General features: G+C 36.2%; 6 protein-coding genes, 1 long non-coding RNA gene and 1 pseudogene across 9 annotated transcripts; 3 read left to right on the top strand and 5 right to left on the bottom strand.

Moving 5' to 3' along the window:
- Nucleotides 1–334: 334 nt before the first annotated feature.
- Nucleotides 335–3,414, bottom strand: LOC122279423 (pentatricopeptide repeat-containing protein At5g03800). The gene has a single exon (XM_043090080.1). It carries the CDS (start codon nt 3,330–3,332, stop codon nt 576–578), a length of 2,757 nt encoding a protein of 918 aa, XP_042946014.1. The 5' UTR covers nt 3,333–3,414; the 3' UTR covers nt 335–575.
- Nucleotides 3,415–4,510: 1,096 nt separating this feature from the next.
- Nucleotides 4,511–7,675, bottom strand: LOC122278178 (GDSL esterase/lipase At5g03810). The gene is made up of 5 exons (XM_043088292.1): nt 7,267–7,675; nt 7,056–7,186; nt 6,738–6,971; nt 5,184–5,439; nt 4,511–4,970 (listed from the first exon to the last, which is right to left on the bottom strand). Exons 1-5 carry the CDS (start codon nt 7,502–7,504, stop codon nt 4,777–4,779), a joined length of 1,053 nt encoding a protein of 350 aa, XP_042944226.1. The 5' UTR covers nt 7,505–7,675; the 3' UTR covers nt 4,511–4,776.
- A 1,011-nt stretch (nt 7,676–8,686) lies between these two features.
- LOC122278179 lies at nt 8,687–14,350 on the bottom strand (annotated as a pseudogene).
- A 947-nt stretch (nt 14,351–15,297) lies between these two features.
- Nucleotides 15,298–22,038, bottom strand: LOC122279000 (cactin). Its single transcript, XM_043089240.1, has 13 exons — nt 21,669–22,038; nt 21,481–21,572; nt 20,180–20,279; nt 18,542–18,613; nt 18,340–18,402; nt 18,092–18,232; nt 17,802–17,897; nt 16,953–17,237; nt 16,727–16,865; nt 16,507–16,646; nt 16,161–16,337; nt 15,760–16,026; nt 15,298–15,650 (listed from the first exon to the last, which is right to left on the bottom strand). Exons 1-13 carry the CDS (start codon nt 22,026–22,028, stop codon nt 15,531–15,533), a joined length of 2,052 nt encoding a protein of 683 aa, XP_042945174.1. The 5' UTR covers nt 22,029–22,038; the 3' UTR covers nt 15,298–15,530.
- Nucleotides 22,033–24,920, top strand: LOC122279002. Of its 2 annotated transcripts, XR_006229418.1 has the most exons (4): nt 22,033–22,558; nt 22,968–23,183; nt 24,298–24,438; nt 24,559–24,919. It is a non-coding gene; the product is annotated as an uncharacterized LOC122279002 (long non-coding RNA). The 2 variants fall into 2 exon arrangements; XR_006229417.1 differs by having other exon boundaries at nt 22,033–23,183; nt 24,559–24,920.
- Nucleotides 24,921–24,953: 33 nt separating this feature from the next.
- LOC122279001 (vacuolar protein-sorting-associated protein 37 homolog 1-like) lies at nt 24,954–29,647 on the bottom strand. Its single transcript, XM_043089241.1, has 7 exons — nt 29,336–29,647; nt 27,840–28,064; nt 27,066–27,153; nt 25,869–25,908; nt 25,738–25,784; nt 25,525–25,645; nt 24,954–25,359 (listed from the first exon to the last, which is right to left on the bottom strand). The coding sequence occupies exons 1-7, from the start codon at nt 29,347–29,349 to the stop codon at nt 25,196–25,198; spliced, it is 699 nt and encodes a 232-aa protein (XP_042945175.1). The 5' UTR covers nt 29,350–29,647; the 3' UTR covers nt 24,954–25,195.
- Nucleotides 29,648–34,546: 4,899 nt separating this feature from the next.
- LOC122278274 (protein RGF1 INDUCIBLE TRANSCRIPTION FACTOR 1-like) lies at nt 34,547–36,723 on the top strand. 2 transcript variants are annotated; one of them, XM_043088441.1, is made up of 4 exons: nt 34,560–34,873; nt 35,000–35,182; nt 35,349–35,564; nt 36,032–36,723. In XM_043088441.1, the coding sequence occupies exons 2-4, from the start codon at nt 35,006–35,008 to the stop codon at nt 36,263–36,265; spliced, it is 627 nt and encodes a 208-aa protein (XP_042944375.1). In that variant the 5' UTR covers nt 34,560–34,873; nt 35,000–35,005; the 3' UTR covers nt 36,266–36,723. The 2 variants fall into 2 exon arrangements, with proteins under 2 accessions (XP_042944374.1, XP_042944375.1); XM_043088440.1 differs by lacking the exon at nt 36,032–36,723 and having other exon boundaries at nt 34,547–34,873; nt 35,349–36,024.
- Nucleotides 36,724–47,121: 10,398 nt separating this feature from the next.
- On the top strand, nt 47,122–55,045 carry LOC122278333 (myosin-2 heavy chain-like). The gene is made up of 8 exons (XM_043088521.1): nt 47,122–47,691; nt 48,263–48,385; nt 49,463–49,500; nt 49,588–49,756; nt 50,139–53,438; nt 53,547–53,645; nt 53,895–54,031; nt 54,587–55,045. Exons 1-8 carry the CDS (start codon nt 47,689–47,691, stop codon nt 54,837–54,839), a joined length of 4,122 nt encoding a protein of 1,373 aa, XP_042944455.1. The 5' UTR covers nt 47,122–47,688; the 3' UTR covers nt 54,840–55,045.
- The last annotated feature ends 405 nt before the right edge of the window (nt 55,046–55,450 follow it).

The raw sequence follows: 55,450 nt of genomic DNA, 5'->3' as shown, positions 1-55,450 counted from the left end.
TTAATCAAATATGATGATAGCTGACAACGTCACAATATGATTGCTTTTGTTCGAAGAGTTTTGGTGGAAATTCTTGAAATGTTAAATTAATTTCCGACGGTAATTATACATATATATTCGTAATAATGCTAATTACGAATTAAGTAAACAACTTGGAGTACTAATTATAATATTGCCTGCCAATTAAGGAGGACGGGTTAATATATCCGATCGAGGTGAAATTTGCTAGCTTTGGTGTGATCATGCACGTGCCAATTCACAGCGAATATGATCATGTGCTGATCACATCGAGGGACAATATATATATATATATATATAGCCATTACGATTTCACTGATCTTATAAACTCTATTTTAGTCTATCCAACAAGGCATTACTTAATTATTTCCTATAGACAATAATAGATATTCTATACATTCAATTAATATATGTAACGAATTTCCTGTAACTACATACATGAATTATCTTACATTGGCTTGTAACTACGTACTTGTGACAATAAGAATAATGGAAGTTACCAGTTAGTAAGCAACAAGCTAGGTTGCAAAATAAGGGAGGGGGGTGTCAGCTGGTTATCACCAATAATCTTTACATGAGCACTGGCCACCACAGAAGCAATGAAACCCCGATGAATCTCTTAGGAATATCTCTCTTTTGGTAACTACCGAAACATACTTCAAGAATGTGTGGCAGTCTCCACAAAGAATAATGTTCTTCACGACCCGAATGGGTTTTCCGGGCCTGGTCATCAGAAGCCCGCAAGTTGCTGCTAGTTTTGCACTATGATAGAATAAGAAATCCTTCTTCTGATGCTCTTCTACGTCATGAACCACAAAGCTTGTGTCTGGAACATATCCAGCTTTTAGACATTCTAAGATTAGTACTTCTAATCCACTGTAGATATCTTTGGTTTGGGGATGGGACTTATCTCTTGCATAGAAAGAATGTATTTTATCCTGATAAATGATCCAACTTTGACCTGGGTGTTTCCTAAACCCCCTTTCTCTCATTTCTTCCCTCACCATTTCAGAGCAGTGCCATCTCCCAGATGCTGAATACAGATTTGATACAAGTATGTACGTTGATGGGTCTTTTGGCTCCAATGCAAGTATACGGTTTGCAACCCGTTTTCCAATTGTTTTTTTCATATGGATTCTGCTACTATCAAGCAATGCTCGCCAAATGGAAGCTTCTGGCTTAAAAGGCATTTTGTTGATCACTTCCTCGGCTTCTTCTAGTAGACCCCAATAACCCAAAACGCCAATAAAGGATGCATAATGTTCTGAAGACGGCTCGATTTCATAAATGTCTTTCATTGAGAGAAACAAACTACGACAATCATCAACTAAATTGGACTTTGTGATCCGATAAGCTGAAATGATCAAAACAAATGTAACTTTGTCCGGTTTTACACCTATCTTCTTCATCTTTGACCAGTAGGCCAAGGCCTCATCACCCCGTCTGTGAAGAAGCTGGCCGGCAAGCAAACTGTTCCATGAAACTGTATCATGTCTAGGCATATCATTGAATATTCTAATTGCATCATCCAAGTTCCAACACTTTGCATACATGCTAATCATGGCATTTCCTACCCTCAAATCAGATAAAAAACCAGATTTGAGAACATGGCTGTGCATTTGCTTTCCCGTGTGATGACATCCTATAGTTCCACAGAGACTGAGTACTGAAGTTGATGCAACTTCATCCACAACCATTGTTCCTCCCGATTGACTAATGTTGAATAGAGAAATTGCCTCATCTAGCCATCCATTTCGAGCGTAACCACATATCATCGAAGTCCTAATCATGGAGCTTTCCCGGTCTAAAGGCCACCGACTGAACATCTTTTTGGCATCTGCCATCCTGCCACACTTTGTACACATATCAAGCAGCGCTGCTTCAATATAGGCATTTGACCTGTTTGCAATCTTAAGGATGAACCCATGAATCTGCTCACTGATTTTACAATCCATGAGCAATCCATAAGCATTAAGAACGCTTGTCAAAGTGAATTCGGTTAACTCTACTCTCTCATTCACCATGTTTACAAATACTTCCAGTGCCATAAAGCCCTTGCCATTTCGACATAATCCTGCCAAAAGAGCATTATAAGAAAAAGAATTCCTCTCAGGCATCTTGTCAAATATATCCACCGCCAAATCCACCAAGCCAAAATCCATATATGCTGTAATCATTTCCGTCCAAGTAATAATATCTCTAAGGGGCATCCTCTGAAACAAAGCCGTCACATCCTCTGCACTCCCACAGTCAGTGTAGAATCCAATCAGCGCATTGCTGACACTCAAATTGGCCTCCAACCCAACCTTGATTGCATAAGCATGAACTTCTCTGCCTTTCATGAAAGAAGCACTGCCAGCACAAGCGGTCAAAAGGATTGAAAGTGTAAAATGATCAACTCTAAGCCCATCAATTCTCTTCATATCACCAAACAATTTAAATGTCTTATCATACATGCAATCCTTTACGACACTCGACATAACACTATTCCATGACGTAATATCCCTATGCGGCATTTCACCAAACAATTTAAGGACAAAATCCAAACACCCACACTTACCATACAACCCAACTAGCGCATTCGTAACAAAACTAGAATTCAAATATCCAAGTTTGATGACCGTAGCGTGAACTTGTAAACCCAAATGCAACTCCAATATCCGAATACAAGCAGTCAAAATTGCAACAAAGCTGTACTCATTAGGCTCAATACCTGAATCCCTCATCCGAAAGAAAAGCTCCACCGCCTCGTCTCCTCTATTCGACTTTGAAAAGCCCGATATCAAAGCTGTATAAGACACCACGTTCGGGCACGAAAGGCCCAAGAAAACACCATAAGCGTCAGAAAGCAGACCCAGCTTGAGGTAAGCGGCAATTAGAGCATTAGCCAGACGAGTGTGTTCCTCAAGCTTGAGAATGCACGCGTGCACAGCCTTGGTGAGCTGGGCGTCGCCATATCGAGACGAGAGGCGAAGCATTTTGAATAAACCGTCAATAACAGAGGCTTCTTCGTTGTCTGATGAAGAAGAAGGGGGACTAAAACACTCTGGGGAGAAAAGGATTTGCGGGGATGAAAAGGATTGGGTAGGGTAAGTGGAGAAGTGGAGCTGCTGGTAAGGTCTGCTTTGGAAGAGAGAAAGAGAAGGGAATGTTGGTGGTGGAGGTGGTGGTCTTGGGTTTTTGGACATTAAGGGGAAGTGGAAAAGGGGGTTATGGGGCGGGGAGGAAAAGAGAAGGGAGTGAGGAAGAGAGTTATAGGAAGCGGCGGCAGCAATTGTGGGTTGGATAACGGTGGCCATTGTCTCCTTCAACATAAGACTCCTTAACTTCGACAGCAATTGTGGGTTGGATGTTTGTCAACCTCGCGGTTCTTCCGTTCTTGACTTCCGAATCCATCGTTTTACGCACCCACGTTACAATTATTTTCATTTTTATTATTTGAAATTAATTAAATTATTCTTCTCATCATCTCTATTCTATATATTTAATAAAAATTAAAAATAAAAAAATAAAAATATATAAATTGTCTATGATATGTAACTCGAGGATGATAAGTAATTTTTTTTTTTAATACTGTTAAAAAAGTTATTTCCAGTAATAGTTACCGGTACAATTAAAATATAGAAAATCTGTTTTTTTCTTTTTCGATTTAAAAATAAGGCCTAAATTTGAAAACCCATCCAACCAAGATTTTAATTGAAAACCCACCCGAGTATTCTTTTCTGCAAAACTTCAAACAACACAACATGGTTAGTCCTTGTCTGCATGTTTTTTTTTTTTTTTTTTAATACCATCATAGATAGCATTTCAGATGTATTTCCCTTTGAAATATAGATTTGCTTATATCTTATTCTTTATAAATTTCTAGGCTATAAAATATCTCACGCCGATTCTCACATTCTGCTATTGCCAGTCATGCTTTGAATTCCCATTACCATCCAACAAATTTGACCCTTTTTTCATTTTCTGTCTTAAAGATTCCCACCTTGATTGAGGATTTCTATAATGTTTTCCGTACTTGATCTGAGTTCCTCCGGATTATTTTGTCACAGGTTGTTCATGGATTTGAACCATAGGAAAGTCGTATGCTTCTTAACTTTGAGAACAGTTATTCTCGTGCTCCATTTCTTGGGTTCAAATACTTGCAGCCAACCTTGACTATCCATAAGGTATGCTATCGATCTTACATCTTCTGCTTATAATTTTGTAATTTAATTTTCTCGATAAATCTTTCATCCCAATCTTCTTTGTTATCTGCGCTGTACTATGTATTCGGGCATATGGTCTTTAATTTACGGCACAGTTTAATGCGGATGCATTAGAATATAAATGCTAGATATCAGAATTTTATACAATGTTTTGCATAGGTAAAATGCTTATATGCTGCAACTTACAATCAATAGATTCAGGGATTTCCTTGGCTTGTTCATTTCAACAACTTGGCGTGATGAAATGGATGTTAAATAAATAAAAAAGAAAAAAGAAATGGATGTTAAATTCTCAAATTCCCACCATAGTTATCTTATTTGAGGACTAATATGTCAAAATTTTCACTCGACGACAAACATCAAGTGAACCTCGATCCCTGCATGTGTAGCCAAGCAATTTTACATACCTCACACCTAGCTCTACGGAGCCATACACTCAAAACTAAAACCAACAGAATAATCCTTTTTTTCTCATGACATCTATGCATGATGTCTATAGATCACAAGAGTACACTAGCATTCAACTCTTCTAATTGAAATAGAAAGGGCTTCAGGAGATAAGAGGGGCTCCCTGTAAAAGTAGATTGGTAGACAAGACCTGATTGGTGGCTTCAGACGGATGGAACCCATCCCAAAACACATATCCTGTAGCATTGGAGCATGTCCCTGGAGAGTTGGCATTGCATAGCAGGGAGGTTTCTATTGTACCTGTCCCACAGCAAGCTTTTCTTACTTCAAAAAACCCTGTGACCAGTGGAAAAATCACTACTTGTTATATTAATGAGAGATTCCTAACTAGCTAGCTAGCCAGCCAGTAAAACCGAGATTATTAACGCATTCTAAATAAATTAAGTTGCTGCGTAGGCTAGGAATTTCTCTTAAATCACTTGCATGATAGAACTAACGGAGATTACAAAAACTTTTGCCAATTTTTTCAAGAGTTGGTGTAATTAATACCATTTTCCGCGGGATTTGTGATGATATCTAACAGAGGTTGGTAGATATCAAAGACCACGAGTATGAGACCCGGAAATCTATTTTGCAAACTTTGAGATGTGCTGTTGAGCTTCTTATTGAAAGAAATGGCGTCTTGGTTCAGCCTCTCAACGCACTGATTGCTTCCAGCGCCAAACAGTGTGATGGCCGCAGGCAAACACCCAATTGGGGGTAGGCATGTCACAGCAATCCTCCTTGCTCCCAGTCCGTACAGATTCTGTCATAATGCTCTGCTTTTTTAAGACAATTATTTGTTTTTATAGAAACTTAAGAAGAAATGAATTACTGCTGTTTACTCTTCCATATCAAACTTATTTTAACTTCTGTGTAAATTCAAGATTTATGATCTGGAATCTAATTTTGCATTTTGCTATTTGGAAATGAGGTTTCGAATGGTATAGTTGAAGCCGCGGGGGCGGAGCTAGAAATTTTTCTAAGACGCTAACTTTTCTATTGGATGACACATTTACGTAAAATAAAAAGAAATAAATCTTAATCTTGATTTCATGAAAACATAACTATATATAAAAATCAGATTTCAATAAATTGCTATATGCATGTAAGAATAAAATTCTAAAAACATAACTTAACATTTGTTTCAGATTTTTTATGATAGTGTTTCATAGAATAAAGTTCATCCATTATTATTTTTATAATGAAATATTTATAATTTGTGTCTTCATAAAAATTATTAAGTGATTTTTTAAAAGTCTATCTTTCATTCTAGTATAAAAGCTAATTTATCAAGTCTCATGTGAAATCTAGAAATTTATGTGTTATATTAAACATATAATACTATAATTAAGACTTTAAATATTTTTCTTTTATCAATTATTTTTTATATACATCATCAATATTAGATAATTTTTATTTATTTATTTCACTTTGGATTCGATATTAAAAATTTTAATATTGTATAATAAAAAAAATTGGGATCCATAAGTTTATTATTCTTTACAAACTTAATTTTAATATAATTTTAGAGGGGCCACGTCATCGAAAAAAAGATAATATATAAATTATACAAAATTTCAGTGGTATGGAAAAGATTTGAAAGACAGAAATGTATATAGAAGTTTAAAAAAAAAATGGAAATTATAAATTTTGATGGGATCATTTTCTATTTAGATAAAATTATGGGGAAAAAAAAATTAGAGAATATTTAGAATTTTTTTAAAAAAATTTGGAACGTAGTTCCGCCGTTGTTGAAGTAATATATTCTTCTATTTTCTTTACTTTTTTACCTTCTGCACAAACCTTATTTTTTATTCGTAAGATGGGAAACATGAACCTCCTTGGCTCCTCCCTCCCTCAATCTTTCCTCTCTTCCAATGAGGTTGTGTGCGCAGTCGAACCCAAGAATCTAGTACACCGTGCACGCACAACCACCATGTACTCTGTTACATATATAGTAAACAAGTCTGGGACACCATGCGTGCGGTGTATGCAAACAAGTAAACAAACATATATAGTCAAATATTATGGAATTAACTTGTAATGTAGAGAATGAAGGACCTGAATGAAAATAGAGTACGATCTCAGGAGGATATCTGAGAATTGATCGTGTGAGTAGGCTCCGTTAACGAGGGGATTGATGTAGTAGTTCTGAACGAAATCACTGCTTCCTGCACTCAGCAGGTGGATTGCACCAGAGAATATGGATTGGGCTTTGGAATTTCCAACCATGTTCACAACTTTCGTTTGGTACTCTTTGTAATAACTCAACTGCTGGGGCAATGAAATGGCACCCTACAAAACCATAAGGAACAAAAAAGCATTCAAGGGTGCAGTAAAACACACACACACACACAGAGTTGTGATCATAATGTTTACATATAAGAGGGCTGTCCTGTCATAATAACCGGAAGAACCGGAGGCAAAGTTGGCTCCCGTCAAGAGGTTCTTCCCTCTGGCATCTTGGCTCAGGTAAGCTGGTGGGTATGAAGTGAACCCAAGGGACTCAGCTGGCATGCAAAAAATCAGGCAATCCATAAGCTAGTTCATTAGTGCAAAGAAGAAGAAATAAGGCCTTCAGAGATGTTACCGGTGAAATCTGTGGCAAGCTTTCCGTTGCAGAACCTTCCAGTGGGTCTGTGAGTAACAAAGTCCCTGCCATAAGGAGGAAAATTTGCCTTGACCAGTGTAATTAGGTTGTTATTATTTCCAACATCAACCACAGAATCCCCAAATATGCAGAGTGCGGGAACAAGAGGATCCCCATGAACAACAGAGAAAACCAGCACAAGAAGAATTGAAGCCAAGAGACGACTTGAGAATCCCATTTCGTTCCCTTATTCCAACAATGAGAATCGAGAGAGAGAGAGAGAGAGAGAGAGAGAAGAGAAGGGGGGGTGATAGTGAATTAAAGAGGACGCAGGTGGAGGATAATTTAAGAAGGGGAACTCCATGGTCAGAGTCACGCAAGTATAGGGGAGGGTCTGGTTCCCAATAAAAGCCGTTTGATTCTGGTAAGGCTTTGGCAAGACTTAGTCAATGTTTCCTTGTATAGCCACCTGATACATGGTCTAGCATTATCATAGGAATCTGAAACTTATGTTGTAGTATATTGTCTTGTAAAACCTGTTATTATAAAATAATACAAAATCCTTCTCGGCACTTAAAGCCTGAAGAAGTTCTCCTTCAAACTTTTCTCAAGGTTTTAACAAACCTTTACAGATTCCAGTTATTGGTGGCACGTCTGGCACCCCCACGGTGCTTATGAATTTTGTCCTTTCATTTAATGGTCTCATCAAGAGCGTCCTCTTTTTGCTAATGCTCGGGAGTTTGTCGGGAGGTGACGAAGGAGCTTAAGGAAAAGAGTCTGTGCTTCCACCTTATAGCGTGCCTTGAATAGCACAAACTGTCTTCTTTCCTCCGTATATGAATGAATGTTTGCTGTGTGATATGGCGCTAGTTTCAAATGCCAGTGTGCTGGATCGGACATCTACTAAATAGGAAGCATCAATCATTTATGACAAACCAACCTCTTTCATTGATCGTCGTGTACTGCAGTATGTAATACTGCCTTTCAGCAGCCAAATAATCTTTATGAACTGAACAGACTACAGTCAGCGTGGGGAGTAAATTCAATACTGGATTGAGTTTTTCGCCCTTTCTATCAAACGCAAAAAACTCCCATCCTATTACAATTTGTCCACTTTCTCTACCTCCCTTGCCTAATAGGTTTGATGGGTTGGTTTGAATGGGGTGTGCGAAAGATAGTCGCTTCATAGATTTGTGTTGTTCTAAACAAAACACCGATTCAAGCAAACTTTACTTAAAAGTCTTGACAAATAAGCTTTAAATTGTATAAATGTTTATATATTTAGGTATCAGTGGTTATATTTACAGTGATTCAAACATCAAATATCGCATTAGAAACTTGTCTTCTTATCTTTGTAACTATTAGATAAACTCTTGTTGAAAATTTAAAACTATTACTATAAAAATAAATAAATACAAAATTATTCGAGCAATCCAAAATTTATAATTATGTATTTACACATGGCGCAATTAAAAAGGGGAAGATAAAAAGCATGGGGGGATGGGGGTAAACCAGTACAAAAACATGACTCTTTCTCTACCACAAGAATAACGTTATGAGGTTTTCTGCTTTCCCTCCTTGGCCATCTTGAGAAGTCTGGTGATTTGAGGAACACTCGGGTAAAATCACAGGGTTAGCCCTAATGAATGCATCAATAGTTGGAGAGAAGTCCTTGTGGTTGTTCACCACTGCATAATCATACCCAAGATTGTTGGCACGGTCATGAAATTCATCCATCTCACTCCATACAATCTGCATCCCAACCAATACATTTGCACCCGTTTCACCCTGTTGGAGACACAACAAATATGATGCAACGATATCAGATTTGAACAAATTATTTGAAAGGGGAAAAAACAGGTGTAATCGGCCACCCTAGCCTACAGAACATCAACAAGTTGAGGAACAGGCGGTTCTTTTATACCCACCTCTCCACGATAATGGAACAAACTTATATTCCAACGTGGACTAAAAGCATCCAAGAACTTCATCAGAGCACCCGGCTTCTCTGGAAATACAACCGACAACGAACCTCATTCTGAACGTTTGATCTGCTTCCCATCTGAAAGAGACCCAAAATAAAATAAACTTAGAAGCCATAATTTTTTTAGCTAGGCAACTTAAAGCCATGATGCACCCCAACAAGCACATATATGCGGTAATGACCACTTTTCCCATTTATCGGTTTTAGGCCCGGTTTGGTTACCGGATACGATGAAATTTCATCTCATATGTACTGTACAATAGTTTTTTTTTATCCAAATATATTATATTTCATCTCTAAATTTTTAAAATATCCACTTAAATAAACAGTGAAAACTGACAATGACCTATGCGTGAACAGTATATAAATAGTACGAAATTGACATAAACAGTGCAAGAACAATGCACAATTCGGCTCTATTTAAAACAATGAGATCCACATATTTTTCAAATTTCAAAAATTTAAAACTATTTCATCACATCTCACTATCCAAATATACATTTTTTTACAAACTATTTTATCTCATCTTAATTCAAAAATTTTACTATCATTCAAAATATCTCATCTCATCTTATCTGAACTGTGTATCCAAATAAGACCTAATTGACCATACTTACTTTTTCTTTTTCTTTTTCTTTTTATAGGTAAATACCACTCAATTATCTGAATGGGATTCGTATAATTGAATCTCCACCCTTATTATGGGAAGAGCACATTCCATTTTGATTTTGGTCCAAAAACCATTAGCCAAAACCTCAGGGCATTTCCACTGTTCCAAGAAGAATTAAAACTTTAACTATGTTAAAGATCCAATTATTGATCCAAAAGTTCTAGGACTGTTAGATACTAATTTGGTTAAACCTTTAACCATCAGGATCATAACATTCCACCACGCTTTCAAATCTGACGTCCACGGCGGCCCACTCTATTGACATTGATCCTATGGTAACCTTTACCCTTTTGGATTTACTTATCTATCAGTATTCAATGACTTAAGACCATACCTATATAAAGTACTAAGACATTTTAATCCAGCCTATAAGTCGCCCCCTCTCTGATTTGAACCTGTGACGCAGTCCTTTATCTAATATCAATTATTAAAGACCCAACCATTGATTCAAAGACCCTAAAACTATTAGATACTAATTTGGTTAAACATTTAATCCTCGGAATCATAACAACTCCAACATCTCCCAAGTTTTCGTATAAAACAATAAGGGTTTTTGAGAGAGAAAAAAGAGGAGATTATAAAAGAAATAGCTTGCACTGCTGGTATCTTTAGGACTAGACCGATTTATAGTGGCATATATTTAACAAGCCTCTGGTAAAGTCCACCTCTTTTTGTTTTATAGTAAGATATGTCCACCACGGCACCAAAAGCTTTTCAGTCCACAAGAAACATGTGAAAGTACAGTGCGTGAAGATAAAATTAGTTAATGATTTCAAGCCAAAAGCAATATCTATTCAGAAAATATATTACCAAATAGCGCAAATAATCTTTAACCAAGTCACTATTTGGGAGGTTGTAAGTTTTTCAAAGTTGAGAAGATTTCATCCGCTCCAGCATTGCTTCAAGTTCAGAAACCATGTGGATGCCAACACTGCACACAACATCAAGAGGAATGATTCGATTTCTTTTTTACCAAGTTAGTACTGATCACTAAATTATCTCTCATAAATATCTTAAAAAAACAAAATGAAATTGTAAACTAGTGCTTACATCCAAACCATACAAACGAAAATATTCCCATATTCTAAAATATGGACACCACTAAAATATTTGTTTCTATTGAAATAAAAGTCTCCAGAAAGATTTAGCATTTGCTCCTAATTAATACAGATTGACAGACATTTTACCTGCATAGAACGATAGCCTCTTTGTCAGAGTGACACCTATATTTGAATTCAGTGATATTCATCTGTCCCACCTGACAACTCAGTCACTTGTCACATGCCACGAACAAGAAAGCTGTTCGGTTAGAAAATTTGATTAAATCTATGTTGGCCCACCAGTTCACAAAATCGTTTGAAGCTTCCAGGTTCCTCTGGCATAACAGTTGCAGGCACGGGCTCTTGTTGCCGGCCTACATTAGCCAGTTCAGTCACCACCCTCAGTTTATTGAAGTTCATGTTTGCTCCACTAGCTATTGCTACAACATTTTCGCCCTTGAGGCCATAATACTCGCAGTATGCTTCAGCTCCAGCAAGAGCAAGGGCACCTGCTGGTTCTAAAATGCTTCTTTTTTCCTCAAACATGTCCTGCAACATGGGTAACAATATTATAAATCCCAAGAACTGACACCCACATCTATTATTTTGAAGATTAAAGCTCTCCAGCGAGAAATGCAGTTGAAACAGGCAAGATCTTGGTTTCACAGAGAGATTCATCACGACTTATAAGAACTATGTCATCTACCAATTCCTTGCATATGCGGAAAGTTTCTTCACCAACTTTTTTGACAGCTACATCATCTGCAAAAGCTCCAACCTGGTCCAACATCATTCTTTGTCCATACTGCAAAGACACTGCCATTTCATTCGCATCAGAGGGCTCCACTCCGATAATCTTTACCTGTGTAAAGTATATCAGAAAAGTATCCTCGATGGATTACATTATAGATTAAGAAACACGTTAAGTACATGTATTTGCATCAAAACCATCACAGGGGACAGAAACAGGTGAGTTTGGGAGTGGCTGAAAAATAGAAGTAGAATTTGAGTTCATCTAGGAGAACTTGGAAGGTATACCAAATAAAACTTAAACTTAAAAACTAGCGGTGCAGGTGAATTCTTAAACATGATGAACATACCTCTGGAGAAACCTGTTGCGAATGGAGATAAAAGTGGTGGGTCATGCATGGCATGTGCTTGTTTAATGCACCGAAAGGCACCGAATTCAAAAGGTGCGGCTGCACCTTCTCTCAATTGCACCTTCTCATCGACGACTCCCCATCAGTATTATAAATATAAGTGTTGTGATGAGGTGAGTGTGTGTGTGTGCAGACAGTGTGCAGACAGAGTGTGGGAGAGAAAGAAGAGAGAAAGAGAGTGGGTGAGCAGAGAGAGTTTACAAGAGAGAGTTTTTGTAAAAATTATTTCATAGTGAAATTACAACAGCTGTAGACGTAGGCAATTGTCAAACTACATTACATTTTGTCTCTCCTTTATTTATAATCATCTATCAGAGCAGCTCCCAACAAAACCCTCTTTACATAAGCAGCAATACCAGCTATTAGCCCACCGCCCCCAACAGGCACAAAGATTGCATGCAATGGGCTATTTGTTTGACGCACAATTTCCATTCCAACGGTTCCCTGTCCCATTATGACATCTGGGTGATCAAAAGGCGGTATGAATGTACGGCCCTCCTCTTCGGCCCCTTTTTTGGCATATGTTTGTGCCTCATCATAAGAATCCCCCACAAGAACAGCAGTTGCACCCAGTCTTTCAACAGTTTTCCACTGTAGCATAAAGAAACCAACTGTTTTATTAATTAGCCTTTTTATTGATAGATTACACATTCACCCAGATTGGGTTTGCACTCACGACCGCACCCACAAGGGCAGGAAGTTAGGCCTCTTTTTTCTTTTTCTTTTTTGATGAGTAAGCTTGGCCTCTTTTCTTCTAAAGAAACACTAAAAAAAAGCACTAAGCGACATGGTACATAATGCACTATGATTTTTGGTGTTGTGACAGGCATAGCAATCACTGCATTGCAACCGAGTCTCTTGGCAGCTAATGCAACCCCTTGAGCATGATTTCCAGCCGATGAGCGGATAACTCCTCTACCCAACTGTTCTTTGGGAATTTTTGCCATCATATTATAGGCCCCACGCAGCTTGAACGAGAAAACCTACGAACCCAGAGCAAGAAAACCATGAGCATTGAGTCATGAATTTCCCTTTAAACACAAAATACACCGCCAAAGAGAAGCTAGAACACATAAAGTAACTGCGTTCTTATTAATCTTCTCTTGATAATTTTTCAAATTCTTTCTGGAATTTTCAACAAAAGAAATATCTAGTTTAAAAGCTAAGGGCAATGGGACTTTTCCCCAAAAAATCAGAAATAAACAAAAAAGAATGTAGACCTGCTTGACTTTAAGAGTGTTTTTTTTTGTGGGGTGGGGGAGGGGGCGCTCCTGTTTAAACGTAAAAAAATATTGAACACTTCAATAAAGTTGCACAATCAATATATTTCCAAAATAAAAGAGTAAAATTGTATGATGCTAAATCACACTTCAAAAAACTTAATCACGATTCGAAAATACTAAAAAAAATGGGAGAAAATAGAGAAATAAATAAAAACTGCAAAGAAAGTTCCTGCCAAAGCCAAAAGGCCAGTCATTTTCAATATGCATGGATATATGTCACATTTAAAGAATCAAACCAGTATTGCGTGATTAAAAAAAAATAGAATTCAGTTAGATTATTTCAAAACCAGCTAAAAAATTCACCAAGAGAAAACGCACAGGGAGGAATTTCAGATTCCGAAGACAAGTTAAAGAAAAAAAGAGCGCAGAGGCTGTAAATCCTCCCTCTAGAGCCAAACCGTGACGCCGAGGCGCTCCGAGAGCTTGAGCGCGAGCTGCAATAGAGATTCGATGGCCACGTCGTAGACTTTGGTAGAAAATATGTTCGTAAGGTATCCCATGGCATCGATAATGCTGTCACTGTCAGAGTCGTTGGGAATAGGACGGTCGGGTAACGAGGCCCCGAGGAAGCCGGGCGGGTACTGAAGGGAATTGGGAGATACTTTTATTCTCGGAGAAGGAGACGAGGAGGGTTGGTTGGAAACCGGTAGGGGGTTGTGGCAGGAGGTAACGGCCGACGAGAAAATCTGAACCGTAGGTTTGTTGAGGGTGACCGCGGAGAAGTAAGGATAGAGAGAAAGGTCCCCTCTGGTATTAGAATGGTTGTAGAGGGCGGCATTGGATGTAGGTGGGACCGATTCCAAACGCTTGGGGAGGATGAGAGGTGACTGATACGGTGAGAGACGAAGGGCAACCTCCATTGACTATGTAATTCTCTCTCTGTATATATAACATGCAGTTTGGAGAGAGAGTGGGAGAGAGCCGATGCTCCTTACTAGAATTGAATATTAGAAAAATTCTTCTCGTGATCTTCATATTTTACACATCATATTTATTTTAATTTTTTTATTAATAAATATATAATATATAGATAATAAATAAAATAATTTAATAAAAATAAAATAAAATAAAAAATAAAAAAATAAAAAATAATATTTTAATATATAAAATATACGGTGTAAAATAATATATAACATTCCTCTTAATATACGTCGCGTTCAAGTTTTATTTTGCTTTTGCTTTTGCTTTTGTAAACGCTGGGGAGAGGAGAGAGGGGTGGTCCATCTCTTGCCCCGCAGCCCCAGGAGACAGGGATGACAAGTTTTACGGTAAGCATATAAAAGCACGAAATAAATCAACACAAGTTTTTTCAAGCGAATGTGATCAATTTTTTTAAGACGAAGGCATTTTAAAGACTTTCATTCCACCATGTAAAATGTAGTACTTTTTATGATATTTGAATCATTCTTTAATTTAACAAAAAATTAAAAGTTCATGGACAATATCACCTTCTAATAGTGAAATAGTAGTAGAATGAGACCATGGCGTAAAGTTTTCATTTTTCTAAATTACATCTATTGTTGAAAGTCGAATTCTTTGAAAAATATATATAAGTAATAGCTTGGCCTAATAATTGCTTACATTCAAATATTATAAATAACGTCTTTCCTTTTTTCTTTAAATATTTTATAAAAGGAGGAAAAAAAGTGATTAAAGTGAAACAGCTTAACTTTGGCAGTCTTATTATAAAGAATAAAAAAAAAAAAAATTGATTAATTCATTTTACGCAACACAGCCTGAAACCTCGACCTATTGGGCTTAGAACTTCTTATATAAGATGAGCCCAAACCATCAGCTTAAACCTGTTTAATAATGATGTGGCCTCACAAAAGTCCATGAGCATATTACTCAAACAAGGCCTTATGACTATTGTCAACTATCTTTTTTTAAAAAAAAAAAAAAAAAAATTATTTACAGGAATTTATTAACAAAAAGATAATCTCGTAATAATTATAACAATATTACAACAAAGAATATTATGTAACATGCAAAGTGATGGGAAGGTTTCCGCAACACTAATGGATGATTGATTACTTTTGAACTCGGAAGTACATAAAGAGAAATCTCAAGTCTCACCACAGGCAGTTTTGAAGCTTCAGATGAATAAGTAGCAAAACTAGCCACACGTCACCTACGATAGCGGTAGCGTTTAAAGTTGAAATATACATGCAAAATCCCACGTTCAAATGTGCATTTAAAGCCCTTCTTATGAGAATATTCCCATTCCTTGTCTACAATACGAAAAGCCTGCAAAAATATGAGTTGACGACTCGGTGCAATTAGCATATGAAACAATCATCATCCACGGATTTACAACAATAATATTAATGTAAACCACCAGATCAAGGAAACTTACGATGTCCTCGTAAGGTGGCCCTGCATGGAACCTTATAATACATGTCTCACCATTGCTCCCATCCTTCTCAAGTGTGTAAACTGGAGCCTTTGTCTTGTCAACAAGGTCTGGATAAAATATATTAAATTTATAGCCTTGCACAATCTTGGGAGGTGGGTTGTCGTGATCATAGTGAGTCTGATTGTACTTATTCCACTCATATCCGGTGTGAACACGATTGAAATATTTTGGCTTCCTTGGTCGGTATTTGTCATGCCACCAATATACCTGCATCCATATTATAAGATCACAAGACTTCATAGGAGAAATGAGAGTAATGTGGTCAAACAGGTCTTCATTTTCTTCAAGGTTTTTACAATATTAAGGTAAAGATGATGGGGAAGAATTGCCAGAAAAGCCACCTGAGAGTCCAGGTTCACCTCAGCGCCAGATCCAAAAACTGCATCCCCTTCCTCAGTGGCTCCCATAGCTTTCATGGCCTTCAGCTCAAAATTATCTTCGGGTGGGGCTGGCTTTGATGCCAAAGCTTCTTGAATTCGTCTTTGTTGTTCTTTTACAACAGCCATACGTTTCAGTTCCTGTGAGTTTACCGAAGCATTTATTTGGTTGTCTCAAAGAAGAAATTTATTTACATGCACTTAAAAAGTAAATTGTTCTATAGACATTCTAACATGCATTTTTTGTGGAGCTGATTTTGAGTCACAGGCTCATAATTGAATAATGATTGCATTGCCCAAGTAAACTTACAAGCGTAGCCCTGTCCTCTTCAGGGTCAATTGCATCTTCATTTTCATCACCATGCAACAGTTCTGGGGAAAATGAACCAGCCTCTTGTTCATCCTCATAAGTCTCTTCTTTCATGGGTTCTGGAGAGAATGCTTGAGCATCTATGCAGGAAAAATCGTGAGTCCACCCTCAGAGGAGCAATAGCATATGTAAATGGAGACAAATGACATCATGTGCGTACCATCAACATCATGTTCAGTGTTGTCCTCTTTCAGTCCTAAATCAGGATCAGACTCTGATTTATTTTCATCCTCCAAAGGTTGCTCAAGGTGTTGCAGATGCTTGCGCAACATTTTAGCATGAATTTCCTTCAAACAAGCCTGCATATGCAAGCAAACAACCAGTAAGGTCGAACTTATAACTTATATAAGATACAACGACATTGAATAAGGTCTGATGATAGATACCTTAGCCTTGTATATATGAAGGCGTTTAAGAACAGCCTCCCAGTACTCAACTACCTTAGCCGTCCCAGAACGCATCTGTGACTCAATCTGGGACTGTAATGCCTCTAGTTCCACATAAGTCTTTCCTTCCAAGAGACTCTTGACATCTGCTTCAATACTGGAATGCAAACCCCTCTCTTCAGCAAGCAACTCAACAGGAGGTTCTTCCCCACGAACCCTAGCACGATCCAGCGCGTCCTTTTTCTGAGCTTCAGCTAGCTCCCAGTCACAGACCACCAAAAGTGCCTGTTCAATTGCGCATATCAGACATTTCTCAGTTGCCCAACCAAATATAAAAATCCTTACATAGGTCATTTAAAGCCATGCTCTTCTAACTTTTGCATTTATAGTTTTTGCGCAATGGCCTAATGGATAATTCCATCAGAAACAATGCCAATAATCAAGTCAATCATGCATGGAAATTCAACTATCACGCCAATAGAAGCAGATGCTACTTCATCGGAGTATCCTTTTCCATCATCATCAACCTACCAAATGAAGTCCTAGAGTATTCTAAAATCCGCCAAACCTCAAGGCCCCGACTTCTGGGACTATTGTGACATATCTGTCAAGCCCTATGACAGGAGATCAGCGGAACAACAAGGCACACATGACTGGACATGAAATTTTCCCATGTCACATGCACGCAGATTTTTAAATTTATGGGGATGGTCTTGATTCACATCTGGAGTGATAATATAACCACACTCAAAGGAAAGATGAAAAAGATATATTGGAAAAGTTATTCAAACACACTCTTAAGGACTAGAAAGCCACTAAACAGGCACAGCAAAGGGAACAGAATGATACCTCCCAGTACCCTACATGTGTTGGTGTTGCCCTGTCCAAGTCCAGATGCATTTTGATGTCATCACGAAGCTCTTCCATTTCTTTTACTGTCAGGCCCTGCACCATCATAGATGTCAAATGCCAATTTCAATAGTAGATATAGATAAAATAAAAATAGTAATTTGAGACTTACTGCTTGTAATTAATAACAACAAGAGATGCAAAAAACTAAACAAAAAGAAGAATTCCCTTCCAGCTAACAATCCCACACAGAGAAAAACTGGAACCTCAGAACAAAAAGGGATATTTACCTTGAAAACCATGTATGGTTCATTTATTTCTATATCAAAATCATCAGAGCCATTGAGTTGCTTGTAGAGAATATCAATAGGCTTGGTACGCCCCTCACGCAATCTAATCTCTGACCTTACTTTGCTTTGATCAAAATGAAACTGTAGATGAAAATGTTTCACTCATATGGCAGTTGGAAGAGAGATCAAACAAGTATGCCAAAGGAAGGACAAGGTAAAAAAATACTGATGACGGCTCAGCACCACACCTCTTCTTCCTTCTTCTCCCAGTCCTGGAATTCAGCCCGGGCACGTTCTCTGGCTAAAATTGCCTGCAGGAACAAAATAATTACCAAACCTTATCACACCTGAACGTCAACCAAGTTTAAGTAAAGAAGAAACAAGACACAAATTCTATCTGCCAATAAATTTGAGAAGAAAACTATTGAGGTATAATGCAATCCAATGTACCATTTCTTCCTCATGTTGTGCTTTTTCAATAGCCCTTTCCTCCCTTCGCTTTTTCACCTTTTCAATCTCAGCCTGCATTAAGAATTTAAGTAAATATAACAAAGTACCAGTGAAATAGAAAGTTATTGCAGTACCAATGCATAGATCACATCAATATGAAGCAGATCCTGAGTTTTTTTTTTTTTATTTTTTTATTTTTTTTTATTTTTTTTTTTTTATGGAGGGACTTTAAGCTCATCCATTTCTCTCTCGCAATCCTTGAAGCTTCTATTATTACTCTCCCACCAAATACACCAACACATACATGAGCCATTCTCCACATTGCTGCCACTTGTGAAATACTCGACTCAAACCAAGATAGCTCAACACAGCCTAAATTCCTACTCAAGTCACCAAGAAAATTCAGTAATAAATCTTTTTTGATAAGTAAAATCAAAGTATATTAATGAAAAGAATAGGCAAAAGCCCTGTTCAGTACAATGAATGCCCTACTACGTAGGCTCAATAGATACAAGAAACTCATGTAAATTTTGGCCATTAAAATTAACTGCCATTACAAAGAGTTCTAAAAAAGAAATCTTTTAGTTCCTCCATAGATCTCTCTTTGTCCTCAAAGGTTCGTTCATTATGCTCTTGCCATACACACCATATTATACAAATGGGGATCATCTTCCATATAGCCTTGATCTGTTGAATGCCTCTCAAATCTGTCCAACTAGCTAACACCGCCACCACTGTCTCCGGCATTACCCAGCCCAAATCTAGTTGACTCAATATCTCATTCCATAATCCTCGAGCTACCTCACAGTGCAGTAAAAGATGGTCTACGGATTCCCCCCCCCCCTTTCCTACACATGCAACACCAATCTACAATGATCACCCTCCTTTTCCTCAAGTTGTCCGTTGTCAATAATAAATCTTAAATCCAAAACCCAAGATTGAGACTTATCTACCCTCAACAATGCAAATCTACATCTGAAAAGGCATATATCTTTTGATAAGTTGAAAAGGCATATATAATAAATCCATATTTTGCACAAAATTACACCTAAGTTTATAAAAACGTGGGAATAAAATCAGTATTTAAAAAGTAACAATACTAAAAATTTTCAACCATTCCTTCATCTTCCCCCTGCTACTTGAAATATTAATAACCCAAATTAGAACTTCCATGTTTATAGTCTTCTAAATACTCCTAGTGAGGTGTACTTGGGGGGAAAGAAGAATAGAAATTTTGCGGACTGTGAGAGGATGATGGAAGAGCTTAACCTTCTTATTCAATACTTTGTTCCTTTGGGCAGCTGCTATAGATTTTAATGGGTTGCGTTTTCATGAGTTCCTTGTATCTCTTCCAATTCCTAATTAGGTTTTTTCTCTCGTCGACATCCCATGTACTTGGGTAAGCCTTTGTACTCTTCAATAAAAGTCTGAACACTTAAAAAAATAGTCATCTAAATCCTAATATGCCCCTTCTGATAGTTATTCAAAAAATTTCAACAATTGTTGACAGAGAGGTAACTAGTCACCACCATAAAAAGTCTTAACAAAGACCACCAAAGGCTTGAGAATCATAATGAAAATGAATGCATCAAAATGTGAATAACATTCAGTGAAGCAAACTTGGAGTAAAATTCGTACCATCCTCTCTCTCTGTCTCTTTTTCTCAGCTTTGACTGAAAACATATCTAGCGGTACACCTTGGGAAACATCACGCTCAATCTTCTTACTCCACACAAATCTGATGATCAAACATATGAAGTCAAATGTATTCATTACACAAGAACCAAATCTTTGCCACTACTCTATACGGTCAATTCATCATGTATGAGATCACTAGTTTAGTCAATTCACATAAGATACGAATTGTATTCCTATGGTTAACATGCATATCAGAAGCAGTTTCAACCCACCCAAAGGAAAAAGTAGATAAATAAGAAAACCAATTTTAATCTCCAGACAATAAATTTTGGATCGTAAATAACAACAGTCAATAACATACAACCATGCCCATACTTTTGCCACATTATAAGTACAATAAAAACAATTCCTCATTCCTCAATCAACAAATTTTGCCATTATAGTCATAAAATTAAGAGTAATTCTGGATACAGTCCTAGGGTGTACAAGCCTTGCATGCTCCCTTTGGAAAAAAGTTTGGTCCACCATTAAAAAATGATTTTTTCATGCAGGTCTCAGATTTAGTAACTTTTTTCAAAGGAAGTGGGCGGGACTTGTACACCCTAGGGCTGCAAATATCATTTTTCTAAAATCAATGCTGAAAAAAAATTGGAAACTCTGTCAAACTTACCCCTACACGAGTTTTGCTACTAGTAAGCCTAGTGTGTCAACACACCAGTTATTATGGAACCCATTGTACTTATAAAAATGTTAAACACCAATAATTTTTCATAATTGTTGGGCCTACTTCTGTGATGTGTTGGGTGTGTTATAAAATATGTTTGCAAATAGATTTTTATTATAAAAAAAACTATTGTGCCTACTTAGTTTAGGCATCTTGCCTCTTGTAATACTGGCTTTTGCCATCCGTTTCTTGATCAATAAAACTTGTTTATTCATAAAAAAAAAAATTATAAAAAAAAAAAAAAATTCGAGTTCGTATTGAGATCCCCCAATTTAATTTCACATTTCCTAGTCTTGCACCTACCAATCTCCACTATAGAAGCCTGGCCCCCGACAGAAAGATAATCAAAATTAAATTCAAATGCATAAAAGAGTTATTTTTCCTTCTTCATTGTTAATAAAATGACTGAGGTTAGTCCGAAAAATGTTTCCAGGCACATAACCTTATGCTTAAAAGTTGCAGATTATCGTTAAGTATAACTTTCCACTATGGCACAAAGTTGAGAGTTCAATTGGAACCATGAGCAAGGCAAGTATCCAAATGAAGAAATTTAAAGCAACAGAGAAAAGGAACAAACTTCTCGTTGAGGTTGGAATCACCGAAGGGATTCGAATCATTCGAATAACCAGAGACCGTCTGAGCCTTCAACTTCTTCGCAGCTCGCATTGCCTAGCCAATTAAAAAGAAGGAATAGGTAAAATCAAGAAATCAAAAAAGGCCAAAACGACGAGGGCAGAAATAGAGGTGCGGGCAAAAATTACAAACCTTCTTCTTCGCCTTCTTAGCCAAGTACTCCGTGATTTCTTCTTCCGTGATATTTCTGGAGGATCTCTTCTTCCTCTTGCTTTGCCCACGTTCATCGTCGCTGCCGTAGGAATCACCTTCGTCTTCGGAGTCCCGATTACGCGAAGAGCCCCGACGTATTCTGCCGCCGATTCTGTCCCTGCGCTTTCCGGAGCCTCGCGGGTCCGGAGAGGAGTCGTAGGACTGAGACTCGGACTCGGATTCCGAGCGATCGGGCGGTCTGCTTCTGCGTGTCTTCGAGGACGAAGACTTTTTTTCCTTGTTGCTCTTACTGCTCCCCATTGATTTGTTTTTGCGCGAGGTTTCGGCTTGGCTTGACATGGCAGGGAGGTGTTGGGCTGGTTTCGCATGGTGCTATATATTGCTATGATGGGTTTATTAGATTTGGGCCGGGGTATTTTAGATTAGGTGTTCGGAGCTGGGCCCAAATTCAAAGATAATTTTCTCTCGTTATCCCCACCTTTTTTTCTATTTTTTTTTTTTTTGAATGAATCTTTGAAGTTATTTTGCTTCTTTTTTAAAGGCAATTAGATTGAATTTTAGTGGAGTGTAAAGTACAATGCTTTGATGAAGGTCACCACGGGTGAAACGCCATATACGTCTGCGGCTACTTTCGAGGATTTGAATTTGTCACCAGAGCATTTGAAGGGCTTGTATCATGTGGAGATGAAATTTCAGAAGCCAAGTAAAATTCAAGCGATCAGCTTGCCCATAATTTAAACTCCTCCGTACAAATATTTGATAGCTCAGGCACATAATGGTTCTGGTAAGACTACTTGCTTTGTCCTCGGGATGTTGAGTCGCGTTGATCCGAAGCTGATGGCTCCTCAGGCACTTTCTGTCTGTCCTAAGTGAGAGTTGGCTATTCATGTCAAGTTTTAATCTCTTTACATTCTAAATTTGTTTATGCTTGATGCTTGGTTTGATTTTTTTTTTTAATATTTATTTTGATGGTATCTCTTGAAAGTGCAGGAATTTTGTTGGAAGAACATTATCATATTTGTTTTCTGCATCTTTATTTTCAAATCTCAACAAACTGAAAACAACCTTACATGAAATGCTTTGGTCTCTTTGAAAGTTAAACCAATGTGCTTGTTGAATTTAATGATTTTTAACCATAGTGTATCTACTCTTGCATGAAGACAATACTTTACATTTCTAAGGATCAGTACAATATAGCAAAATAAGATCAGAAAACTTACTAATTTGCATTTTTTTGTGTAACATATCTTAACAAAGTTAATGGTGCAAATCTGGCAGAATTTGGAAGTTCTCCGGAAAATGGGGAAATAAACAGGTATAAATTCGGAGTGTCAGGTGCCTATGGACGGCAAAAATTACGTACCAATATCTGTCTCAGAACAAGTAGTCATTGGAACTCCCGGTACAATCAGGAAGTGGATGTCCAGTAGGAAATTGGGAGTTAGTTCTGACAAGACTCTTGTTTTTGAAGAGGCTGATCACATGCTAGCTGAGGTAAATTTATGCTTTTGATAATGTTTAAATCCAATTAAATACGAAGTTATGGTTGATTTATCTGCAGATAGTGATCGTGCAAAAATAATTATGCTACTAGTTATGTCGACATAGGCTAGTATGGCCTATGCAAGTTTTAGTTTCCCTGATATTTTGTTGGTTTAAATTATATTGATTAACAACTAATAGTAGACTACGTACTTAACTTCTTTAACCAAGTTGTTCTCGGGTTCTTCTGTTTTCTGCTACATTTAATGAAACCGTGAAAAATTTTGTATCAAGGATGGTCAAAGATTACAATCAACTTTTTGTCAAGAAAGAAGAGTTATCTTTAGAGGCTGTGAAGCAGTACAAAGTACATTGTCCTGATGAACGCACCTAGACTCTAGTGATTAAATTCGAGTTGGGAGAGAACTTGGGGCAGACAATAATAATTGTACGCACGAGAAATAGTGCTAGCATCTTGCATAAGGCACTTCTTGACCTTGGTTATGCAGTTACTACCATCAAGGTGCTGTCAGTCCCCAAGACAGAGACAAAATAGTCCAAGAGTTCAAAATAACTTAAAGTTCTTATATCAACCGATCTCCTTGCCCTAGGATTTGACCAGCAATAGGTGCTCTCCTCCCTCCTATCTCGCCCTATGTCCCTCCCTCGTGTACAATATCTGTGAAATTATTACTGTCGTCAATATACTTAGTGAGTGCTTGAAATTTAACATCCTGAAGTACTACTTTTTTGTAAGTTAATCTGGTTATCAACTATGATCTTCCGGTGAAACATGAAACTCCCTCAGAGCTAGATTACTAGGTGTACTTGCATAGGATTGGTAGGGCTGGGCGATTTGGCCGCTAGGGTGAGTTCATACATCAGGACAGACGTCTTCTTCACAATACTTGGCTGGCTTGGCTCTAAGCAAAATTTAGTTGCGTCAGTGCTTTAGCTTTTGCTGCCATGCAGAATACATATAATCAGGACGGTTGGACCGAATAACAAAGTCATGTAGTCCAGGATTCCTGTCAGCAAGGGCATGACCCTAAAAGTGGAGTGCTTACATCACTCCATTAATAGTATAACTAACAAAGTTATATTTCTTGTTTGTAAATGTTTTCAGAGAAAACGGTTAAGATGTGAAATAGATAACGGACTGGCTTTAGTTATTGCAACGGGATCTGTCTTTAACTTGCTGTGTGGTGATAGGGATAAGATGCTCATGTCCAAAATTGAAGATTATTTAGGCACCTAAGTAACAGAGGTAACTTCAAAAACTCCCGTTTCCAGTTTATGTTTGGTTATCATATATTATGTTTTGGCTCCTATAAATGTTTTTATCTGACTGCTTATAAAAGAAAGCTTCTCTTATCCTATCGTCCAGGTTAAGAGGTGGGATAGTGATGAAGAGTTGAACAATGCCCTCCAGTCTAATTCTTCACGGAGCCAGATGGGGTGATATTCACAGGAAATTTGTTTAAGATTTCTTCCAATGTTTTTGGCTTCTTGGAATTTCATTGTGTACATAAATGTAATAGTATATTCAAGTTTTTTGATACGTAAAATACATTTTGGTTTTGGTGATGGGCAAAACCCATTTTGGTTTCCCAATCAACGCAACTACAAGCAAGCGTGAGATAAAATTTTAATTTGTTTTTGTTATTTATTTATTTTAAATTTGGCATATGATAAGCATCCAGACTCCAGAGCAGATACGACAAGGAGAGGAGAGTAGTAATGTCTTTAATAATTGATATTTACAATAATAGAAAGCTCAGGTAAGTAAATATAGAATTTCTATTAAAAACAAATTAATATCTTTTTCAAAAGAAATATGCATCGTTTGCGTCATTTATGACTGCAAATATATAGACCTAACAGGGCTCGTTGCAACAAGAACTGGCGTAACGATGTATAGCAATAACTTGTACAGATGAAAACGAATTATACCAATTTCATACAATGAACAATCGAGAAAGTGATGTTCCTCAACATTCAAGTATACAACAATTCATGTCAATTCAATCAGTTGACGACGTTTTGGCTGCAAGTTGTACAAGTGCTCGCCTGTGGTAAGTAGTACGGAGCTTCTTGTATTTCTGGACGAAGGCCCCAAATTCCATCTCCCTATCTATGACCTGTCTGTGCAGGTTTTCAGATTCCTCCTCAGTCTTGTTCATTGCCTCTGAAACAATAGGCACATACTTAGGAAAACAACTCTACTACAGGTATTTCTTGCTAGTCCAAAAAATAAAAATACATGCATTACACAAATAAACTCGAGCTTGAGCCATAAGCAAGGGATAACTAACAATGTACGACTAACTCAAGTTTTTACTATGATGAATACCTTGAAGCCTTTGGAGAAGGGAGGCAGGAGAATAGAATTTCAGACTCTGTTCCTTCTGTCTCTCGAGCTCATTCAGTTTCTCCTGAGCAGCAGCCAACTCTGTTGTCCTAATTATTCTGCACTGTAACATAAAATGAAGACGATAAGGTTCCTCAACCCATTCCCTGTTGTTAAACAATACAAGGAAGGATGAGACCATAATCATATACACACCTGGGTTCTAAGCTCCATCATCCGTGGTTCCTTCTCCAGGTTATCCCCTGATATATAAAAGATGGTGATATTTAGGATCTCTCTCCCTAAAAGGTGTATAAATTGGGTGAGGGAAAAGGAAAAGCACTCACTGGCAAGCTGTAGAGTTTCTTTGCGAAGTTCATCTCTTAGCTGATGGGCCATAAAAGCAGGTGAGGGGAAAAGATTAGAAAGAGATGATGAGCTAAAATATCGGAAACAAAAGAGCTATGAAATTATTCCACAAATGCATCACGAACATCCAATAAGAAACGATAAGAACAACCCATTCTAAATATGAAAAATAATATTTGCAGTCCTAGAGTGTGTAAGTCTCGGCACTCCCTTTGAAAAAAGTGGATAAATATGGAACCCACATGAAAAAGCTAATTTTTTAATGGTAGACCCCTCTCTTTTTCAAAGGGAGTGGGCGGGGCTTGCACACCCTAGGACTGTATCTAGCATTACTACTGTATCTAGCATTACTCTTCTAATATTACATAAGCAAAGCTTCTTGATCTTTTCTTATGTCATGCATGTATGCAATCAGAAACTTGATTTGCAGTGTATGGATATGCTTTGCTTTAATACTTTGGCTGGATTGGTATTCCTGGGAATATCTTGACATATTACACCATGTATAAATATTTCAATTGTTGAAGCCATGAGTTGCGCCTCACACACTTGACTAATATGTTGCTTTGTGACATTCTTGTATCATAATGTGTAACTTAAACCTAAAGATCAGTTTCATTTGACGTGGCCCAACCAGATTGAAGAAAAACCAAAGGTTATAACAGCAAACAAAAGTCCCAAAATTTAACGAAGGGACTGCCACCCCAAAAAATCATAATGGTGTAATGGTGTTAGTGTCAGAAATATCTCTATATGGATTTGGATGTGATGGAATTTTTAAAAATTAAGCCCAAAAAAAAAAAAAAACATCCCGTGAGTATGCATGACCCCACTACCTGTATAAAGAGTACATCTCTGCTCATGCACACTGGTGTGTTTCATCAAAGCGAAAACCAGTGGTACGGGCAAGCCAATTATCTGGATAAGCCCCTGATCTTTACACGGTTTAGGGGGAATGTGCAAAGGACTAACAGTTCTCATTAATCCCCGCAGGAACACATTTCTTTTAATAGCCATGGTAAATTATTGCAGTTACAAATACTTAACTAGAAGCTTTCAGCTGCAAACTAGAGTACGCAACATGCAAAAATTCTAAATCTGAGAGGATTTGTGAGATACGAGAGAACTACATATAAGAACATTTGTACGATTAACGAGCATAGCCCACAACTTACATTGTTTTGAATTTTCACTTGATCTAGTGAAAGTAAAAATTGATGGTATGCATCCTTGTCCGATAACAGCTTCCGCAACTCATCAACACTAAAAAATTTATCAAGAAAATAAGGAAAGAACAGAAACTATAGAAGTAGAGTTATAAATCTAAGAATAAAACTTTTTGACGAGTCAATTGAGTTGACCATCCTTATGTGCTCTACTGAAGTGACTAAGAGAAACATGCATCAAATAAATGTACTTCAAGTTGTCGGGACTTTGTCCCAGACACCTGATGCCAAAAATTAAATAAATGTAAATCAAGCACATACTTAATTCAGTTTTTCAGTAAAAACAATTAACCAAAAAAAAAAAAAAAACTAGCAAGAATCTTATTATTTGGCCAAAAGATAATTCAGACTTTGAAATAATGCATTGGACTACAACCCTGAAAAAACACAGGCATTATGCAGATAAAACTTTATGGGCAATGACAAAATACAAGAAGCAGAAACCTATTGGCATATGGTTTTAGCTTCCTACACCATATATGTAATTGAAATTTGGATGAATTGAAATTGTGATACTCAAGCCAAAGGTGAATGCTTACAAGATTCCTTTTCTTCAATAAAGAAGTATATACTAATCGAAGTAGAAAGGATAAAGAAAAGTGTCCTTAGTATAGTTCAAAAGCCACCATATTTCAAATAGTACAAGTATTTTCAATGAAATTGGCACATAACATAACATAGAACATATGAAAAAAACAGTAGTTTAAAGTAACAGGAACATGCCTTTTATCCTTCACAACAGCAATAATGCCCGCAGCTTCAGCAGGTGACACATGTGATGGCGATTGTGGCCTGTCAGTAGGCCTATGTGAACTGAAGCTTCCAGAGGAGGTACTACCTGGTGTACCTGGACGAGAAGAACTCGGGGAGCTAACTACGGACGGAGGATACCAGGACTGAGAAGAACCACCCTGTGGACGCGACTGGGACTGTTGATCCTGAGATCCCCTGCAGCAATAGACAGTTTGAGCTCTAAATAAATAAGATACAACTAAAGAAACAAGCTTTATTCTTATTAAATGGAAGCAAGACAATATACATTTCCAGATCAAGAGGAAAACTGCCAATGGCGTATGATTTGTGTTCTTAACTGCAAGATGTCCGGATTAAGCATATATAACAAGCAAAAACTTCTACCCACCATCCCCTTAATCAACATTCCTTTATGTGGCAACTAATGATTGGATGATAATGAATGTAAATAATTTTCTACTCATAAAATGCCACATTAAAGGAGTTAGAAAGATGATGGCAAAAAGGATAGTGTATGGCACTTCTCATAAGAAGCAGGAAGACCCATCATTAACACAACAGTGTCCTCTTCTAGAACTACATCACTCTTGAATTTTTAAAATTTCAGCTCTTTTTGGATACCCATTTTGAGGCAAGACAACAAGAAAATGCCTGACATTATAGTGTATTAACGACGCCCAAAGAAAGACTCTTATTTAATCTAGTTTTACAAGAATGGAACCAAAAAGATAAAAAATAAAAAATAAACAAACACACTCTTCAAAATGTCAAAAAACATCCATTCCATACCCTCCATAACAATGATCAGGACATATGGACCCTGAAGACCCGTAATGACAAACTGTAGTATTTGAAAAACATAAATTTGATTGAGCCTTTTGCATCATAAACCAGTACCATTACAACAAAAGGTATTTTTTAGCTTGTAATTCTGCAGTGTCGGCGACTATTCGATCGCTACAAAGTTCAGTAAGCCTCGTTAAAAACAGTTCTAAAAACACCCTTTGACAATTAATAAAATGCTAATCATTCGATCTAGGTTCGCCAATAATATTAAGATTGAAAACCAGAAACGATCTGCAAACCTTGACATTCAAAATTGAGTAAACATATATATATATATAAGTAAACGGTAGTATTAAAAGGAATAGGTACATCCCAAGTACACGAGAAGATATACAAGAGATAAAACCTCTCTAAATCGTACTAGTAGAATTGAGTAAAAATATAACAGGTTCAGTTTATAACAAACCTGAAAAAAAGCCCAAAATTTAAGCATCAGAGCAACAAATTTAAACGAAAGAGGGGGGCAGAAGCTTAATCAAACGAAGCGAAATAAATGAATCTATCGGATATTCGAAAAAACCCTAATCTAATTGAAACTAAAACACAAAAACAATAAAAGGAAGAGAGGTAAAAATCAAAATAAATAAACAAATAGCAAAACAAAGGAGAGAAGCCAATACCAAAACTTGAACATAGCGAGGAGAGGCTTCGATCGCCGAATAAATGGAGATATCGAAAATAAATAAATAAATAATCCGAACGATTTTCTCTTTTCTGTTGGAGTGAGATTTCTGGGTTTCGCAACGCGGTGTGCGTAGTTTAGAAGGCTCAAGTATTTTAAATGAAAATAAATAAAGGGAAATAGATATTCGGGTCTATGGTTTTAACGGGTTCAGATCAAACTTGAGGAACGAACAAAAGCGAAGAAATTGGGGATGGTTTTGGTCCTTGGAAGCTTCTTGACCACATCTACCCCTCTTTTAATTGTAGATTTCTTGTACCGGTTTCATTAGAATCATTACGTACTTGTAAATATCTGGTAGCTTTATTTTTACAGGGATCCAATGTAAATATACTGATAATGTATTTTTGTTATTTTTTTTATATAGTATTAAAAAATACAACAAAAATGCACTATTAATTCATTTCATTGGTAAAACCCATCGGTCCCTTTAACATTTTTCTTATTTTTATATGGGCATAAAAAAAATTAAAAAAGAAAAGATAAAAGAAGAAGAAGAAGAAGTTAATTTAATCCTTTCTAATTATTGGATTCAATTTATGGAGAACTGCTAAAAGACGAGTAGAGTTTTTCCTTTTTAATATATTCTAATAATATTTTAATTTTATAATTTTTATTCGATATTTTTTTCTCATTTTTTTTAAAAAAAAAGAAATATTATAGCCATAAATAAATTATACAAAAGTAAATCTACAAATTGACGTTACTTGATGTAATACGTCAGATTATAAAATTATTTTTATTGTAAAGTAGATTTAATGTATCAATTTATGAATTTAGTTTTATATAATTTTTATGTTTGTAACACTTATCTTTCTCAAAATTTTATAAAATATTTTAATCTAAATAATTTTATTATTAATTATTATTTATGAAATATCTTATTATTATCCATAAATTTTTTATCCATCTTATATATGTCAGTGTAAGCAAAAAGAGTCCTAAAAGTTATTTCTCCCTTTTTCTACTTGTTTTTTTATTTTTTATTTTTCCCAAAAGCTTGATTTTTGGATTGTGCAAACACGTGAGGCTAGTTGTAAATTGGGTCTAAAGGGCCCAATGATTGGAGCTGAACAATCCATGGCCGAAAGACTTACTTCTTGGGTTTGTCTTAGGATTTCAGAAAAGGCCGTGGGTCTGATCCGATGCCTCGTTCTAACTTCCGACACCCGCATGTCAACGGCTCTCTCTCTCTCTCTCTCTCTCTGAATTTCCTCACCCACAAAAATTTCAAAACTCAAAAGCCTTACCTTTGCTTACGATTTACGAAAGTCAATGTTCATATCCAATCCCGCTACGTGGTACTAAAATCTAAGCAACTTTATTTCATTTTGTGTTCCTGACCCCTTATATTGCGATCGGAGTAATCGAGGAGAATTATTAGCTAGGTAGCAAGATTGAGTATTGAGATAATTTTAAATAATTAAGTTGATCTATATATCGTTTTGAAATGTATAAGTATCATATAATTATTTTAAAAAAAGTAAGATTTATTATTAAAAAATTAATTTTTTTCATGTAATTTTCGTATTTATTCACTTCTTTTAAGATGATTGCACGATATATATACACTCATGACTGCAAGCATCATTTATATATATAAATAAATATATATATACACGTACATAATAAATGAATTAAAGATGTAAATATAGGGGCAAAGAAGCTAGGGATATATATCTGGCTAGCTAATTAGGTACGTAATTATTTCTTCGGCATTTTAGTGCCCAATGATTTAGGACATAAAAGACCAAAGGGAAAACTCCTTAGATTTGAACCTAAATATAGTACATTATATATATGATTGAAACCTAAATTGCATTATTGGTTTAATTTAATAACAATTCGTGGTAGGTACGCCAACCATTCATGTTGCTATCTAGTTTGGATGTGATAGCTAGCATTATTAATTTATAATATTTAAATTTTCTGAATTACAGCCAATTAGTTTTTAGTAATATATGTGAGTATTTCGGCCTGCCCGAGACACATATACATTATATATATAAATATATATATGGTCTAGTCCTTGGAAATTATTTTCCATTAATTTTCAAATTCTGTTCAGAATAATAAGGAAGATTTATATATATATATATGTAAAACATTAATAAGAAACTTAAGAATAGTTTGATGTAATAGAATTAATTAGGTGTCAACATGTGATACTATGCGCAACAACTTGAAAGAGGAAGGGTGCATGCAGTTTGCCCGTTTAATTAATTTGTGGATTAAAAAAATGATTCAAATTAAAATTATATATGATGTATACATGAGTTAACGCCTGATAACTTTTTGGGGTTCAACCACACATGTCCCTAGCTAGCTAATATTACGTTAGCTGCAGGCTTAAGATGAGGTCAGATGACGAAGCACTCCGCAAAAACATGCAGCTACCTCCACTCCATGCATCGACTGCTCACCGATTTATTCTATGTTACGTACCCTGCCATGCCTGCCTTTAGTTGTTGGGTTTGAGTTGAAATTTGAGAAGTCTTTTAATTTGCATTATTATATAAATGTTTTTTTTTTTAAGATTCAAATAATTTTACCCACGACGACAATTATAATCTAGATCATCCTCAACTTCATGGAAGTCTGCATGCCATGTGGCAGCAATGCACGATGATGCCTCTAATCTTCGGGGTTGGATTAGCATATTTTTTAAAATAATTAAAAGTAATACCGAAGATTATGATTGAATGAATGAATCATAAAGCCAACGTCGTCTATTTTTACATAGAAAAATAGGGAGAAAGAGAGCGTGTTATGATAATTCACATGTTGCCAGCCTTGATTCCTACATAAAGGTGTACGTTGGAGCCTTAATTAATTACGGTGCATTCTGTGGAACCAACATTAAATAATATATATTGTGCCTCAACAGCTAATCAATTATATTCTTAATAATTGTTTTTTTTTTTTTTACCAATTCAACAAATTTCAAATAGTACTTAATTAAAAGGAAATATATATATCTATATATATTAATTAAGTGATCATCATTGAAATTATATATGTGTTATATCCCACAAGGAAATATTTATTTTTCTTAATTCTCTGCTAATTTGTCTAGGTAGAATTAAAGCTTTGGGCTCTTTGCACAATGCGCATCCATCGCACCTCGTCATCAGTACCTTAATTCTCATGCATATTGATGATCTATATATCACTTTGAGAATTCTCAAATTATTCCGTATATCAGTTATACGTTCTCTTAAGTTTCTTACAAATTAAGAGTTAATTAATAATTAGTACGTACCCACAATATGATGGCTTTAAGTTTCAAATATATATTATAAATAATATTATATACCACATTATTATTTTAGTTTTATCAGCTCATTGCCATGGCCACACCCAGCTAACTTCGTAATTAATATGCATGCAGTCTCGGCGCTGTATAAATGAACACCTTTCTTAAGGAAAAAAAAAAAAAAAAAAAAAAAAGACTAGCTTGGATTGCAAGAAAAAGAAAAGAAATAGCTTGGAAGAAAGTGCAGCTTGCTTGTATGATGAATCACAAGGCTGCATGCCGATTAATATTATTGCTAAAAATATAGAGTAGAGATAGAAAAGCCTACACAGCAGCGATCATGTCAATTATCACTCAGAATTGATTGCACTAATTATTAGTAAAATTATAAGCTTTAATTGATATTTCATTTTTTAGATAGCCTTCCTTCAAATCAAATTAGGAACAACGTACAAAATGTCATTGCCAATTCTAAAGTTTTTTTTTTTTTTTTTTTTTATAAATTATATATGTTCCATTAATGGTACATACCTTTTCAAGTGCTAATTATATTATGGATCAATTACATTAATTCAGCTCCTTAATTAATGTGTCATTCATCTTCTTACGTGAAATCCAAATGACCAAATTATCATTTGGTGCCTCGTTCAAAACACAAGCTGCATGAATTATAAATAGAATCTAATGATTAATATGGATAAAAAAAAAAAAAAGTGTATAACGTGGTACAATCTTAAATGATGGATGATCGCATCCAAATTTATGCTTTAGTATCAAATGAAATTTTTAAGGTTTAGTTTATTTAATTTTCACATACCGTATCATCTCATTTAATCATTATAGTTTTTTCAAACTTTCAAATAAAATACAAAACATAATTTAATTTTTTAAAATCTCAAAATAAAAATAATATTAAAAAATTATACTCTAACAATATTTAATTTAACTTTTATTTTATTTTATCTCATCCCATAATTTGTGTAACGAAATGAGACCTAACAGTTGGAAAGTCGTAATTTAGAGGAAGTAAAATGTAATAATCCATGCAATATATAAGTTGGTCAAGTACTGGAATATCGTGAATCTTTTAGTGAGGTTCCGAATGACCACATGATCAATTTCCATTGAAATGCCGGATGCCATTATAACAGAGAAGATGCAGCCGGCAGCATTTCATAGTTTTTATATATTAATTCAAAGTGTTGTATATATGTTAATTTATTAGTGCTCACAATAGTCTAATAGCTGATCATGACTCAGTGTTTTAACATAAAAACTAATCTCCTTTTGATATGACGTGCTACCTAAAACCATATATATATAATATATATAAAAAACTGCTAAATGTGCGTTAAGGACACCCCTTCAATCATTTGCCCGTCAATATATGTGATCTTAGGTTTTAAAAGCCTGCTCTGAAGTGCTTATAATATAGTGCATTAAAGTTACAAACATGGTTCTACAGTTCTTCTTCTTCTTCTTTTTTTAGTTTCTTCTTCTTCTTCAGAATTTAGAGCGTTACCAATGAATTAGTTTTGCCAAGGAAAAATAATGCAACAGCACAGCTATTATTAGAGGAAGCCGAGCATTCGTGATAAGGAGGTCATCATCACGAGCTACTTTCCACAAGCTTGGGATTAGGAGAAGAAAATATTCCCCAATTTTTTTACACCAAATCCGTTCTATAATTTACTAATACCAGAAAGTAAGGTGTGGGGTCCACGTACAAAGAGACAAATAAGATACTGCCGCGTGGAAGGTAAATAAACGTGGCAAAAAGGAAAGGGGGTTGTGGATGCTTTTTGGAGTGAACAGCTATTGGGGCTTATGCGTAGCCAAGTGGCCGACCTCGTGCCAACGTAGAGACGCAAGGAAAGATGCAAAGTAGCGTAAGAGCCAAACCCACCTATCTCTGTCTATTAATCCAACGGCTGTAGTTGGACTTCAGCCACCACATTTGCACTCAGCCGTTTGCCTGCCTAGGCGATGCCGCATTTGTTTGCGAGACTTTGGCCCTTAGTCTTGAGCGTATAGTTGTGTTCTTCAAGTCTAAGTTGTGGGTCGTTTATCTTCTCTCTCTCTCCGACTATTTTCATCTCTGCGAGTCTCTCTTGATTTCTTTCTTTCTATCTACAATGATCCATTGAACCGGCCAGAGGCCAGCAGCAAATTACATTCTCTCAGATACCGGCCATTGTTACACATTCAGCTCTGATAAGGGTAATAGTAATTATTCCTAACACCTCTCTCTCTCTCTCTCTGATCTCTCTCTCTGTGAACGGGTAGCATCATATAATTCCTTTCTCTTTTTTCCAATATTACTGGTTTTGTTTTTTTTTTTAACAGGACGCAATGTCGGTACCGCCATGGCTAGAGCCACTGCTGACCACTTCTTTTTTCTCCGTGTGCCGGGTCCACGGAGATGCTGCAAGAAGTGAATGCAACATGTTTTGTTTAGACTGCAATGGCGCCGATGCATTTTGCTTTTATTGCCGTTCTTCACGGCACAAGGATCATCAAGTCATTCAGGTAGCAGGCGCGTTAGCGCACATTTCCATCATTTTCTGTAACTCTTCTTTATGATCTGGCCGCCTCCCTTTTTTTTTTTTTTTTTTTTTTTTTTGGGTTCTGCATAATTTTATGGCTTTCACTCTTAGTTTATTGATCATTATTTTTGGTTTTGTTTTGTTCGTAGATAAGGAGATCTTCATACCATGATGTGGTGAGGGTCGCAGAGATTCAAAAGTTATTGGATATAAGTGGAGTTCAGACGTATGTGATAAATAGTGCCAGAGTTTTGTTTCTGAATGAGAGACCTCAGCCAAAAGCTGCGAAAGGGGTTGCCCACATATGTGAAATCTGTGGGAGGAGCCTGTTGGACCCATTTCGTTTCTGTTCACTTGGTTGTAAGGTTAGCATTGATTTTCTAAAATATTCCCATCTCTCATCTCATCATGACATTGTTCTCATCGATCATCAACATCATTCACAACTCATCCTATGTTCATACCCATCACCTATATATGCCTTATTGCCCACTTTCACAGACCTCTCACCCTCACCATCCCTATCATACACCATTGGTGAGGATTACAAGCTACCATATTATTCATATACGTTGACATTAATCAACCGCGCCCATTTGTATATATTGTATGTACATACATAGCATGTGCTGCAACCACATATTAATCATCATTAGCCTATCGCCATCGCCATCACCATCGATCCACCAAATTTATAAGCATGACTATAATCTCGCCATTAGTTCAGGAAAATTATTACTTTTCTTTAATTAATGCTACCTTGGATCGACTCTTGATATAATAATGTTTTTTTTTTCTGCTATATATATATATTAAAAAAAAAATGAGTTAGCTTGTGGGAATAAAGAGAAATGGGGATGCAAGCTTTAAGTTAGAGGCTATGAGCGAAGAGCTAGCAATGGAAAGAAGGGAAGGGATGATACAAAGGAGACCAATGTCATCAAGAGAAGAAGAAGAATTGCGTGGAGGAGCACAACAAGACATTTACCCGTCCACGCCTCCTCCACCTCCTTCTACTGCAAGGAGAAGAAAAGGCATTCCTCATAGGGCTCCCTTTGGATCCTAATTAATATTCCTTTTTAATTTTAATCAACCTCTCATCAAACTTATCTTGCACGACCTTATACGTTCCCTTAATTTGGGGAGTATTTGTCATGAGAAAAAATGACGGTAGCCTTCGGTGGGGGGGGCTGTCCAAAAGACAATAAAAAGGTGTGCAAGAAAGTTCTCTCTTTAGAAGGGAGGGGATGGGTCCCAGACAACAAATTCTCTTGTGAAGAAGGCAATAATTCAGAATAGTTATTGATAGTTGCAAGGTGTACATGGCATCAAGAAATTAGAAGGCAGGTCTTCGTGGAGTCCGTTCTATAGTTTCCGAAGGGCCCACAACCCACATGGGCCGTTTACATAAAGAAACAACAGCTTTTTATTGTTTAATACGTGTAATGGCCTAATATATCAACTTTGTACCTGCGTTACCAAGTTTGGACAATTCCTATCAATTATGGTCCTGTTTTCCGTTTTCGTTTTCTCATTTTCCATCAAGGCTGCGTGATATTTATGTATTGTGTGTGCGCGCGCGCGTGTGAGAGAATTTTGCTAAACATATTACTACCTTTTTGTGCAATTCAAAATAAACCATCTAAACAATAGGTGGAGCGGAATAATTAGATATTTAATCTTCTCTAAAACTTAAATGGAAATTATTTGTGCCAATTAATATAATGTGATTTTCTTTTTCTTTTTTAAATTTCAGATCATAACTTATATTCTTTTTTCCATAAAAAATGAAGAAATTAAAGAATATTTTATTTGAGATTCAGCTCTCACACATTGGGTCTTCCACGAGCGCAGAGAGCAAAAAAATACGGATATGCGCACTGATTTGAGTAAAAATGCTTAACGACATAACCGATGCGAGCATTCGGCTAAAGTAAGCTAGCTAGCTAGCCTTCTATGATCATCATTATTACATATTTCTATATGTTTGATTTACAGATCATATTATTAAGCAAATTAAATTAGTGGTAAGTATAGGGTAGATGTAAGAGTAAAAATTTAGTTATAAGCACAATTGTGTATTAATATGTGTACTAATCTAATGTGATTTGTCAAAAAATAAATTTTATTAAAAATAGTACTAATTTACATTTTGAATATGAATAAATCAGTATCAATATACAGATTAGTACGCAACTTTATTTATATAGAATAAAAACCTATATAAGATTAGGAATTTAGACATATCAACTCCGTTGGTTCATCTAACCCGGCCATGATGGGGCGGGCCTGGGTGCATGCTTGAGCCAACCTTAAAATGCCAACTATAACTCTCTTTTGCGTCTGCATGTTTCTCTTTTCCTCTTCTTCTCTAATTAATGCTAGCACCCTCTTTACATGACACACCAAGTTACGACTTTACTATTCTTCCCCTCACTCCTCTCTCTCTCTCTCTCTCTCTCTCTCTCTCTCTCACAAACACGCAGCAAATACATGTGCCATTGCCATATATATTTATATGCCAAGTTAGCAGACCACAAGGCCCGAGATCATCTGAGATCAACCTCGTTCCCATTAAGCACGCACGGATCCAATTCCCAAGACTACAAAAGCAATTTTTCTTAGTTTTTAATGAACAAATACAGTGAAAGCTCAACTCTATGAGAATCGGTTTTAAAGATCGTGGGATTAATGCCCGCAGTGCCATTTTTTATTTATTATTTAAATGGATGCGATCCAGCTAACATGATTATCCAGACAGGAATGAAGAGAATAGGTAAGACGAGCAGTTGGCATGTCAAAAATAGTGTAAGAGAAGCACTCTTTCTTTGCCGTTATCTAAAAGAGAGCTCTGAACTGAGAGGAAATAGCTTTAAAAATTCATTCTTTAAGAGATACTCAAATCAGACCATATTGTGATATATATTAGGAGGTACAAAAACGTCATAATTTTCAATTCTAAGTAAATAAATAAACTATGAGAAAAATCACATTTAACTCCTCGAATTACTATACTATACTATAAATTTTGTAATATTGGACCACCGTCACCACCCAAATAATCAAACTTATCATTTTACACCTTATTTAGTATAGAATTTGTAATGGTCCAACTTTAAGTTCGAAAGACTTATAGATAATAGCGTATGTATTATAGATTGATATATACGTGGATAGTTTTCATTGGTTTACAATAGAGTTAGTTGAGGTTAGTTACATTTGACTCTGTATAAATACAGAGCATTTCCTTGTAATTCAATCAAGTAAATGAATACAACAGTACGTTTCTCTTCTCTCAAGTCTGCTCTCTACTTCATCTCTCAATATTCTGTTACATGGTATCAGAAGTAAACTAGTTACGCTTCCGTTTCTAATCCAAGAATGGATGATAATGCTTCTATTTCTGATCCAAGAATAGATGCTATTCCCAGCTGCTATCATCTACAGAATGGTGATTCACCGGGAACAGTTCTGGTGTCCAACATCCTCACGGGGGACAATTACCATACATGGAGTAGGTCCATGGTCATGGCATTCAAAGCAAAGAACAAGATTGGATTCGTGGATGGATCGATTCGTCAACCAAACTTCACAAGTAATTCATACGAATTATGGGAAAGATGTAACAATATGGTATCTTCTTGGTTGATCAATTCTGTCTCAAAAGAAATTGGTGGCAGCATAATATGTGCAAAATCAGCAAGAGATATGTGGCTAGAATTAAAGAATCGTTTTACTCAAGGTAATGGTCCAAGAATCTATCAATTGCAGAAAGATTTGTCAATCTTGGTGCAAGAAGATTTATCTGTACGAGACTATTATACAAGATTCAAGTCTTTATGGGATGAATTGTTGGATTATAATCAAGTTCCTGCATGTTCCTGTGGAGCCTTACAAAAGTGCAATTGTGGTGCAATAAACATTTTTCTGGGATATCAAGATAGACAGCATGTGATGCAGTCTCTGATGGGTTTAAATGACAGTTTTTCTCATATTCGAGGGCAAATTCTAATGATAGATCCTTTACCAGAAATAAACAAAGTTTTTTCTTTGATGGTTCAAGAAGAAAAGCAAAGAGAAGTTAGCAAGAATGGTGTCATGGATACTGTTGCTTTCATGAGCAAAATGCAAGATTCAAACCCAGAAATGAGAAAGTTCAATTCTGGAAAACAGCAGACAAGAAGAGAAAAATTGTATTGCACTCATTGTGGTATGAATAATCATACAGTGGACAAATGCTACAAGATTCATGGCTATCCTCCCGGGTTCAAGCAAAATTTCAGAAATAATCGACAGAAAGGAAAATTTCAGGCATCTGCTAATCAAGTTTCGGGTCAACTTTTGAGTAATCCCTTTGAGAACTTTAATCAATTGCCTTTCTCTCAAGAAGATTATCAAAAATTGTTATCTTTAATTCACTCACAACCTGATGATAATACCAATCATCGAGCAGCAAATGTCATTTCTAAATCTGCTGCTCATTCCACTCAAGGTATATCATCTAATCCAAGTATTTCTTTAAGTGCATCAGCTTACACTTTAATGTCCCATAATGCTTGGATTGTAGACACAGGAGCTACAGATCATATTGTATATTCCATTGATTTTTTCACTTCCATTACAAAGATCCTAAACACCTCAGTAAAATTACCAAATGGTGACAATGTGCCTGTTACACATTCTGGTGTAGTTCGAATATCAGAAAATTTAATTCTTAAAGATGTACTTTGTGTACCATCTTTTTCATACAATTTACTTTCTGTGAGTAAACTTACTTCAACATAGAAATGCATATTCATTTTTTCATCTGATTTTTGCTTCATTCAGGAGCATACCCCATGGAAGATGATTGGGATAGCTAGAAGAAAAGTTGGTCTATACATATTGCAAGAATCAGGTGCTAGTGATGATGAGGTTCAACCCAAATCAAATATTATCAATTCTGTGATAAATTCTAAAGTCTGGCATAGAAGACTAGGACATCCTTCCATGTCTAGATTGTTTTTTCTTTCCAAAAATGTATCTGATATCAATTTTACAGATAAAATGTCTAATCATTGTACTGTTTGTCCACTGGCAAAACAGAAAAGACTTCCTTTTCAAGTTCATACATACAATGAAAGTTTTCCTTTTCATGTTATCCATTGTGATATATGGGGACCCTTCTCTATTTCAACCCATAATGGATCCAGATTCTTTCTCACTATAGTTGATGATCATTCAAGATTTACTTGGGTTTATTTGATGAAAAACAAGTCTGAAGTCAGAAGCATATTAACTAATTTTTACAATCTAGTTGAAACACAATTTGGGAGAAAAATACAATGTATAAGAAGTGACAACGGTTCAGAATTCAAAATGCTTGAATTTTATGCTTCAAAAGGAATTGTACATCAAAAGTCATGCATTGAAACACCTCAACAAAATTCCATAGTTGAGAGAAAACATCAACACTTGCTAAATATAGCAAGAGCTTTAAGATTTCAATCAAATGTTCCTTTAGTTTTTTGGGGGGAATGTATATTGTCTGCATGTCATCTTATAAATCGAGTTCCATCTTTGGTTCTAAACAACAAATCTTCACATGAAGTTCTTTTTAATTCAGTCCCGTCATATAGTCATTTGAGAAGCTTTGGTTGTTTATGCTATGCATCAACTATTACTCAAAACAGAAACAAATTTTCACCAAGGGCTAGAAAATGCATTTTTATAGGATATCCTTTTGGCATAAAAGGATATAAGTTGTATGACTTGGAACTTAAAATTTTTTTTGTTTCCAGAGATGTAATTTTTCATGAATCAATCTTCCCATTTATTTTACAAAATGATTCATCAATTCATAATTCAAATCTGGACATTAGTTCTCAGTTTTTCCATCCAAAGTCAAATGACAATGTTCTTCCAAAGCCAGTTCCTGATTACATTGAAAATAGCATATCCTCCTCATCTATTAACAATTCCAATCAATCCAATAATACTACCATTGATATTTACACAGAGGCCACAAATATACCATCTCTCAGTGATGAGAATCACTTTCCTTCTCTTAGAAGATCAACTAGACAACACAAAGCACCTAATTACTTGCAAAGTTATCACTGTAATCTAGCTGCTTCTGCTTCTCAATCATCTCCAACAGCTCCTGCCATCAATTCAGGTAATAAATATAGCATTTCTGATGTTATCTCATATTCCAAATTATCTCAATCTCATAAAGCTTTTTCTGTTTCAATTTCTTCTGAAATAGAACCAACTTTCTATCACCAAGCTGTTAGGCATATTCATTGGAGAGATGCCATGTCTGCAGAATTATCTGCATTAGAGTCGAATAACACTTGGGTTTTAACACCACTTCCTCCAAATAAAAAACCTATAGGTTGTAAGTGGGTATATAAAATAAAATACAATTCAGATGGTTCTATTGAGAGGCATAAGGCAAGGCTTGTAGCCAAAGGATACACTCAAAAGGAGGGCCTAGATTTTTTTGAAACTTTCTCACCTGTTGCAAAAATGGTGACTGTTAGATGTGTTTTATCACTGGCTGCCATACATAATTGGCATATTTTTCACTTGGATGTCAATAATGCTTTTTTATATGGAGACTTAGATGAAGAAGTTTTCATGAAAGCACGTCCTGGTTATCTACCTAAGGGGGACACAAGGGTATGTAAATTGCAAAGATCCCTTTATGGCTTGAAACAAGCATCTAGGCAATGGAATTCAAAATTCAAATCTGTCTTGTTTGATATCGGATTTTCACAGTCAAAAGCAGATTATTCCTTGTTTACTAAGAAGGAAGGAACCTCATTTGTGACATTACTACTTTATGTGGATGATATCTTACTTGCTAGCAGTGATTTAGAAGCCATTGAGGTTGTCAAAGCAGCTTTAACAATGAAGTTCAAACTGAAAGATTTGGGTCCAGCCAAATTTTTTCTTGGAATGGAAATTGCAAGATCACAAAAGGGTATCTCTTTATCTCAAAGAAAATATACTTTAGAATTGTTAGCAGATTTTGGTTTACTTGCTGCCAAACCTGCATTTTTTCCTATGGATACTCATACTAAATTGTCAAAAGATGAGGGTGAAGTAGTTGATGACATTTCTGGTTATAGAAGATTAATTGGAAGATTAATCTATCTTACTCATACCAGACCAGATATCACATTTGCAGTCCACCATTTGAGCCAATTTTTGGATAATCCTCGAACACCACATCTCCAAGCAGCAATGAGAATTCTGAGGTATTTAAAATCAGCTCCTGGGCAAGGTTTGTTATTTCCTAGCTCTTCACATATTCATATAAAAGCCTTCTCGGATTCAGATTGGGCTAGCTGTCCAGATACTAGAAGATCAGTTAGTGGGTATTGTGTTTTCATTGGTGATTCATTAATATCTTGGAAATCAAAGAAGCAACACACGGTTTCAAGATCATCAGCAGAGGCAGAGTATAGGTCAATGGCCTTTACTGTTTGTGAGATAACATGGATTCGAGCATTGCTTAATGATTTGCATCAGTCACACAGTCAACCAGCATTGTTGTTTTGTGATAATCAGGCGGCACTTCAAATAGCAGCCAACCCAGTTTATCATGAGCGAACCAAACATATCGAATTGGACTGTCACTTAGTTCGAGAGAAAATTCAAGAAGGATCATTAACTGTTCTTCATGTTAGATCTGTTCATCAAGTTGCAGACTTGATGACTAAACCTCTCGGTTCTAAGCCATTTGATACCTTATTGTCCAAGATGAATGTGCATAACATATACACATCATCTTGAGGGGGACTATTATAGATTGATATATACGTGGATAGTTTTTATTGGTTTACAATAGAGTTAGTTGAGGTTAGTTACATTTGACTCTGTATAAATACAGAGCATTTCCTTGTAATTCAATCAAGTAAATGAATACAGCAGTACGTTTCTCTTCTCTCAAGTCTGCTCTCTACTTCATCTCTCAATATTCTGTTAGTATGTTTCGAATTTAAGGTACAAAATAACAATTATGCTAGTTTAAGCTAAGCAGTTGATGTTGGTATTGTACAAGTGAACCCAAAACCAAAAAAGGGGGAAATGGAATTAACAAAGTTATCCTACATGTCAATTACATCTTCCCAAAAAAGTCGCCCTCTTTCAGCATAATCCTCTTCAACTTTAATTCGAAGGCATCTCAATATGGAAGAATTGCAGTGGGTGTACTGTTGCTACCCCGTCCCAATCCGAGTTGCGATAAATGCCCAAATAACGTTGAAGACATGTCATGATCTAACTGCGTCACTGATGCTGTTGCTGATCTATGCGGTCTACTACTCCGCATTGGAGCATCTTTTATAGAACATGAAGAAGAGGAAGAGGAAGTAGAAGCAGCCGAAATTGCTTTTTCTCGCTCTCCTTGTATGTTAATAGCGACATAAGATTGACCCATGGAAAAGTACCTTTTCAAACGTCGTGGCCGCTTTCCTTCCTTGGCCAACACAAAGGCGGCCGTACAGTGACGAGGCAAACCGCCAGATCGCACACTCCTCAAAGTGGGAGCGCTAATATCAACACCGTCATCATCTCCTTGAATGAACACTGATCTGAATCTCTATAGGCGAGGGCTTTTCCATAATTATTGGCGCAGTAGCCATGGGTGCTCGGCAAATTGGGCAGTTACAATGTGCGGAGAACCATTTGTCAATGCAGGGAACATGAAAGGCATGCCTACAATAAGGCAACAATCTTACCGAGTCACCCTCCTCCAATTCTCCCAAGCAAACCGCGCATTCGCTTTGATCCACACGAAATAACTCACCTTTAACATTGTTCGTGGAGTAACAGAGAATTGGGATTGCGGCAAGGACTTTTTGGTCCACCCCTGCAGGCATCTGGTTCAAGTGCCACCTACTACTGGCTAATTGTCGATGCCGCCGAAGCCTTAGGCAAAATCGTACCAAAATGAGATGGTATGCTGCTAATGCCAGAAAGGTAAAGACCATGCCGGCCAGAGAGATTAGCAGTGGGGTGTAGAAAGGCCGTGAAGAATGTGATGTGATCGTCATGGGTTTTCCAAGTTGAAGCTCTTTGTTGTGCTCCAGTAGTACTATTAGGTTGTGATTTAAATAGGCCCGACATATTGTGAAGTACAACACGAGGGTGGTTGTAATTCGATGATCACTGTGCTGGTGGCTCCAATTAGTTTCGAGTAGTTTACGTTTGAATTCGTTCAAGTGAAGTGGGTATACGTGGCATTTTATGGGTGTGGAAGCTGACCAGGTGCACAAATTGTGGTACAACTACTGACAAGTGTAAGGTAAACATGGTATACTAGAAACTTATAAGGTTTTCTTTATTAACTTTTTGCATGATTGGGTATTATGAATAACTAATGTTTTGTAGGACGTAACTAAGCTATATATTAGACTTTATGTTGGTCCCTAAGAATTATCCACGTGGACTCCTCTCTGTCATGGGAACATTAAACTTTTAAGCGACGTGCAACCAGAGTTAGACGAGTAAGTTACTAAACATCATATCCAACATTTATGAGAGAGTTTCCCGTGACGCATGCATGCACGCACGCTAGTTAGTATCTTTTGGATTAAGATATTTTTCGATATCTTCTTAAATTTTAGGGAGGAGTTGCTTCTTCCTTTCTTTCTCCATCTCCACTCCATTTTTCCATCACTAAAACAGATGATCAAAGCTTGAGATGATCAGGCCATGATAGCCGTTGATAAAAAGATCAAACACGGACGAAAAGACTATGAAGCATTTTAATTAAGCTAATTCATCACGATTAAGGATAAAGAGGAAGATTGATAATGTCAATGGAATAATACAAATTAAGCTGCAAACTGAGTTAATTTATAAATGAATTCGCGGAGTAGAATATGAATGGGATGGAGAGTCGAGGCCATACCAATGCGGTGCTGCCATGAAATCATCGGCTTCTGTCAGCCAACCAACAACAAAAATATAATATCTTTTCACCTTTGTTTTGTTATTAATTAGAATAATGCTACCGTACCCTCTAATTTTGTTTTCTCATTTTTACTATTTATCTATTTAGTTTTTGTTATTTATTAATTAAAAAAGTGACTATTACTATAATAGTATTTTTTCTTATTTTTTAAAAATATTTAAAAATATATTTGAAATAAAAGTAAAGAAAAATAAATTAATAATAATACGTCAAATAACTTTTTTTTATAAAGTAAGTCTAATATACATATCTATATTAAATAAAGAGAAAATATATTTATAATTGTAAATTATGCAACTGCTGTGTAATTGTTTTAAAAAAAATAAAATATAAGATTTACACAAAAAAATTAATTTTTTAATAATAAACTCTATTTTTTTAAAAATAATTACATAATATTTATACACTTCTCAATTATAGTTAGAATTACTCTTAAATAAATTACGTTGGGACTATTACAACAAGTGTCTTAAATACCATACCATACTGGCCGGTATATACTGTATCGGCCACTGATCCGATACAGGTATTTTATCTATTTTGTACTGGTCTAAATACCGGCCGTATTGGCCCGTGGCCCGTATTTCAGCCTTTACCTTTTTTATATTTTTTTATTTTTTTAAACTATAAATTCATTTTTTACCCTCAATTCAGATATATATATATATATATGTATTTATGTATAATTTATTTATATATAGATTATTATTTTAAAATATAATTTATATATATATATAATTTATTCTACTATTTTAAAACGGTATACGAAATGGTATCAATACTAAAATATTTAGTTTTAATACCTTGACGAAAATAGTATCCAGTAAGTATCGAAATCATTAATTAACAGCATGTATCGCCCCGTTTGGTTACACAGATGAGATGAGATTAGATGTTTTAAATAGTAATAAATAAAATATTATTATAATATAATTTTTTAATATTAATTTTGTATTAGAATTTAAAAAAATTAAATTATTTATTATATTTTATATTAAAATTTAAAAAAATTATAATAATAAATTGAGATGAGATGAATTTTTTGGTTTTGGTTAACCAAACAAAAACTCTACTGCACAACAGGTCGCGTCTTCCTTTACGGTAGTTCAGTTTCAGGTTTGTTGCCCCTGCGTCCACAACCTCCGCTCCGCTCTCCCGGTTTTGGCCGTTTTCACTGCTCATACGCGTTTACTGTACCACACACACTCTCTCGTCTCTGTGGAAGGAAAATAAAGTAACACCCTTCGCAACAATGACCACGTAGCCACCTCTCTCTCTCCCTGCTTTGTTTCTGTCGCACTCATGGATATTCTCTTCTCTCTCTCTTTCTGATTTTATTGGTACTGGTGGTTGAGGAGGTAGTGGTAGTTCCGAATAACTCTCTGGGTTTCCTTTGGTGAGAGAGTGGTTCAGAGCAAATTATATTAAAAAAAAAAGGAACCCCGTGGGGAGAGAATACAATGTTCGCGCTGCACAACAAGAACAAGCATGCCAAATCAGGGGACATAGTTGATTTCAACTTCTCCCTCTTCAAGGCCCTCCAGGCCCATTCTTGTTTCTAAACTCTTGCTTCGAAATTAATTGTTGGTGCATCTTTCGAATCCTACACACACACACGACGTACGTATTTTGTTCAAAGTCCAATGATCTTGATTTACAAGTATTTGAACAATGTGTAGTACTGCTATTCATCTGATCACCGAATGAAACATGCTTACGGCAATGAATTTGGTGGTACCTGATAATGTAGTGCTGTACTCTCGTGTTGCACCCCTCGTTTTGATTACCATATATATAATATATATGATGTAGTGCCGTGCTTGCCTTTTTAAAGTAATGCAATGGGCCAGTGAACTAATAAAACTGAAAAATATAATTGATAAAATGGCAACACACCAGTTAAATATGGAAGAACTGTAATCAGATAAAGACTTGGAAAGTAATGGAGAAGGTAGACGCATATGATTCTTCCATACTCCTGTTCATTTGTGGTACCCACATCTCGTGCTTGTCCTGGTAGGAAGCTGATAATTTGTGCGCTTCCAATAGGGTGGCTTTACCTCGCAAGCCTTCATTTCAAAACTGCAAGGGCCTGAAATTATCATTACATTACTTACTACTGCATTTAATTTTTCACCAAAGTCTATTGAATGTTCAACTATGAAAATTATGAGGGACCCTTATTGTTTTCGTTCAATGAAAAGTCAACTACCGCCATTTCAAATTAGTTGGATCCAATTTTTTAACCTATATAAGCTTTTGATCAAGGATCTTCAGTCAATAATTACCGACTATTTGATTACTACTGATTTTTTGTTCTAAAGGTCCCGAAAGGTTGGGACAAGCTGCTTGTATCTATTATCTCTGTCGATACTGGGAAAACGGTAGCAAAGTCGGGCAAAGCACTGGTGCATAATGGAAGTTGTCAATGGGCGGATATCTTATCAGAATCTACATGGGTTTCACAGCATGAGTACTCTTCAAACGAGCTAGAAGAATGTTTCTTAAAGCTTGTTGTTTCCATGGTATTGTTGATGCTGCCCCCATACTCCTTTTTGTTAATTGTTATTAACTTTTTCTTCTTCCTTTTTTCTTTATAGAATGAGGATATAATATCCATGATTACTTAAACCAAAAAAAAAAAAAATCCATGACATTCTCTCTTTGCTGATTTTTCGTTCTCTACAAATATTGTGAATGTGCTTCTTATTTTTGTGTACAGAATAATTTAATTTTTTTTTATATACCCTGGTTTTAATATTGAGAGAGTGGTTGGGAGCGCTCCGTTAAGTGTCACATTGGTTGCATGAACTATGGAACTATGAAGTTTCATAGAAATGAATGAGAATGATAAAGATGCTTGTTAAGTCCCACATTGATTCTCTACTCTATGGAATTTAAATTTATAATTATTCGAAAAAGTTCCAATTGTAACCTTAATTAGTCTTTCTGGACAATCAGTCCCGACATGGCTCGGCCTTTCCACGGGTCATTACAATTTCTCTATATCTTGTTTAATTTTAGTTTTTTGGCTAAAATAAGTTACTCAATTCCATCTTCTTAGACCTTCAACTGAGTATGAATTTCTTACTGCAGGGTTCAGCTAGATCTGACATCCTCGGAGAGGCTATTGTCAATGTGACGAGCTATATGGGTTCAACTGCTCCTGTTCCAGTTTCACTGCCACTGAAAAAGTGCAACTATGGAACAATATTACAAGTGAGTTGCATAATTTTATGCTTTTTAATGCTTGGTGTGTTATTGATGTTTCCACATTACACATATTGAAACAATTTTGGGATCCCACATTACTTGGAAATGAAAAGTTCTTGTTTTTTTTAATAGTTCTAATAGGCCAGACTCCGATTGTATCATTAACTAGTCCTTTTGAAATATAAGTCATGTGGCTTGGGCTTTCCATTGAGGCATTACAAATAGTATCAGAGCCTATCTTAACTAGAAATGTGAGACTTAAGCCATTTCATCTACGATGGAATGGTCCGACAAGGACGTCAGGACTTTAAGGGGGGGAAATTGTGATACCCCATATAATAAGGTTAAACGTAGGTTGTGTATAAGATCTCATATTGCTTGAGAATGAGAAGTTATTGTTCTTTATAATGATTCTATTGGGATTCCAATTCTAATTTTATCATTGACTAGTCCTTGTGAAGTATCTATGCTATGCAGTTTGGGCCTTCCATTGGAGCATTACAAATCCCCCCTAGAGAATTGGTTCAGGTGGTAAGGGCCTTGGTCTTAGTGGTATGCTCCTTCTAAGTCTGAGTCCCAAACCCTTGGATGCAATCAATTTTTAGGGATCATCGGACTGAGAGAATTTACTGTTGAATTACCAGAGGTGCATTTGTGAAAAACTCCTTTTCCCCTTTCGGAGAGATATGGGTTAGTTTTCCGCCATGAAACTTTCATGAACTCCATAGTTGCAAGGTGTAACTTGAAAAGTCAAGGTTGAGAAGCTCATATCCAGGAGGAAAAAAATGAAAATGCACTCAGATGGTTTTATCACCTCTAGTAAAGACCAGATGATTCAGTAGTGATGAGTGCCTTAGCTTTATGATCTTTAAACTATATAATTGTAAAATGAAGCATAGTAAGAAAACTAACTAATATGATCCTAAAAGGTTGTTGGGACAAGGGTCTGTTCAGATTTCTCTCTGTCGTTTCTCTTCCATTTTAGGAGAAAATTGTCGGCTTTTAGTAGTAAAAATATGCTTGTGCTTGCACTTTGAAACTTATGTACCATCTAATAGTTTTCCTTGCACATCTGATTTGAAGGTAAAAATTCAGTGCCCAATACCAAGAATAAAACTCAGGTAGGAATTCTTTGGTGGATGTTCTTAATCATTTAATGAAATCATCAGCATCCTGCTTGTTATGAAGATCCATTGATCATTTTGCAGGAATGAAGAATCAAAAGTGATGAACTTCCGTATGGAAGATCATGAAGCATACTGTCACGATGTGGACTCAAAGTCAGATGGATCTGGAAGCCCATTTACAAGGAGCCTTGGATCATCCTCTAGTAAATATTTGGGTTGTACCTTGCATCCAGGAGAACCGAGGAGTAGGGTATGATTTCATTTCCACTCAAAAGAAGTTATTACCTAGTCTATCATGTTAAAAGTTAACATATTGGTATTTCGATCATTGTTCATCATTGGATTATAGTTCTTCTACTAACTTGTTTCCTCTAATGTTTGCTTTTTAACGAGAAATGTGATGCTAGTGTTGGATGCAGTGTACTAAGTTTTTTGTTTTTAATATGTTATTAAGAAAACTTGATTGAAGCACTTATTTAATCACTAGCAATCAAGCGTCTCCTGTACTTTAGGCAACAATTTACCTGACATGTATATTGGAGTGGGCATTTATTAGAAGTTATTGCACTATTTACTATGAAGCAACTTTTTGTTACCATGAAACTTATATATTCTCCTCCATTTTGCTGTAGAAAACAAGCTTCTCTGAATCGGGTTCATATCACAGCTATGACTCGAGGGAGGGTTCTATAGTGAGGGAAAAGTGCTCCCCGAGAAGCAACTTAAGTAGTGATGGGCACAGTCTGATCGGAAGACAAGAAGCTATGAGCCCCCAAAATAGTGGTTATTTGTGTAGTCATCCTGCTGGTGGTCTTTATCAATCAGATTATTCACCATTTGATTCACAGCTAAAGGGTTCAGGAAATCACTCTCAGAATAGTCGGCAAGAATTTGCAATGTCATCTTTGAATCCTTCTGGTTCTTCTAAAAGCCTTATGGAAGCTGCACAAGATACAATTAAAGAGCATCATGTAGAAGCAAAGATGTGGGAGAGGAATGCCCGCAAGCTCATGCTTGATTTGGATATACTGAGGAAGGAATTCACAGATCAGTCCAAAAACCAGGAGAATTTAAGCATGGAACTTTCAGCAGCATATGCAGAACGTGATGGTTTAAAAAAAGCTGTTGAACAATTGAAATTGTCACTAGAGAGGCCAATGGTGCAACAAACAGAGACCGAGCATTCCAAATTGCAAGATGAAGGCATATCCCATATTCAAAAGGAATTGAAGGATGAATTGAAGTTTCAGAAAGAGTCCAATGCCGATTTGGCTATGCAGTTGCAGAGGAGTCAAGCATCAAACCTTGAGCTCGTTTCTGTTCTTCAGGAGCTAGAAGAGACCATAGAAAACCAGAAAATTGAGATAGAAAACCTTTCAGCACCACAATCAAAATTTGATGATTTTGAAAACTTAATCCAAGTAAATACAGAGGAAAACAGAAATTTAATGCTCCAGCTGCAACATTTGCAGGAATCAGAGAAGAATTTGCAAGTTATGGTACAACTTCTGGAACGGGTCTCAAAGGAGAAAACTCAACCCAAGAATGAAGGGAGTTTGAACAAGCAAACTCACCTAGCAATCGAGACAGAATACAAAGACAAGTTATATGCCAAGGATGAAGAAATCATCAGTTTAAGAGCAAAGTTATCTGAGTTAATCAATGGAAGATATTTCCCAGAAATGGGATCATTAAATGAAGTTGATGTAAATCTGATTGGACAAATGGAAGTTTTGAAGGAAAAAGTGCAGGAGCTGGAAAAGGAATGCAATGAGCTGACAGATGAAAACCTGGAGCTTTTATTCAAGCTTAAGGAAGCAACAAAGAATTCCATGGTGGGAGACACTTCTTTTGATCTTCCAATCCATGAGCTTTTAAATAAATCTTTTACCAGATTCGAGTCCAAAGCGACCGGACATAAATACATAACAAGCACACACTGTCCTGAAGATAAGTTAAAGCAGAAAGACCTCAGGGAGACTGAATATAATAAAGTTCTTTCAACTCAAGAATTGGAGAGTTTGAATATGGAATTGCAACTTAAAGTCATTGAACAGGGTAAGAAATTGACTGAAAAAGTTTCTGAGATTGCAAAACTTGAGTCTAAGTTGCTGTCTAAAGAAGAAGAGATTGGAGTACTTCGACAGGGTCTGAGTGAATTAGAGGATAAGATCCCTAACTTTCAAAATGAAAAAAACCAGCTCGAGGAACAAATGGAAGTTTTGCAAAGGGAGAGTGATATCACATCTAAATGCTTAAATGATTTGCGAAACGATTTGATGGCACTTAGCATCAGCCTGGATTCCCATCTTTCTGCCAATAAGATTCTGGAAAGAAAATCTTCAGAGCTACAAAGTGAAAAATATGAACTAGAGGTTCATATATCGGAGCTTAAACGAGAAAATGTGCAGTTATCAGTGCTCATATCTGGTTTGGAAGATCAACTAAGATACTTGATTGATGAGAAGGACTCCAATCAATTGGAGTTAGAGAATTCCAAGTCTTACGTTCAGCTTCTCCAAGATGAGATATCTGAGTTAAAACTTGAGAGAGATTCTGAAAAGGCAGATATGAAAGAGAAGTTACAGGACATGCAAAACAGCTGGTCAAAAGCTCATGAAGAACAGGAATATCTTAGCAGTGCAAATACAAAGTTAAAAGCTACAGCTGAGAGTCTCGTTGAAGAATGCAGTACTCTTAGGAAATCAAATCGAGAGTTGAGGAAGCAAGAAACGGTGCTGCATGAGCAATGTTCTTTCTTGGAGGCTAAGTTGAAGGAATCGGAGAGAAACTTTGCAAATTGCTACCGAAGAGTTGGAATCTTAGAAGAAAATCTTTCTTCAATGCTGGTAGACATTTCCTCAAAAGAGAGAAGCCTTATTTCAGAATTAGATGCACTTATTGACGATTGTAAATTAAACAAAGAAACATTTATTATTGGAGAAGGTTTGTCAAATCAGATGTATTTGGAGAAAAATCTTGAAGTTGAGACCCTTCAGCAAGAGGTAGAACACCTAACGAAGGAACTTTATGCAACTCATGAAGAAAATGAGAGAATAGCTTCTGATGCCATGCTTGAAGTATCTAGTTTACGTGAGGATAAAGCAAATCTAGAATCTGATCTTCTAGAATTTCAATCCAAGATGACATGGATCGAGAACGAACTCAACATCACAGGAATAGGATCTGGCTCAAAGCTGCAAAGCCTAATGGATGAGCTTTCTGCTTCGAAACTAAACCAGGAAATGCTAAGGGCCAACCATGAAAAGGTGTTGAAGCTGTCGGAGAATTACAAAGCAGATGAAGAAAAATTTAGAACAGCTGTGAATGGTCTTGAGCTAAGGCTCACAGTTTCAGAATGTGCACGGGAACAACTCTTGGAAGAGTCTAAAGATTTGAAGGTTCAGTTGCAGAATATGGAAAATCTTCATGATGAAGTTTTGGCTTTCAAGAATGAGCTTCACGCAGCTAAGTTTGAAAAAGAGAGCCTGGAAGTATCGCTGCAACTAATATCTGGGGAATGTGAAGATTTGAAGGCAGAGAAGAACATACTAGTTGAAAAAATCTGTTCATTGCAGAAGGCCATGTCTGAAATAGATGAATATAAGCGTAACAGAGTTGCATCAGCAGAAAAGCTTCTGCAGATGGATTGTGGTCAAATGGCAAAAGAGGCATTATGTGTTCATGATGCTGTGTTAAAAAATGAGCTCAGCCAGATCAGGATAGCAAACAGGCAGTACCAGTGGAAGATACAACTACTTGAGGAAGAAAAAGATCAGTGCATAACAAAAGCTCAAGCACTTGAAGAAGAATTAAAGCTGATGAAGGATGGAAAGCTGGATCAGAGACAGTCCAGCAGTAACAAGATTCCAAGCTTTTCTAAAATTGATTCCAAAGTTACTCCTGTCCATGAAGATATGAATCCCATAAAGGTCAGTATTTCTTCCTCAATTGCGCATTAATATAGTTAACAATAATTAGTTAGCTTTATCACTTGTGCATTGATTTGGAAGAATGAAACGGTTAAGAACTCTTGTCAGCATCATGATACTAAAAGGAGGCAATCCTTGAAGAATGATGAAGTACAAGAACTTGTAAAAGATCAAAAGAAGCTTTATAGCAATCAATATCAAAGAGTGGTAAGACATCTGATATTCACTCAATTCAATTCTGCCGCTATAGCTATTGTTGGCAAAATAAGATTTCTCGTCTCTTTGATTCTACGTGTATGGCTTATTGATACTTGCATGGTAGTATCTAATTACAACAGAATCATTTGTGTGTGGGTCATTTGTCTAACTTTATGGAGCTCTCTCTCTCTCTCTCTCTCTCTCTCTCTCTCTCTCTCTCTCTCTCTCTCTCTCTCTCTCTCTCCTAATTCTTTGAAGGATAATAGTGGCAATGAAATTCTTGATGAAAGTCCTCATGCTGTTGGAGTCAATCCGGCTTCAAAGCTTCAGTTGCTTGAGAATGAACTTGCCAAGGATATGGAAGAAAATAAAGTATATAAAGCTCAGATTGACAGGTAAGTGGAGCACAATGGCTTCAAAACACATGTACGTGAATATTGTTATGCTTAATATCCTCACTATATGCTTTTAGTGCAAATTTTTGTCCAAAGGGTGCAACAAGAGAAGGCTTTCCATATTTAGTTCCTTGTATGCCATGAGATTCTTCTAATTAATTCCAACGAATTAATGAGAATACAAATATTGTTTTCAGTAGTTGAGATGCCTGAATTTGATGGTATATTTCTGGTCTATAGATGAATGAAAAAACCATATAAAGTTTATTCTTATCAACATCAGCCAACAACATTTTCTAGTTTTTTCTAGTTTTGCATTGGTAAAACAAACTAGTGGAAACAAACTTTTCAAAAATGCCGGCATTGTAGGGAAGCAGTCCGACGGTTTTTCTTTTTCTCAGCTAGGACTCTGAGGTTTAAATCTGATTATTTAGCAAGAAACAACAATGAAAAAGAGCGTAACTCTTTGATTATGGGAAAATAGCATATGCCTTTCCAGCCTTTGGAGCATGTACTGTCATAACAGAATTTCTCTACATCTACCTACCCCTACAGGCTGCTGTCTGAGGGCCCAAGCAGCCAAGCAAAGGTTCCTAGAAAATCCACAGATGAAGATGAAATAGTGACAAAAAAAAGTAGTGGACGCACAAAATCATCACTAGAGGCAGAGTTACTAGACATTCGGGAGCGCTACCTTCACATGAGCCTTAAATACGCTGAGGTAGAAGCTCAGCGCGAGGAACTTGTAATGAAGCTGAAGGCAGCCAAGAATGTGAAAAGGTGGCCACCATTAAACTCATTACCTTAGCTACCAAATTTTGTACTTCTTCTCAGGTTTGCTTTTCCACGAATATCTTGACGTACAACACAATTCCCAATCAACAATTCAAGACTCTAAATTATAGTAAATTAAGGAGAATCATACACCCCAGCTGAAGCTTGTAAATGATGGAACAATTGAAGGATATTGATTGAAATGAAATACCAGATATCGAGCCAAAGAAATAACGGAAATGTTTTTTTTTTTTTTTTTTTTTTTTGGCCTTATCTAATGTGTTTGATGTTGGAAAATGGAGTAGCCAGTAACTCAAAAATTTAGCCGGGAAGGTCCAGTTTCCTGACCTACTACTCTTGAACAAGGTTTTGTTAAGCAATGCAACTAAAATCGAATATCAAATTTTATATTCATATTAAAGTTTAAACCATCCTTCCATTATTTCTGCCCCGTCCTTCGGTACGAGTACAGTAGCTGTCAGTAAAATGCAAAGCACTTAGAGAAATCCTTGGATCCGATAAGGGTCCCGAGCATTTTTCCTGATATATTTTTTTAATTTTTTATACTTAATTATTAAATAAGTGTTTTTTATTGATGTTGTAAATTTTATTTTAAAAAAATATATATTTACGAGTATTTTAAAA

This window comes from Carya illinoinensis, chromosome 10 (genome assembly GCF_018687715.1).
Source record: "Carya illinoinensis cultivar Pawnee chromosome 10, C.illinoinensisPawnee_v1, whole genome shotgun sequence".
NCBI classification, from domain to species: domain Eukaryota; kingdom Viridiplantae; phylum Streptophyta; class Magnoliopsida; order Fagales; family Juglandaceae; genus Carya; species Carya illinoinensis.
Note: the sequence above shows the minus strand (reverse complement) of the source record. Positions and strands in the feature narration are given on the sequence as shown.

What these genes read in the sequence shown, in the direction of transcription:
- LOC122278178 (XM_043088292.1), bottom strand. Translation starts at nt 7,504, where the DNA reads ATGGGATTCTCAAGTCGTCTCTTGGCTTCAATTCTTCTTGTGCTGGTT. An exon ending in ACAGGACAGCCCTCTTATAT is followed by an intron (nt 6,972 to 7,055) that starts GTAAACATTATG and finishes ATGGTTTTGTAG; the next exon opens with GGTGCCATTTCATTGCCCCA. An exon ending in CGTACTCTATTTTCATTCAG is followed by an intron (nt 5,440 to 6,737) that starts GTCCTTCATTCT and finishes GCATTATGACAG; the next exon opens with AATCTGTACGGACTGGGAGC.
- LOC122279423 (XM_043090080.1), bottom strand. Translation starts at nt 3,332, where the DNA reads ATGTTGAAGGAGACAATGGCCACCGTTATCCAACCCACAATTGCTGCC.
- LOC122278274 (XM_043088440.1), top strand. Translation starts at nt 35,006, where the DNA reads ATGTCGGTACCGCCATGGCTAGAGCCACTGCTGACCACTTCTTTTTTC. An exon ending in AGGATCATCAAGTCATTCAG is followed by an intron (nt 35,183 to 35,348) that starts GTAGCAGGCGCG and finishes TTTTGTTCGTAG; the next exon opens with ATAAGGAGATCTTCATACCA.
- LOC122278333 (XM_043088521.1), top strand. An exon ending in ACTATGGAACAATATTACAA is followed by an intron (nt 48,386 to 49,462) that starts GTGAGTTGCATA and finishes TCTGATTTGAAG; the next exon opens with GTAAAAATTCAGTGCCCAAT. An exon ending in AAGATATGAATCCCATAAAG is followed by an intron (nt 53,439 to 53,546) that starts GTCAGTATTTCT and finishes AACTCTTGTCAG; the next exon opens with CATCATGATACTAAAAGGAG.
- LOC122279000 (XM_043089240.1), bottom strand. Translation starts at nt 22,028, where the DNA reads ATGTCAAGCCAAGCCGAAACCTCGCGCAAAAACAAATCAATGGGGAGC. An exon ending in AAGAGGACAGGGCTACGCTT is followed by an intron (nt 16,338 to 16,506) that starts GTAAGTTTACTT and finishes GTAAACTCACAG; the next exon opens with GAACTGAAACGTATGGCTGT. An exon ending in GGCCACCTTACGAGGACATC is followed by an intron (nt 15,651 to 15,759) that starts GTAAGTTTCCTT and finishes ATATTTTTGCAG; the next exon opens with GCTTTTCGTATTGTAGACAA.
- LOC122279001 (XM_043089241.1), bottom strand. An exon ending in GCTGTTGTGAAGGATAAAAG is followed by an intron (nt 27,154 to 27,839) that starts GCATGTTCCTGT and finishes TAAATTTTTTAG; the next exon opens with TGTTGATGAGTTGCGGAAGC. An exon ending in CCTTCTCCAAAGGCTTCAAG is followed by an intron (nt 25,360 to 25,524) that starts GTATTCATCATA and finishes CTATTGTTTCAG; the next exon opens with AGGCAATGAACAAGACTGAG.